Genomic DNA, 72,089 nt, shown 5'->3' with positions numbered 1-72,089 from the left:
ACTTCTATTTCAACATCTGTAAGATCACCTTCACCTTCGTCAGTAGAACTATCACTTGTTTTCTCCTTGTCCCCCTCGACTGGCGAAGTGACATCTCTGTCAGCATCAGAGTCTACATTTCTTGTGGAAGTTGGTGTCTCCCCCTCGATTTGACTTTCACTTGTTAGTTTTGGATCAGTTGTTTCTCTATCATCTGAACTTTTAGATGTTGGGGATGAATTTGGATTCTCCCCCTCAACAGAAACTTCAGTTGTCTTTGAAGTTGTAGAGCTCTCCCCCTGGAACATTGAATCTTTGTTTGGAGAGCTTGTTGATGACTTAGGACTTGGTGGTTCGCTTTCCATCTCTTTAGTAGCTTCGTCTATGACCTTCTTGAGATTATCTACTTTGTTGTCTGCTGCTGTTGCCTCTGAATGAATTGCTTTTTCTGGTTCATCAAATAGCCGAATGTACTCCTCAAACAGGTTGGATATTGGAACTGAGACCTGTCCAGATTCTGGGAATATGTCTCCCGAGGCACTTTCAGTCCTTTGAACCTTCTTCATATAATTGTCATCAAAGGTAACATAATAAGTCTCTTAAATTTTTCTGGAACGCTTATTCAACACCCTGTATGCTTTTCATAACAGAGACTAACCCAAAAATATGACCTCATCGGCTTTAACATCAAACTTATTTCGGTTCTCTTTAGAATTAAAAACAAAGCACCTTGAACCAAAAATATGGAAAAATTTGACATTCGGTTTCCTATTGTTTAAGATCTCATAAGGAGTTATGGAGAATCTCTTGTTGAGCAAGGACCGATTCTGAGTATAGCATGCAGCGGAAATGGCATCAACATAGAAGTATAAAGGTAGGGAAGCGTAACTAAGCATGGTTCCGGCTGCTTCACATAACGAGTGGTTTCGTCTTTCAACAATCCCATTCTGTTGTGGTGTATAAGGGGCCGAAAAATTGTGAGTTATCCCCTTATCAGCCAGAAAGTCTTCAAAATCCTTGTTCTTGAATTCCAGTCCATTGTCACTTCTGATGTTTCTGGCTGTCTTCTTTAATTGCACTTCCACTTGCTTGATGAACGCCTTCAGCTTGGGAGTTGCATCTGATTTCTGTTTAAGAAAGAAAACCCAAGTGAAGCGTGAAAAATCATCTACAATAACAAGAATGTACTTACTCCAACCGATACTCTCTATAGCAGAAGGTCCACACAAATCAATGTGTAACACTTCAAGTGCTTCCACTATCTTAGTATTGATGCGTGTATGGTGGCTTCTTCTCCTTTGCGTACCCATCTCACATGCTGCACGTAAATACTCTTTATCGAACTTGAGAAGAGGAAGGCCTCGAACATGATCAGCAATCACTAATTTGTTGATATCTTTGAAATTTAGGTGTGATAGACGTCGATGCGATAACCAGCTTTCATTAGCGTTTTCCTTTGACAGCAGATAGATAGCTGGTGTCCCTCGAATTGGATTCAGATTAAGAGGGTACATCTCTCCCTTTCGTGCATATTTCAGCAGAAACTTCTTGGATTGTTTTTCAATTATCTCAGACCCCTCATCATCGAATGATCCCTTCAAACCTGTGCCCACAACTAATTGCGATACACTTATGAGATTGTGCTGCAATCCCTCTACATAAGCCACCTTTCTGATGAAGAAGTCTCCATTAGTTATCATGCTGTATCCTTTGATTGTTCCATAGGAATTGTTTCCAAACTTCACAGACCCACCATCTTTCAGGGACCGAAACTCCCTTAGCTCCTCCTTCCTCCCTGTCATGTGACGCCAGCAGCCACTGTCTATATACCATTCATCGGCAAACTGCTCATCACTGATTACCTGCAAATTCAAGCAGATTTAGGAACCCAAAGTTTCTTGGGTCCTGGTGAGTTTTTCACAGAGAAAGGAATAACTATAGAAGCATCAACTAAATAAGTTTGTTTAATAAGAGTGGTTTGATCTTGTCTTTTAATGGTATACACCTTGATTTTTGTTTTATCTGCTGTAAATTTTAGTGTATCAGTTGGTGTTGCTTTTGATGGTTTAGTATTTTTCATTTGATTCCTAGCTTTAGTGGAGGATTTCTTATTTTCCTTCTCAGAGTCTGATACCAGCTATCCTTTTCCTTTGATGTCCTTTAAAGAATTTGTTTCATCTTGGGATTTGGAGGATCCATAACTAGGATTGGGACCAAGTCTGGGTTTAGGACTGAATCTGGATCGAGGACCGAATCTGGGTTTAGGACCGAAACTAGGTCTAGGACCAAAACTGGGTTGAGGATTGAAAGTGGGTTCAGGACCGAGACTTGACTTTCGGTTCTCGGATTTGGAATAATAGGAATTTGGACTGAAGTTTTCCTTCAACTTTTCCTTTCCCTTGTCCATGGACTCTTTCCTAGGAGGCTTATAGTTGGGATTTTGAGAATTCCAATGCCTTTTCCGTTCATTCAGATTCGTGGCGTATCTTTGATTTCTCAGGAGTTTCTGTTCAGCTAGCTCCTTCTGAGATTTGTGAACATTGAAGCTGGCCTTTGGTTTTTCCTTCTGAGTTACAGTTGTCTTACCTTCCATTTTAGATTTTGTACTCTTTTTAGTTTGAACTTTCGGTGCTTCCTCTCTCTTGAGTAGAACTTTTGGTTCTTCCCTATTGATTGGAACATCAGGTTCAACCATTAGTTCCTCAGGAACATATTTGGTTCCACTTGTGCTTGGAATATCGAAACCGGATGGTTTGTTGATGGGTTCTGGTATGTATCTACCTTTGACTCTCCATGTGGTTTTCTCAGATAGTCCCACAGTCTCGTCTGCGTTATCAATAGGAGCAGACCACAAATAGTCTTCGCATCCTTCAGCATTATCTTCGTCAATTATTGTTCTTAATTCTGTCGTTTGCCTATGAGTGACCCCAGTCACAGCATAAACCTGATTTGGCACGGTCTGAACTTTTTGATAGACCAAGGCTTTTTCCTTGAGTTTTGGTTTCTGTTCTTTTGACAGACGAGCAAACTCAATCGAGTTTTCTGATATAAGAGGTTTTTCATTCTCTGTTTCATTTTTCATAAACTTAGAGCAATCAACTTCATCATCTACTGAGATTTCACTCATCTTGCTTTCCGCATCAAATTCAGACGAATTATCTAAGTTTATTTTATTATCTTTAACAATTTTAGCATTTGACAGATCGAATGTTTGTATAGTTTCAGTTTTAATCTTTAGCCTATCATTTTTATCTAAGATATCTTTTAACATACTTTTATGTTCCTTAGAATCGATGAAAGCTTCTATCTTATCCAAACCTAGCCTATACGACATTGATGTTTCTTTAGAGGACACTTCTGATTCACATTCTGCTATAACTTCGTCTTCCTTAAATTCAAGAAAGGGAAAAATCATTTTATGAATTTTCTTTCCGATTTCACAACTTAAATGTAATTGAGCAATATTAGTATAAAGACGCTTAGCAATTAAACAGAAAACATTTCTTTGTTTTAATAACTTTAAATTGTCTCTTTGCAAATAAATACTTTCATCCCTAGCCCTAACTAACTCTGCTTCCTTCAGCTCAATCCAGATTCTCCTCTCCTCACTTTTTGAAGACACCCTGCCGAGTTGGTCAGTTAGGTTAGAATTCGCTAAGCGGGTTTGCATGAGGCTAGTACTTAGGTTAGAAAATTTAAAGTTTAATTCATTTAATTCTTCTTGATAATCAGTTTTTGAAATTTTAAGAACTCAAGAATAGAATGTATCTTTTTGATCAATCGATCGCAGTCGTTGATCTGCTCACTCGCCGGCTTGGCTGCAAAACACTTGTTGTCTGTCAGGTTCGGTTTCGTATCTGCACTTTCGGTTGATAGACCAACAGTGACGATAAAGCACTTTCCACCTGAACCTTCATTCTTTGCCACATTAGCCTTTCCATGAGTGGGTCTTCTAACCTCTTCGTCTTCAGAGTAGCTTGACCAGACTTCTACGCCACCGAACTCATCTTCCCCAGAATTCTCCTGTACGATTAAGGCATTCATTGAGCTATTGGACGTCTTTTTCTTCTTGACTTCTTCTAATTTGCGCATATAATACACCTCATCATCTTCACCCTGTCTTTTCTCAGCCATCTTTCTCAACATGCAATCTTTGGCAAAATAGTTCTTATCGTGACAATAGTTGCAGTTGTATCCAGAGTCTCCTGCAAGCTTGTTCTCCTTTTTCTCTTCATCCTTTTGAGAGGAGACTTTCGGATCATCCTTCATCTTCTCAGAACTATAACTTCCCTGCCAGTTTTGGTTCTTGTTGACGGGAAATTTTCTCCTTGCAAATTTCTTTGGATTTGTGATCATCAAGGCATACTCCTCACTTGTAAGGTCGCACTCTGACATGTCTGACTCTTCATCTTTTTCAGCAGTACTTTTTCCTTTAGAAACAAGAGCCAACGATCCCACACCAGAGACCACTTTCGCTTCCTTGGTTACAACACTTTCATGGGACTTCAGTATCCCTACTAGTTTCGCCAGCGAGTACAATTTGAACTGTTCATGCGCCTTCACAGTGGAAACCACAGCCATCCATTCTGGTCTTAGCCCGTTCATGAATGTTACTTTCTGCTCGATCAGCTTCCTCTCTATCCCATCCTTGATCATCTTACTTAAGAGATGATTGAACCGATCAAAGGTCTGTACAAGCTTCTTTTCAGGTTTCTGTTCGAAAAACTCCAAATTCTGATAGTAACAGAGTTTGAATGGAGTGTTCCAGATCTTCATCAGTTGAGTAAAGTTCCTTCAACCTATCCCAGATCTCTTTAGTAGTTGTGCATGAACCTACAAGCCGAAAGGTGTCAGATTGCAGGGAGAATCTTATCATTCGCATGGCTTTAACGTTACACAAGATCTTGTCCTTCTCATCCCGTGGCATCTTCTGAACATCTATCACCAACTTGTTGTAATCCTTTTGCATCTTAACAGTTGTGTTTGTCTCCGAATGTAAAAACGGTCCAAGAGTGATAGCTTCCCAGATGAGATAGCCATTTTCTTCAGATCCAACCACGTAATCTTCAAAGTGATGAGCCCATACTTCGTATTCTTGAGTATAGAGTATGGGTACTCTGGTTGTTGATCCAATGTTATATGAGATGTTAATGGGGTTTGTATGCGAATCATCGTGAGACATGGTGAGCTGCTAGAATCAAACCTGTAAACTTGAGATTAGGGTTTTATCAAAAACAGAGTTGTCATCGATATGAAGACGATGGCTTCTATTTATACGATAAAAGCGGAAACCCTAAAGTATTACAAATACAGAAGGAATGTGTATTGATTACACAGTCTTCTGCTCTGATACCAATTGTTAGAACAAAGTTCTTTTAGGATCGTATGATTCTAAGCAAGATATTAAATAAGAACGTAATAAAGAACACAAGTATGGCGCTGAATATGTCGAATGATTAATGCAATAACACCTCAGAAGAGCTCCATAAAGAACTTCAAACTGTAGAGGCGTTTAGGGTTACAAGAATCAACGTAATAGACAACTTGTTAATATATGCATACATGCATGTATATATATATATATATATATATATATATATATATATATATATATATATATATATATATATATATATATATATATATATACTATAACCCTAACAGCTAATCTAGATAACACCGAAACTAATCTAGATAGACACGGATGGACAGGCCCAATCTGGATACAAAATACATAGCCCAAGACGCAACATAAATGGACTCAACAAGACGATTAGTTAAAAGTTTACTAATAATGTTTTTTTTGTTGGCAACCAATAAGACTAATGGGTCTATAATCTTTTGGAGTCTTGGGGTCTATGATTTTTGGGATGATAGTGTAAAAAGAGGCACTGGACCCCTTTAGAATAACAAAATGATGGAAAAAAATGATGAACAAATTCCTCAACATCTACTGCAACCAGATCCCAATATCTCTTCAAAATCCCAAGAGTAAAACCATCAGGTCATGGGGCCTTTGTAGAACCACATGTTGGAATAGTGTCTAAGGCTGCAACTATATTAGGCAAGTATTTGACCCGATTGTGCATGGTGCTTTTGGGTTGTCTTCACCATAGCAACTTGGTAGGATGATTTATTGTGAGAGAATAGATATTATTAATATATTATGAGAATAATATAAGGAATAATAATATAGTTATTTGATTAATATAAGTTATAGATTAATTAGTAGTAATTTGGTGACTTAAGGAGATTAATTAAATAAGAGGGTATAAACTGTCAATTGCTTGATAGTTAAACTTTAGACTGTAAATCCTTATTGGATAAAGGGTTGGACGAATTCTAGGCTAGGATAAGCCCTAAATTCGTCCAAGGCTATCTTTGGTAAGGATTTGGATGAGTCTACAAGTATAAATAGACCCTATGGCTAAAGGAATTCGACAAATCTTCAAAAGTAAGGATACTCTAGTCGAATTCCATCCCCTCTCCTCTCTCTCAAATCGTCCTCGTTGCTAGTTGGTATTTGTAAGCCATTAGAGGAGTGACAATTGTGACTCTAGAGCTACAAGACAACAAGATCAAACAAGAGAATCAAAGGTATGTTTCTAGATCTGATTTTTTGTTGTTCTTACACCTAATAAATCATTAGAAGCCTTGGATTCAAAGCATGTTTAATAGATAAACCTAGATCTAAGTATTAGGGTTTGTATGCGCACTTAGGAATGTTCTTATGTACAAAACCCATCAATGGTATCAGAGCCTTGATTGGTTTCTATTAAATTGATGCTTGAATGTTTGAATCTTAACTGAAAAATTCGATTTTTATGTTTCTGAGTCATGGACTCGGCGAGTCCCATAGTGGACTCGGCGAGTTGGCCTGACTCGGCGAGTCCAGTATGGGTACTCGGCGAGTCCAAGCGTCAGGATTAGCCAAAAACGGGATTTTTTCATATTTATCTTATGGAAACTTACCTTAATCATATTAGATCAACCCTAATCCGATTCTGTGATATATATGACTATATTTTTGATCTAATTGAAGATAATTATCAATTAATAAAATATTTGATTTCCTTATATGATAATTATTAATTAAACATGGATAATGATGTGATTTAGATTATTTGTTATTTGATCCTTTATGTTTAAAATGTTTAAAACTAGTCCTCAAGTGTTGAAAATTATGTTTTGTGATTAAAAGTTTAATTTAGACAATTTAAATTTCAAACCCTAGAATTTTACAAGTTTAAAATACAACCCTATACTAATATTACAAGATTAATATATATATATATATATATATATATATATATATATATATATATATATATATATATATATATATGTGTGTGTGTGTATAACTTAAATGCTAGTCTTACCGTTAGTAGGCGTCATTCATGAAGCCGGTTTATAAGGTGGGTATAAGGTTGCAGCCTATAAAATGGCGCTTAATGGGTGTACACTCACACCCACCGCTATCTTGATTGGTGGATGGTCGTTAGCCGAATGGGTAGGATAGGGTAACCTCATCCTCTCATTAAAAGTATAATAAGAAATACAAAGTAACTACATGTTTTATTAAAATTTCCCAATCTTAGTTACTTTAGGAAAAGTGAATTGATGCAATCCCATGAAATTACACTTTGCACCTTGCTAAGAAGTTAGTGGAGTGTGTGTGGTTTACCGGCACACTAATTAGTTCTAAGTGAAGGTGGCAAAGGGTGATTCATTGTTTATCATAGTTCGATGGAGCGTGTGTGGTTTACCGGCACATCGAATAGGTGATCGTTACAATGAAAGCACCATGTGAATTTACATGGTAATTCACACCCGCTTTGTGATCCTCGGTATCCCAATCACAAACAAGAAGGGCATATCGAGATTTAAACATGCCATTGAAAAGTTTCAATGAATCTCATCCGAACCTAGGAATTCTCAATACATTTAGGACTTAAGGTTATGTTTTTCATGGTGGAGAATTAGTGAATCGTCATTCACTTACCTTCAAATTGTTTGCATGTTAGATTACGGCATCCCTTTTCTAATGTGTAAATATTGTTGTTGGATCCTAGCCCTAATTTTCTTATTGGGTGATAATTAGGGATTCACATTCTAATCAATCTTTGTCCTTTCTACTTATAGATGTCGAACACCAACAATGGTGCTGCGAGTTCTTTCACTTTGATGAGCCTTTGTCAAAAGGTCACCTTTGATGGAACGAACTTTAGCGAATGGATAAGATACATTCGCACGATTGCTCGCTATGAGGATAAGGAGTATGTCCTCGATGAGAAGCTCGTGAAAATCAACCCCAAAATTGTTACTCCCGCCGAGATCACCGCTTTCGAAACTCACGAGCGTGATGCAACGAAAGTGCATTGCATCATGATCGCGACTATGAACTCCGAATTCCAAAAGTCCTACGAGGACATGTATCCGTACGAAATGCATCAAGACTTATTGGAGAGATACCATCAAAACGCGAGACAAGAGCGTTATGAGATTTTCACGAACATGATTTCCGCTAAGATGGGTCATGGAGAGTCTCTTACCGTGCACTTGCAAAAGATGCAAAGGTATGTCGACCGCCTTCGCAAGTTAAATGTTGACTTTAGGGAAGACTTGGCGATCGACATGGTGCTTCACTCTTTGCCTCCAAGCTACAATCAATTTAGGATGACCTATCACATGAACAAAGAAGAGGTCACCCTAAGCAAACTCCAAGGTCTCTTGAGGGTCGCTGAGAGCAACTTCAAGGACAAGTCTGTTGCACCAACTCCCAATCCGCCCACTGCTCCTGTCTTGGCAATTGGACAAGGAAAGGGAAAGAAGAGGAAGGCTTCGTCAAAGAACCATCGCAATGTGAAAGATCGAGATGGTGCCTCTTCTAGTGGGACCAAAGTTGATCCCGCTAAACCCTGCTCCAACTTGAAGGAGGCAGAGTGCCACCACTGCCACGAGATAGGACATTGGAAGAGAAGTTGCCCGGAATACTTGCAAGCCATCAAGGAAGGAAAGATCAAGCCATCTTTCGCAGGTATATATACAATTAAATCTAATGATTCCCACAATACTTCTTGGGTTCTTGATACCGGTTGTGGTTACCACATTTGTTCTAATGTGCAGGGACTAAGAAGAAGTAGAGACGTGGAGCATGGAAGAATAAATCTAATCATGTGGAACAGAAGATTGTCGCCTGTGACCAAGATTAGAGTGTATTCTTTAGTGCTTAGGAATAGTTTATCTTTAGATTTAAACAATTGTTGCTATTCGCCAGAAATGGCTAGAAACATCATTTCTTTTCATGGTTTGTTTAGACAAGGTTTTAGATTTTCTTTTAATAATGAGAATGGTTCTATTTTAGCTTATCTAAATGGTGTCTTTTACTTTGAAGCTATACCATGTAATGGAATTTATGAAACTGTTATGATTGTTGATAACTTAGGAAATGATGTTTTGTACTTGGATTCTTCCAATAGTATGGATAAGGCATCCTTATGGCATTGTCGTCTTGGACATGTCAACAAGAAACGCATAGCCCAACTCCAAAAGGATGGAGTGTTGGAGTCATTCGAACTTAGGGAAGATGACACATGCGATTCTTGTTTACTTGGAAAGATGACTAAGTCACCCTTCGCTGGAACGTGCGAAAGGGGTGAGGGTCTATTGGACCTCATACATACCGATGTGTGTGGACCGTTTAGATCTACCATGAAGGATGGTAACCGCTTCTACGTGACTTTTACCGATGACTATAGTAGATATGGGTATATCTACTTAATCAAGCAAAAGTCAGAAACTTTTGAAAAGTTCAAAGAGTTCAAGAATGAAGTGGAGAATCAATTGGGCAGGAAGATCAAGATGCTTCGATCCGATCGAGGAGGAGAGTACCTAAGTCTTGAATTCCATGATTTTCTCAAGGAGTGTGGAATAGTTTCAAAATTGACGCCACTTAGGACACCACAATTGAATGATGTGGCAGAAAGGCGTAATCGAACTTTGTTGGATATGGTTCGCTCTATGATGAGTCGTGCTTCGCTATCTATCTCTTTTTGGGGGTATGCCTTAGAGATTGCCGCCCATATCCTTAACCGAGTCCCTACTAAGAAGGTTACCAAAACACCTCACGAGATGTGGACGGGGAAAGCTCCCTCATTGTCACATATCAAGGTTTGGGGTTGCGAGGCTTTCGTAAGACGAGATACTCACGACAAGCTCGAACCTCGTAGTGAGCGATGTATTTTCATCGGCTACCCGCAGAAATCCTTTGGATATCTATTCTATAGACCGAAGGACAATGTTGTCTTTGTTGCGAGGAGAGGAGTTTTCCGAGAGCGAGAACTCATAGGCCAAGGAAACAGTGGGAGGCAAATCGATCTTGAAGAGATTCAAGAGTCGATAGATGAAGGAACCTCAACCGCTGGCACTCAACCCGAGGAGGAAACTCCAGTAGAACCAATTGACATATCATTACCTCTTAGACGTTCCGAGAGAGTTAGGTTTCAACCCCAGTTGTATGGTTTTCATATTACTACTGAAGGGGACATGTATATTAGTGATCAATGGATAGCGAGATCCAATCTATGTATGATAACCAAGTTTGGAATTTGTTTGATAATGTGCCTGGACGTAAGACCGTTGGGTGCAAATGGATCTTCAAGAAGAAGACCGACGTGGATGGAATAGTACACACGTATAAAGCGCGACTAGTTGCGAAGGGCTTTACTCAAACTCCCAGAGTTGATTATGAAGAGACCTTCTCACCAGTTGCGAAGATAAAGTCTATTAGAGTGATGCTAGCTATTGTCGCATTTCATGATTATGAGATTTGGCAAATGGATGTCAAGACCGCTTTCCTTAACGGAAAGTTGGCTGAGGATGTTTACATGGCTCAGCTAGAGGGGTTTGTGGATCCGAAGCATCCGAATAGAGTGTGTAAGCTTGAGAAGTCCATTTATGGACTAAAGCAAGCGTCTCGCAGATGGAATCTTTGCTTCGATGAGAAAGTCAAAGAGTTTGGATTTGTACGACGCGAAGATGAGTCATGTGTATATGTCAAAGCCAGTGGGAGTGTAGTAAGCTTCCTCATTCTATATGTCGATGACATATTACTCATAGGAAACGACATCCCGACTCTGCAGGAAGTTAAGTCCTGGCTCGGGATGTGCTTCGCTATGAAGGACCTCGGAGAGGCTTCCTATATTTTGGGAATAAGGATAGTAAGAGAAAGAAGTAAGAGACTAATAGGACTTAGTCAGAACACTTACTTAGAGAAGGTACTAAAACGTTTTAGTATGGAAAACTCGAAGAAGGGAGAATTACCGGTACAAAGCAATGCCAAGTTGAGTAAGACTCAAAGCCCGAGTACCGAAGCCGAGATAGCTGAAATGAGCAAAGTTCCATACGCTTCCGCAGTAGGCTCAATCATGTACGCTATGACTTGTACTCGCCCTGATGTAGCCTTTGCTTTGAGCATGGTTAGTAGATATCAAGGGAATCCAGGCAGAGCCCATTGGGTTGCGGTGAAGAATATCCTTAAGTACCTTCGGAGGACGAAGGAATGGTTCTTAGTCCTTGGAGGGAGTGATGACTTGAAGGTACGAGGGTATAGTGACGCTAGCTTTCAGACCGATAGGGACAACTACCGTTCGCAGTCGGGCTGGGTCTTTACCCTGAATGGAGGAGCAGTAATTTGGAAAAGTTCCAAGCAGGAAATAGTAGCTGATTCAACGTGCGAATCAGAGTACATCGCAGCGAGCGAAGCGTCGAAGGAGGCAATATGGCTAAAGAACTTCATTGGAGATCTTGGAGTTGTAACTGCCATAAAGGAGCCCATGGAGATTTTCTATGATAATGAAGGTGTGGTTGCCTTGACCAAGGAACCGAGAGATCATGGTAGATCACGACATATCGACAGAAAATATCACTTTATTAGACCTCGTGTAGAAGAAGGACAACTCGTAGTGAAGAGGATATCATCAGAAGATAACCCAGCAGATCCGCTTACGAAGGGACTGAGTAGGGTTAAGCATTTGCAGCATGCTAGGAGTATTGGGCTGAAGGATGATATCAGCATAGATTAAATAGTATTAGAAACGTGTAATAGATAAATGTAATTAAAATTTGATGATTAAATAAAGGAGTTTTATTTATAAGTAATGTTACTGTCTTATGTTAATTGTTTAACTATTGTTTCACTTTGCATGTTTTGACTTCCAGAATAATTGAGTTTATTAAGAATAATCGAATTGTTCAAATAGTCCACAATCGTTCATATGTCGGAAGTAGATATGAATGAAGATTGTCATGAATAGGTGTGTAGAGTGTCTATATGGTGTTAGACATAGCAAAAGATTGCTGCAACGTTCATGAGTGCTTATGAACTAGGTTTGAGCATTGGAACAAACCCGCGCCTGCTGGAATCACCTTATGGAATGTGATAGTAAATGGGTGATCGCAAGACGATAATATCATATAGTCTTAAAACCTAGATATATGGTTTGTTATTGGTTAATTGATTGTACATTGATAATGCGAAAATGCATTGGTAACTCGATGTTATAAAACACATTGTTGTGTGTAGTTGGTTAGTGAATAAGTAAATGCATATAAGTCGAAGTTTATCTGTAACTTTTATCCCAAGAAGGAAAAAGCGATATCTCGGCCGCTCGATGATTTGATTTGACTTATGTGTCGGGCCTGGTCAGAACTGAATTGATGAGTTCGAGTAAGTTCTATGTCAAATAAATCGGAAATTGAGAAACCAAATGCTGGACTGACTATTCCATAGTATTATCAGCATGATATCTAACAGAGGACTGTACGATCCCTTATCTAAAGGACAAGATTGATTAGATCAGAGTTTGGTAGCGTCTTTGAGAGCTACGATTGCAAATCGGAATGTACATGCGCATATAGTTACTAGACTTATCTAAGTGGGAGACTGTTGGAATAGTGTCTAAGGCTGCAACTATATTAGGCAAGTATTTGACCCGATTGTGCATGGTCCTTTTGGGTTGCCTTCACCATAGCAACTTGGTAGGATGATTTATTGTGAGAGAATAGATATTATTAATATATTATGAGAATAATATAAGGAATAATAATATAGTTATTTGATTAATATAAGTCATAGATTAATTAGTATTAATTTGGTGACTTAAGGAGATTAATTAAATAAGAGGGTATAAACTGTCAATTGCTTGATAGTTAAACTCTAGATAGTAAATCCTTATTGGATAAAGGGTTGGACTAATTCTAGGCTAGGATAAGCCCTAAATTCATCTAAGGCTATCTTTGGTAAGGATTTGGATGACTCTAAGAGATGATTATCCAACTAGGGTTTAAGCTGTAACCCTTAAGGAGTCTACAAGTATAAATAGACCCTATGGCTAAAGGAATTCGACACATCTTCAAAAGTAAGGATACTCTGGTCGAATTCCATCCCCTCTCCTCTCTCTCAAATCATCCTCTTCGCTAGTTGGTGTTTGTAAGCCATTAGAGGAGTGACAATTGTGACTCTAGAGCTCCAAGACAACAAGATCAAACAAGAGAATCAAAGGTATGTTTCTAGATCTGATTTTGTGTTGTTCTTACACCTAATAAGTCATTAGAAGCCTTGGATTCAAAGCATGTTTAATAGAGAAACCTAGATCCAAGTATTAGGGTTTGTATGCGCACTTAGGAATGATCTTATGTACAAAACCCATCACCACAATCCCAAACTGACCTTTTTATCTCCTCATAAGTAAAAGGAGACTGCAAGAAATCAACCTTCAATAGGGTTAATGTACTAAAAAGAGTAGGATCTGTCGCAGGTATCCACGAACTACACTCCTGAAAAATAGATTGGAAATATTCATGAAACCCCTCTTTAACCTGGACCGGGTAATCCACCGACACTCCTTTAATCATGAGACCATGGATAGCAATTTGTCTCCTTTTACGGTTAGGAGCCCCATGGAAAAATATGGAGTTCTCATCCTCTTCAATTCCCCACTGAATTTTATCCTTTTGAACAAGATCAATTTTAAGTAAGTGATCAAGATCTGACATCTCCTTTAATAAGGATACTCTCCGCTCTCTCAAAATAGCATACCCTTCATCCTCCATGAGACTACTATCAATAGTCTCAAGTAAATCTTGCATATTCTTCCTTTTAATATCCACCATGTCCCGATGATTAGAATTCCACACCTTTAGTTTAGATTTAAGAAACTGAAGTTTTTTCTTAAAAATTACCCAAGGGTTAATCAACTCTATCCCCAACATCGAGGTAGACCCATCCTCCCGTACAACATTATAAAACCGTCCATATCAAACCATGAATGGAATAAACGAAAAGGTGTCGGGCCATAATCAACCCGGTGCTCTAGTAGAAGAATAGGACAGTGATCATGAATATTCTTTTCCAAATCAATAGTTGAAAGATGAGGAAAAGAAACCAAAAATCCTTTTGTGACCAAAAATGTATCAAGTTTGCTGCATTTGGAGCCCCATTTATCACTTCAAGTGAATCAGGGTCCACCCAAAGGAATATCAACAAGATCCAAAGGAATATCCACAAGATCATGAAAGTCAATAAAATCATTGAAAACTCTCGCAGAAGACATATTGAAATTCGTCCCCAATCTCTCAAAATCATCTCTAACTTCATTAAAATCACCCATAACAATACGTTCACCTGAAAAGCTGGAAATAATATCATAAATTTCATCCCAAAGAAGTCTTTTATTGTTTAAGCCTTTAGGGGCATACACAACAATAAAAAGCACTTGAAGACCCGAACGAACCCAAACCGCCTAAATAACAACGAACCCATCATGAATAAAAACTCGTTTGTGGGAAATAGAGTCTAAATCCCAAATAACAATAATACCACCAGAAGCTCCATGAGAAGGAGAGAAAGCGTGCATAAAAGAAGAATTACCCCAGAGTGATCTAACCATTACTATGTCAACAAACTCCAACTTAGTTTCTTGTATTGCCAAAAAATTAACTTTATGTCGAGTACACAATTTTCTAATCCAAATACTCTTATCTAAGGAGTCTGCCACTTGAATATTTATCGAAAGACAATTGATTTTGGAAATTGCCTCTCGATGTGCCCTTTTAATATTTCTTTAACACTATCCATGCAACCGTCTATATTGTACCCCAACGATTCTCCCATTTCAATGGTTTTATGTAATTCATTTAAAAATGAATTTTTTTATTAACACCATCCGATAGATTAAAAGAAAAACACGGATTTAAAAAACCCAGGGGATGAGAAAGATCATCTTCAGAACAGTTAATACCCGAAAGCCGTCCAAAACCTCCAGAAAAACCCACTGAATTACTGTGGACCCGATCCTTAGAAGGAATATCTTCAATGAAAACATCATTGCTACCCCTTGAATTCTGATTAATTTCATAGTTATTAGCAAGAGGAGATGGCAGAGTTGAAGGAGAATCTATCGAAACAGCATCAGGAGCTGCTGATGGAGATGCTGTCGGAACAGTGACATTAGCGACTGTTATCCGAATGGTGGCAGCGGGAGATGCTGCTGGCAAGACTACTTACTATGATATTGGTTACACCCGATCAAGGATATCAGGAAAAGATTGAGGAACTAGAGCTAAAATAGAAACAACAACTAGAGGGGAGGATGGCAAGTTGGAAATTTCAATTTTTGAAGATGAATTTCAAAAATGCCCCTGAGAAGAAAACTCGTGCGGCTTGGACGTTTTATTTAACTTCTCTTCATTATCCGGTATTTCCATTGCATCTTAAATACCAAAAGGATCTAGTGAGGTATCTTCCTTGTCAACTAATGAATAATTACTACCATCTTGTTCAAATCGGTCAAATGCATCAAAGCTATCATTATCAATATTATTAAAATCACACAAGAATGTAGGATTCCAATCGGGAGCTTCTTTGATATGAATGGGGAATATTTCACCATCAATACTAACTTTGATCACTTCATAAATTATACCAAGAAACTCGGTGAGAATACATACATGTGATTTATACACGTCATCCCCAATCTTGTCATCAAGATGAGCAATTGAACCTCATTTGGCCAAGATTTGTCTAAAAGAATTTGTACTCCCAACATGTAAGGGAAGACCTTCAACATCAAGCCACACAATGCGATCGGATGGCACGAAGTTTTTGTCGCATTTTCTTTTTTTTAAAAATCGAATTATTAACCGCATCATAGGTCAAGAAGTTTTTACATGCATCTTTGGACTTAAATTCAAACATCACCCAAAGACCACCCACATACCGAATAGTAAAATTATCAAAACATCCATTATGGCACAACATTCCCAAATTAGGAAGAGTACTAAAGTCACGAGCCTTAGCTAAACACGCCAACTTTTTGTTATCAATAAAAAACTTCCCAAAATCAAGAACAATGACCAAATCTTCTTTTTCTGAAATTGGCTTCTCACTATGACTACCTCTTACCACATTTGCATATGAAATAGATAATTTTTCATGTTTCTCGACCTTAGATGGGACCTTATGGATATTGAGATATTTCTTAGGAATATGAGGAATAGAAGCAAACATCTTGTGATACCCGAACCACACATCACAAGGGTTCTTGATTATATGATCAACATTAACATTACCCGAAAATCTAACGAAACCAAAATGTTTCCTCATACGTGACATCTTTTTGGAGATAAAAACATCACAAACTTTTTCAAACCAAGATCATGTACGCCATAAATTGGAATGAATGATATATTCTGGAAAATTCATAATATAAAAGGATTGTGAATTAGACCTGGGAGTTGCATGAAATCTTTCATTTGAATTCTTTCCTACATAATTCCTATCTTTCTTGCAACCCTCTCCGCACAAGGAATTGGGATGATTAGAAGCCATTGGGACGTTCAATCTTGATTAGAAAAACTCCACAGCACGTGTATTGCACTAGGACTAGAAACTGAGTTCAACCAGAGAAGAAAGCAATCCGAAGAGAGAACGCAAACGGATGGCCCGAGCCCTGCCGGCGTTTGCACCCGCCAGAGAAGAAGGGCTGAGCCGGAATATAGTGCCGCCAATCAGTCAAGATTTTCCAAAATCGTCGGACTTATTCAAACCTTTTTTTGTTTTAAATTTTAAAATTATTATTTTCATATATTTCATAAAAGTTTTTTGAAAACAAAAAATGTGTGACAAGGAACGCCTCCTCTTATCTCAAAAAAATTATTAGCCTCAAATGAACGTCTTTTATATATATATATATATATATATATATATATATATATATATATATATATATATATATATATATATATATATATATATATATATATATATATATATATAAGTAAAATATGAATAGAATATATCTATTTAAAAAGGAAATCAAACATGAATTTAATAGATATATTCTTATTGGAAAATTTTGATAGGGTAGTTCTACGATCTGTTTTTGCTCTTTGGATCTAAATATTGGTTGATTAAGAAAGTGCTTGAGGTGAAGATGGAGGTTATAGAAATGAGAATATCGCAATGGCGTGGTAGAATTCGATAAGATATCAAAAACGACTTTTAGGAAATTTATGGGCGTGACGTTGAAATTGAGAAATGGAAGAAATAAAGCATGTGGTGATTCAGTAATGTCTATAGGAGATAACCAATGAATTCGATACGATATGTTGAGTCGATAACTATTGAGGATACAAGGATGAGATGACGTTTGAGAAGGAAGAAGGAAATATGAAGATAGTGAGGTTAGAAGTGAAGGGTTAGTTCTTACAAAGGACACGAACTTATATACGAGGGAGTAGGACGTATGATTAACATAGTGGAGTAGCATTAGGAGTTTTATAGAGAATAACTTCTCTTTTGTTGCCTTCTTACAAGTGGAGAGGTTGTATACTATCACGGGGGGTCATTTGACCCACCTTTTTTTTGTTAACAAGTTATATAGATCAAAAAATGTGATCTACCTTATATAAATTAAATAAACCACCTTGGCAAAAAATACATATATAAATTCGAATTTTTAAGGCTCATATCCTATATTTTAATAGTACAATATTCTTTTAGGGTATAATCCATAGCCCAACACAAATTAAATTAAAAAAAAACATGAATCAAGAATTGACATTTCACAATTCACAACACACGAAGTTGGGAACTCTCGTAATCGACGATCGTTGCATGTAAGAAAATATGAGTTTACGAGTATATTGGAAATTCTATTTCCAAATTCTATAGGCATGTAAAGACCATAATAATGAATTGGTGTATGGTGATTCAAGAATCACATTTTCTACTTTCATTCATTGTTATTGCATTTTTTTCATTTCTTTTAAAATACCATTTCTTAATTTATTTGTTCAAAAAAAATCTAACTTTTAAGTTTGTTAATTGTCAATTGACAAAAATTTGTCAATATTGAATGTTAACAGTGATTTTTTTTATTTTTTTATTTTATTTTTTTATTTTTTACTTTTTAATTGTTTTGTGATCGTACAATAGGGTTTTTTTTTTCTTTGTTTCAAACGTTTAATGTGAATTGATTATTTGAATGTTATTTATTTGTTTGATAATTTGATTGTTGTTTGTTTTAGAAATTAAAAAAAAAATGTTGTTATCTAAGCTTTTTAGAAAGAATGATAAAAAAAACAGTTGATGAAGATAATAAACAACATAAGCATATGATAGTTGATATAAGTTAACTACATGTTGATCCAGCAAAATGACCATGTATGAAATGTTATCATATGAATCAAAGAGGTGACTAAGGAGGTGATGTATTTAAGATTCTTCTACTTTCAGATTAACAAATTGCACGACTATCATGTTGATGTATTTAAGGAGCTGATTAATATGCAACTTCAAAAACGTAACCATCATTTTGATGAAGTCAACATGAAATTACATCTTTGCATAGCTTGTTTATGCCTGCATCAGTCTTTCGAATCCTTTGATTTGGATTAACAATTGGAAATGGCTCCCCTTTATCAAGAGTTTCTAATAGAATATGATCTTCAAGTTCTTGAATTTGAACTTAAAAAATATATTAACGATGTGCGATAAGATGAAATTTTTTTCTGATCATAGTGGAAATTTTTTTGAAAATAGTGGAAAATTTTGATCATAGTGGAAAATTTTTTGAAAATTTTATTTTTTTCTACTACTATGCAATTCCAGACTTCCCCGTGCAAGCCCTACTATGAAATCATATGCCCGTCCCTAATGCAACAAAATGGGTGATTGGTTTTTAAGTGATAGTTTGGTGTCATATATTGAAAAAAAATGTTTTAGAAAGTATTATTAATGATACAACTGAGAAATTGTATCAATGTATAAGACAACATCGTGTATAATTGTAAAAACTTAATTTTTTTTCTTTTGCTTATACGACTCGACCAGATCTCAAACCACAATAGGGTTTTTTTTAATATATATTTATCTTTTTTAATCGGCTTCATTTAAAATTATGAACCATGTAGTCGGCGTTCTAGACTCCCCACTACTTCTTACCGCTCATTTTCAGTATTTTACTCTTCTACTTTTCTAACGGGCAACTGATCTTGCAATTTTTTCGCCACATTCTTTGCATGAAGTATATGTTCTCAATGTTTGTGTATATTAACAACAAGGTGTGAGCCCCATGTATTACATGAGTGTATTTAAAACAATTAAATATGTATAAATATTTGAGAAATTTAAACTTATAAGAAAAATGAGAAAATATTGAATTACTAAAATTAAAGTGTTTTTTTTTCTTTTAAATTTAAACAAATCATTTAGATAAAATAATCAAAGCAAATTAATGAGATTTTATTTTAAAATTTTGAAATTGTAAGGAAAGTCCATTAATGAAATTGATATGAATTTATTATTAAATTTAAATACAATATGGAATTTAATAAAATAGGAAAACCACAAAATTACATATGGAATAAAAATTAATTCAAAATAACCACAAAATGACAAGTGGCAAAATGAATGAGAGTGTGACAAATGGAAAAAAAAACCTTCATTTATTAAAGAAGATATATAAATTGCAAGCCGTACACCTTTTATGAGAAACTTTATTGCCTCTAAAATAATTTTAGGCACACAGTCCTACCTATAATCTATTATAGACTAAAATTTCATATTGACCACATTATTTTGTATAGATGTGCAATGAAATATAAACAAGAAAGTTATTCTTTATTATTCAATTTTGACTTTAAATATTTTTGTGTTTGATATATAAAACTTGATGCACAATATATGAACGGATTGTGTTTAAAATGTCTTTTTCATTATTGTGAGTTTAATCAAGTAATTTAAATCACAAATAAAAATATTTAAGGTCAAAATTGAAGAATAAAGACTTTAAAAGTCAAAAGTGGACAACAAATATGAGACAGATGTAGTATGTTGGAGGTGATCGTCAAAAGTAGCCCCTACCATTAATACAACTAGGGATGAGCAAAAACACCGAACCGGCCCAACTGGACTGGACCCGAGAACCGGCTTCGGCCAATATCAAGAACCAATCGGCTCGGCGGTTCTACCGGTTCCCGGTTCCTACCGGTTCTTGTCATGTCTTCAAATGTTGGAACCGGTCCTTGAAAAATAGCATCATAGGTTCTGGTTCCCGGTTCCAAAAATCCACAAAAATAACGTACTGGTCTCGGCCCGACCTGACCGGTTCCATCGGGTTCCGGTTTCGGTGCCGGTTCCGGATGGTTCCCTGGTCCATATGCTCATCCCTAAATACAACCATAAATACAGGTGGTTACTTCTTAGTTTCGTTTTACCTTATTTTTATGGGAATTTGGCGGTATTAGTGTTATACATAAAAAGAAGTCACTTTTTACGACACGTGTTAATTTATTCATTGAACCTTATAGACTTCCAGCTATTCCATTTCAAGATACTTGTATATACACAACTACACATCTATATATACATACACATAACTTCCTACATCTTAGATCTATATTTCTCCATGAGGTGGATATATAATCGTCAATCTTGGACACATTGATGTGCTTTCCAAGCAAAGCACGGAAACTTTATTCATTCATGTTGTATATATAATCATCAAACCTGAACACATCTTTATGCTTTGGGGAAATGACTTACGGCCCCAATTAAGTTTTCAAACCGTTCAAGAAATCTCAATAATGTTTTATCTATTCAAAAAAACCCAACAAACTTAATATTTATTTAGAAAAACCCAACGCAGTTTTCAACCGTTTAAAAAATCTCAATCATTTTTTGTCTGTTCAAAATGTTAAATTCATTGGTTTTTTTAACAGACAAAACATAATTGAGGTTTTTTGAACGGTTTTAAAATTTCGTTGGTCTTACAAGTCATTTCCCCAATTTGGTGATTTCCATAGAATTGAATAAAAAATACAACATAGTTGACCTTTTTTAGACAAATGTTAAGTTTGTTGGGTTTTTCCAATGTTGTAAAAATCCTGATTAGGTCCCGATTAATCTCTGATTAATCCCTAGGCGCTACTCGACCGATTAGAGAGCACCTAGCGATTAATTCATGCATACAAAATGACTGAAACAGTAAAACCCGATTAAATTTTAGCACTTTGAAGAAGTTATATCTAAATAGAAACTATTTGAGATATGATTAGTGTTGTATTTATCATATTAACCTATTTTGTTATGATATTAGTGGTATTTATGAAATTTTATATGATATTAGTCCTATCTAATTTTTTAAAATTTAACAAATTAGGAATTAATGGTCCCCGATTAATCCCCCGATTAATCTCCGCTTAGCGATTAATCCCTTAACCCCAGTCCACCGACTAGCTAACGTCGAGCGATTTTTACAACCTTGGGTTTTTCTGAACAGACAAAACATAATTGGGGTTTTTTAAACGGTTTGAAAACTTCATTAGTCTCGTAAGTCATTTTCCCTTATGCTTTCTAGGAATAGTAGGGATACTATGTTCATTTATGTTATGGATATAATCGTCACTCATAGCCACATCGGTGTGCTTTTAAGGCATAGTAGGGATACTATGTTCATTTTTGTTATACGTATAATCATCATTCATGGCCACATCGGTGTGCTTTCGAGGCTTAGTATGGATACTTTGTTCATTCTTGTTATATATATAATCGTCAGTCCTAGACACATCCTTGTGCTTTCCAAGCAGAATAGGGATACTTTGTTCATTCCTACTATATATATAATCGTCAGTCATGGATACATCGGTTTGCTTTCTAGGTAGAGTAGGGATACTTTGTTAATTCCTGTTGTATATATAATCGCCAGACTTTGACACACCGGTGTGCTTTCTAGGCAGAGTAGGCATACTCCGCTCATTTCTATTGTATATATAATCGTCAGTCATAGACACATGAGCGTACTTTCTAGGCTGAGTAGGAATAGTATGTCCATTCCTATTATATATATAATCGTCAGTCATGGACATATCGACGTGCTTTCTAGGCAGAGTAGGGATATTATGTTCATTCTTGTTGTATATATAATCGTTAGTCATGGACACATCGGTGTGCTCTCCAGGCAAAGTAGCGATACTCTGTTCATTCCCGTTGTATATATACTCGTCAGTCATGGACACATCAGTGTGCTTTCCCGGAGGAGTAGGGATATTTTGTTCATTCGCGTTATATATATAATCGCCCATCGTGGATACATTGTTGTGTTTTCCATGCTTTCCAGGCAGAACAGGGATACTTTGTTCATTCCTGAAGAAATTTTCTGGATCTACAGCCGTCTTCACCTTAACCAATCTATCAAAATTCTTTTTGATAATATTTCCCCCCGTAAACCTTGCTGGAGTTAAACCCATCGCCTTTGTTCACACCAATATCTAAATCTCTGTAATTCAAGAACGCGCTTCTTGGATTCTTCGCTACATAGTTAGTCATGAATTCATACATAACCCTGCTCTGATTCATGTTGTTTTCGGTTACTTTCGCATCACTCTCCTTCCAACTCAATGAATACTGCACCTTGAACAGGTTTCCGGCACGGTGAGGAAATGGAGTTGCGTCTGCCGGAATTTCATTCATTCTCCCGCCATACGGGTTGAAAACCATACCAATTTTACCAAGTTCACCCAACTTGTTGAATATGGACGTTAATGCTTGCGTTGGTATAGGGGTTTGTACATAATCAGACTTTCGTTTCAAAAACTTAACAACATCAGTGTGTCGATCGAGGAGGATATCTAGCTTTGTCTTGTTGTAATCGAAGTTTGACCAAAAAAGATTGGACTGAATCCAACTTACTTCAAAGCAATCTTCTTTCTTCAATCCTAGTTCCGGGAAGCTTTTACTCATTAAACCCATCAACCTAGTGGAATCACCCAAGAAAAGGGCCATAAATGTAGCCTGGGCTGTTTTCTTGTTTTTCTCCTGCGTAGGCTGTAGTAAAACTCTAATAAACAAATCTTTGTCGATTGTAGACATAACCGACTGCCATTTAAAAACGATGTCTACCGCTTTTGCTTCCGCTGTTTTGGTTACCCTAAAAACAGTATTAACTTTTGGCACCGGAACTAGTTTCACGGTGAAGGATAATACGACACCAAAACTAGAGCCACCGGCGCCGCGTATGGCCCAAAAAAGATCCTCACCCATTGCTTTCCGATCCAAAACCCGGCCTTTAACATCGACGATCTTGGCATCAATCACGTGATCAATTGTCAACCCGTATTTTCGAATCATGGTGCCATAACCACCGCCGCTAATATGTCCACCAATACCGAGTGTCGGACATGCTCCGGCCGGGAACCCATGCACCTTACTCTTTTCCCAAATCCGATAATACAACTCATCCAAATGAGCTCCGGCTTGGACAACCGCAGTTTCGGTGCCGACATTAATATCAATTGCACGGAGGTTAAACATGTCAATTATCATGAACTGAGTTTTTTCAGACGAGGTGTAGGAGACTCCTTCGTAATCATGTCCTCCGCTGCGAATCCTAATCTGGATATTGAGTTTTTTGGCGCAGATGACGGCAGCTTGCACGTGATTTTCTTTTTTTGGAGTGATAATGATGGCAGGCTTGGGTATGGAGGTGGTATTGTAACGGAAGTTTTTGATGTGTTCTAATAGAACTTTGGTATAGGCGGAGGAGTTAGTGGCGGAGCTGTAAACGACGGAAGAGAATGTGGTGTCAGGTTGAGGGGATGATGTTGGAAGGCATTCGAGAAAGGATTTGTAGAGGGAATTAGGATCGGAGGGCCCTTTTGGTAGTGAAAAGCAAGGAGGACAACAAATGAAGAACAGTAGAGAAAAAAGGATAATCGATGACATGATTACATCTTGTTTTAGAAGAAGGTGATGACTAATATTTATAGTAGTGAAAAATTGCTAAAGAACTCTCTCTTTTTCATATCAACATTTCGGTAAAAAAATTGTTTATATTATTTTCTATGAAAATAATATCTTTGTACGATTTTTTTTTTTGTTTGTTTTATAAGTTATATAGTACAAGTTTTGTAGCATGATTTAAAAATTATATTCTAATAATGTTAATAAATATTTTTCAAATCCTTGATATTTGATATATTGACACACAATTGGAATTTTGTTGACATCCTTTCATGTTTGTGTGATTTACAATGTTTTGAAAGGTATTGTATACTTCAATTATATGTCTATAAATAATCCCTCATGTCTTTCATTATTTCTTGAGTTTTGGTTTTCATAATTTTAACACAAATTTCAGTATTCATTTTAACATTTGGTTTTTTAATTACAAAACATGAAATGTCATACATACCAATATATAATTTGTAATAGCTATTTTTTTAATATGTATTTCCATCCATACATAAGACAACTTTGTTTTGGATTGTTTAGGTCCATAGAAAGTAATTTCTGGCCATCTGTTGGTGTTTGGCGGTAGAAAGCATATCATAATTTGCTTGTGATTGGTAAACTTGATTAAATATTGTATGAACCTCGTTATACTGATCTGCCGGTATTTGGCAGTGTTTGGCAAGTATTGACACTGGTTCTATTGGTAAACCTTATTTTTATTTTATTTTGTGGTCAACACATTTTGTACATTTGCAGTGCTCAAGTGTTATTGTTAGTTTTATGTTCAACGGGATTATATAACTACTAGAAAACTGGAGCAGTCGAAAATGTGTAGAAATCCGGTAATTTTGATAATATCCGACAAAACGATTTCATCTGTATGTCCTTGGAAACTTCTTCTGACAAATTTCCTACATAAGCTATTTTCTTAAACTTTTGACCAAAAATATTTACGACTATTTTATGTCTATCGACTCGCTTCTCACAATAAATTTTTAAAGGCCTTGAGATGGAATTTAGGACCTTTAGCCATTTTATAAGATTTTTGAACAACACTCTACGACCCGTTGCGTTGTACCCCGCATCATATGCAACTATCATTATTGAGTTAGTCGTTAGTCTTTGGCTAAACCTCTTCTAAGTAATCGGCTAACTTGATAGCTTAAAAATCTATCCCATGATCGAATTAATAAAGTCTTTGCACTTGGAAAATTTGTAATCGAAATAATCGAATACCTCTAAAACTTGGCATGCGTCACAATCTCTTAGTTACCACCGCCAAAAGTACAACCTAAAAAAAACATGAAATTCGTAACTGTAAACATAAAGCTTGGTGTGTTTCTTAAAATACCATACATCAACATTATACATACAATACACACAAACAAGGCTCATAGTCGACACTTCGAAGGGCCTATAGGCACAAGGCCAACATCCCAAATACCTAAAGAACTTCCAACCATTCTCCTAGTGGACATAATGACTTACAACCAACTCCCCTTAGGTTCCAATATTCTCTTAGTAGACTTGAAGGATTTCAACCAACTTCCCTAGGTTTCAACATTCTCCGAGTGGGCATGAATGCTTACTGCCAACTTCCCTTAGGTTCCAACATTCTCTTAATGGAGATGAAGGCTTACTGCGAACTTCCACTAACTTCCAACATTCTCCCAACAAGTAGACTAACTAGCTTAAACACATAATTATACCCTAACAATGCATATAGAACCTATCACACTTGACACACAGTGTCATACATAATTTATTGAGAAAACTCACATGAGTCTCATAGCAGAATCTTAATAGCAACATCTGCATACGAAACAAGTAACACAACCCACCTAATTCCAATCTGAAATACTCAAATTCATCAAAGTTTGACCAAAAGTTAAACTGGTAAAAAAGTCAACGATCAAGTCTTCAAAGTCAATGGTCAACATACTCAAAGTTAATTATTGGTTAATGGAAAAGTTAACCAAGTTAATAGGTAAGTGCACTACAGCTTGGCAAGGTGTGATGCGTCCTTGCTGAATCTCAAATCCTTCTATTAAGATATTAAACCATAAACTCAGAAGTCCCAATTCTCATATATGGAACTATTTAATGTCTTAAGGGATAAAGTTTACAACTTTATCCATTCCAATGACTAAATCAAGCAAGATCTCTAACCCTAAGTCTATAAATCTTAAAGTGCCAAAACCAAGTGCATGGCTCAAGGAAAGCACATGCATGCCCTTTTTATCCCACATGAAAGGTACTGAAGTGAATAAACATCATTATTAATTTCTGGAGTTCCTCGAACTCCTAGAAATAACACGAAAGGGACCCAAACTAACCAAAAGTAACCGAATTCAACAATACTTAGAGATATATGCATAATCATGAAAAACTTGTATCTTTAACACTTACAAAGGTCTAAAGGTGTAGAGAAGATTGAAATTTTCAAGCTCTTGCTTCCTTGTAAAATCTATATTGAATCCCTCACCAAAGAACATAAAACAAGCACATAAAATAAATCAAATATAAAGGATGATCTAAAAACAATTAAAGGAGGTTAGGGTTTCACTTAGGGTTTCCATTGAATGATGGAAGTTTTAAATTGATGAAACCTTAGAATTTAGTGCCTTTAAAGAGGGACCAAATCCCGAGGCTTCAACGGCTTAGCCCAACATGCATGGCATGTCGCTCTAACGTGCATCCATTTCTTATAATTTCTTCAAGATTCTTACTCCCCTCCTCACATCCATCATTCCTTGAACATTAAAACTATTGGATTAGGTTTCTAAGCTAATAACTAAATTCGTATATCCTTGAATTATTAGCAAAATCCTTATAGGTTGCCCTGGGACCTAGTAATTAAATAGGATGATTTTTAGAGAAAAAAGAGAGAGAGAGAGAGAGAGAGAGATAGAGAGAGAGAGAGAGAGAGAGAGAGAGAAAGAAAGAAAGAAAGATAGAGAGAGAGAGAGAGATTAATTTATTGATTTATTATATGATTAATAAATAACAATAAATTAATTTATTAATATGTTATGAAAATAATATAGTAATTAGAAAGAATATTATTTAATTAGTAATTAATCAGAAAGTAATCGGAATTAATTTTAGGATTAATTAGATTATCTAAAAATACAATAGTTGAAGTGTGATTGTTCAATGCCTAAACAAGTTAGGGTTCCAGCACCTTCCTTGGAAGGGTGGATAAAAATTAGGGTTATTCCAAGGTTTTTGGAATATTCCCTACAGATAAATAGGAACATGGATAATTACCAATTTGAATTAATATTATTTTATTCAAATTAGGGGTATCTTGAGTTTCTTAAATCCACTATATAAGGACCCCTTAGCCGTTAATTTTCAGCAACCTCTTTACTAAAAATGCATAGCCAAAATTTACATCTCCCCTCTCCTCTCTCTTTAAGCCTCCTTGTTGCTAGGGTTGGGTGTGAACCATCAAAGACACGAAATTTCTAGTGGTAGCTTCCAAGTGACTATAAAAAGGATTTTGATTGATTTTCTACTAGTATAATCAAAGGGTATGTAACCATAAACCTTTTTATTATTTTCAAAAATCCAAGGGTCCTTGATATTCAATTGGTTATTTCATTCAATGGTTAATACATAGATCCTTTAGGTTGCATGTGAACTTAGGGTTTAATTTTTTCCTCTAAAATATGTTTTTGTAACCTATAAATCCCATCAGTGGTATGAGAGCCATTTTTTTCAATTGAATATGCATAATAATTGAATAAATCAAGATTAGGGTTTATAGAAATTAAAGCCTAAAGGATACAAATTTCAAATAGGGCTAGGGTTCATGAAACCCTAGCCTCCACCCTTATTTTTGAAATTTCTAAGGTTTTCTTATTTAATACTTATTGCTTTTAATTCTTTAAAATATAATAATTAAAATTGGATAATCGTTATCCCTTGACTTACGAAAATTTATATAGAAAGGGATTATGATTAAATTTAATTATTTGATTAATAGTTAATGGTAAATAATTATTTAATCCTTATAAGAATTAAATTAATTAATCAATCTTTATATATATATTAAAAGAGAAACTTGATGGCATGAACTTCAACAATCAGATTCATTCATTGTTTCCTTGATTAATTTCAACCTTTCGATCAAATTGCTCAAAATTGTTGACATCATGTTAAATTAAACACGGTTTCTTTTAAACAATACTTACACGGCTTCCTAACCTCTCCATAGTTTCCAAACTTGTTTGCATTCCTAACCTAAAAATCTCAGAAACCTTAACCTTAATTCAACTCCAACCCTTGCAAGAACCTTAATCATTTGTTTAGCTTAGCCGCTGCATCGTATTATCTGTATGAACAATAAAGAGTGAAAGATTATGGTTGGATTTTGGTAAATAGAAGCCCAAATGAAAGATTAAGGTTGGATATGGAAAAATCGAAAGTAAAAATCTTTTGTATATAGTCGCACCCTTATGTCCTCTCTATGAACATCCACCGTTAACACCGTCGCCATCTATAGCCCCTCACCATCTCCTTCATCTTCCGGCTCACACTCTCATCAACTTTCGCAATATGCTAAAATTGTTCAACTTTGAAGATTCCGCCTCTCACATTCACCATTTTTTTTCTTCTTCTTGATGACCCATTCAAAATTTCACATATTTTTATGTGGTTTGGTTGCAGGTTTTTGGGTTTTGAAGATGGTTGATTGTTTCAGTTGGTTTTCCCTTCTAATTTCATGTGTTCGTCATCTTACAATCTCAAGTATTCCCAATATATGGTTTTCAGCCCAAAATCGACTTATAGTGAATAATGCACTACCATTTGGTATCTAATGCTACTAAATATAGATCTATTGTCATTTCAACCAAGAAAGAACGAAAGTTCTGAAGACACTATATTTTTAGTCATCTTCTAACAACCATTTATAGAAGCCATATTGTAGGATTTTTCAGTACAGTTTGCTACTCCATAATATGTATTCCAATAACCCCAATTGCATGTAGTTAAATTAAAACGACTTTTCTTTAGAAATATAATAATCTTATAATTCTTATTCAAAATAGCTAAAATTATGACATGATTACTAAAATTCATAACAAAAACTCAAGGAAGAACCATCTTTAGTTCCTACTGGGATGTACTATTTAACAGTATCTTCTATATAAAATTTTCATTTATTCCTGATATATTAAACTTGCATACTTCTGATCCTGATCCTTTATGATCTATCCCAACAGAGTGACAATTAACTTTACATGGCTAAAGTTCATGGGATCATCTACCCTTGTGTTAAAAGTCCTCATCATCCCTCATCAAACAGTAACACTCAAGGATTAGTACAAAAGAAGTTCAGCCATGGGCTTATTCTTTCTTATGTCGTTTAAGAAAATCACAAACTACATAAACAATGTGTAAACAACAATGAAGATTGTCTGACAATTTCACAGTTTATTCTTGTTTCCTACTTGCTCTATTATGCTCATACAATGATGACCTCACATGCTGACTATAATTTTTTTTATTAGTGTCATTATGAGGTTGGATGCTCGGGCAAACCAAGATGTTGCTATTCTTGATTTGGGATTTTTAAAACTTGATGGTAATTAGTATTCTATATAAAATGATATTCATTGAGTATAAAATATAAAGATGTTGAGACTCTATGCAAGATATTCAGAGTCACAATCAGCACGAACACAAGATCTTTTTACTTCTTGACTTCAAGTTACTTCATTTTTGGTTCTTCTTGTATCTTACAAAAATACACTTCTGGCTTCTTAATTGGTGCTAGGAACTTCCATCATTTTATATGATGTTATACTACAATCATCAGCAAGTAAAAGTAAAAAAAATTAAACTTTTTCCCCCTTGCAGAAAGTATGGAGAAGTTACCAAAATTTGTGGAGGATATTTTCAAGACCAGGTTGTTTCATCACTCATAAGCACAAATTGCCCTAAAATTTGCTTGAAATTGAAGACAATCATCTTATCATCACTCCTCCTAGCAGTATTATCAATGGCGATAGAGAGGGCATAGCGATAACCTATCGCCATGCTATATAGCGATAGCGATGAAATAGCGACGACTATTTCATTTTTAGAAAATACATATTAAAAATTAATATTACTTTTACCTTCACCTAATTAGCAATTATAATTAATAAATAAGCTAAAAACCCCCAATACAGGTCTATTTATACCATATTTAAAATGATAATACGGGTCTATAGATACCATATTTAAAAAAAAATTAAACAGATCGCTATTCACGCTATGCAGTCGCTATGGACCCATAGTGACACGTGGACACCTCGCCTCGCCAAATGCCATCACGAGCGCTATGGTCACTATTGATAAAAATGTCTCCTAGAACCCCTTCTCCTCTATATTTTCTTATCAAGAAACTATTTAATTCTTGCATGTCAATGGTATTCACATTTGGTTCTATGTTCTTGATGGTTTGTGTAAATCAAATCTTATATTTTTTTTTGTCATTATGATATTCTAAGTGTATATTTAATCTTGCATAAGGTGTTTGGTGTATTGTCTCACTGAGTTATTTTTTTAAGTTTTGTTGTTTGAAACAAGGATATTAATGGCTAAATGAAGTCTCTTATGAATGTATATAAAACTTTTTATAAGTTTCTGTAAGTGCGACTACAGTTTTACACATTGGCCTCATGCTCTGGTCTATGATGCAGGAACTATTAAAGTTTATCATCTAGAAGCTTTGAGGTTTTTTTACGTATAGAAGGTTAATTATCAAAACAGAATAGATCCACTTCCAAGAATTTATAAAAATTATATATTTTTATAAATATATAATTTTTGAAAAGATTGCAAATACTATGATGTAAGTATCCATTATATGTTTTTTAAGCTATAAAATTTGTGAAACAGTGTTTCCCATTTCCCTCTTTGAACAGAGAAACTTCAAGGATAAAGATGTATTTGGAAAAACTATTATCATTCACATGTACCATATTATGTTGTTGAACTATAAAGATAGAAATATACCTAAATCCGTAAATTTATAATTTGTTTAGTATTACAAATATGTTCTACTATCATCGACATGTGAGAATGATCAATGAATATTGTTATACTGTTGGAATCCAAAAACATGTAATATTTGGTTGATATCGATTATATATACTATTGTTGTATAAGGTAATTGCAATTAATAACAACATACTTTATTGATTTATTTATTATGGGATCCTTCTTTTGTTTTTTTTTTTCAGCATTCTACTTTTATTGAATGGTATGATAGTCTTTAAGAATAAGAGTTATGGGAACAACTATGGTTGGTTAGATACTATTGAAATTCTTAACTTTTACTATTTATTAAAAGATAAAGATTAAATCTTAATTGGTTTATTTTAAATTAAATTAATTCTTTTAATTTTGAAAATTAAAAGTAAACCAAGTATTTTAGAAAAGTTTAAAATACACCATATATATATATCTTTACTAACTTATAAAAGAAATCCTACTATTTCTATAAATAGATCCAATAAAATAATATTATTTTTTTAAGACGTTCAACTCTCTAAGCGTAAAGTACAACTAATCATGAATAAATAATATTAAATTTTAATCTGATTATCTTTGAAATCTTATCTCTTCCAAAAATTTGATTCGATCTCTTATCCAATTAAAATAAAACAAATAATCAATTATATAGGCGATTTTATTTGTGATTTTTTTAAGCTTTATTTATTGTTTATGTCCTCTAATCGAAATTGACCAATCAGTTGTAAAATCAAATACTTTGTTTAATATTAAGAAAAAATATCTATGTATGATTTATGACTAATAGAAAATTAGTATTCCATTTGTTATTCATGTTCCATGAAATATGGTTGTATTAATTTTATTATTTTTCATTTTAAAACTTTAGATATTAAAGTGGATAATAGGATATATCCGTTTAGACTTATCTGTATCAAGCAAACCGGGTTGTTAAGATTAACTTTGATTCTCCCTTTTGTTAACTTTATCAATACTAATAAAGGTATAAGCAAGTCACTTCGTATGGATGTGTCCTGATTCCTAAAATGAAGGACTATAAACGTACACTACACACCAAAATATTTAGTTTCTTTTGTATTGCGATGGTTAGATTTATTTGTTGCCGTAAAACCGATCGATAACAATATGCATATGTTTTGTGTTACTTGAAATCTAACATATTTCCGTATAGAACTTATTGCCGAATGAGAAACTATTTTTCGCCGCCGCTTTGCGCGGGTCTACGACTAGTGTATATATATATATATATATATATATATATATATATATATATATATATATATATATAAAATTAAATGTTAATTAATATATTTATAAGACTAAGCCATTCGGATCTCTAGTATGCCTCATTCACGAAGGTGAACTATAAAGGGGGGGGGGGGGTTGGGTATAAGGAAAATGTCTATAAAATGGTAGTTGAATGGGTGTCCACTCTCATCCATCGCTTCCTTGTTTGGTGGAGGATCGTTAGCAAAACGAATCTAATAGGACGTTAACGTCATTAAAAGTATAATGTTATTAAAGTACTAGAACTCTTTTATAAACTCCCACTTTACTTACTTTAGGAAAAATGTGAAATGTATGCTAACCCATAAGTTACATGTTATGCTTTAGATGTCATTAGTGGAGCATGTGTGGTTAACCAGCACATGAATATGGACTATAAAGAGTATTAATGGACATCTTTAGAATTATCATTGTTGATGGAGCGTGTGTGATTAACCAGTACATCAGTTAGAGATGATAAATGACATCGAGGATGCCAAGCACATTTACATGGTTATTCAGATCTTGTTTGTGATCCTGGGTATCCCAATCACAAATAGAAAGAGCATAATCATAGAGTAAACATGCCATTGATAGATTCAGTGAATCTTAAAAGATCTAGGAATTTGATTTTTTTTATTGAAATTGATAAATTGCTTTTACTTAGCTTTATCAAAATTTACAATTAGATTATGGCATCCCTCTTCTAGATTGTTAATTTCTAAGATGGGTCCTAGCCTCAAATATTTATCATGGGTTAAATATTAAGGTTTATTTTATCATCGAACTAAATATACCTTTTTCTCTAAAGATGTCTACTCCTGGTGATGCTTCTGCTCCTTCGTCATCTACCCACCACTTGGGTTTCTCCATACTCTCGATCGTGTCCAAGGTGACATTTGATGGCACCAACTACAATGATTGGATGCATAACATAAATATGGCTCTACGAGTCGAGGGCAAAGAGTATGTCCTTGAAGAAAAACTTTTTGAAATCGATGAAGCCACTACTACTCCAGAAAAACTAGTCTCCTATAAGGAACACTACGATGATGTAGTAAAAGTTGCTTGCATCATAGTCGCTACTATGTCCCCTGAATTGAAGAGGTTCTATGAGGACTATTGGCCATATGAGAAGAAAAATGAACTTGTGGAAAAGTACCATAAGAGAGCTCGTCAAGTGAAATATGAATTTGTCAAAGCTCTCATGGATTGCAATATGAAAGAGGGAGTGTTTGTGTGCAACCACGTGGAGAAAATGCAAAGATATGCGGAATGCCTTGTTAGCCTCAATGTTAATTTTGATGAGGAGCTGGCCATTGACATGGTCTTGAACTCCTTGCCAAGTTCTTATGATCATTTCATTTTGGCTTATCATTTGAAAAACATAGATACCACATTGGCCTAATTGCATAACTTGCTACATGCTGCTAAGTCGGAAATGAGGTGAAAGAATCTAGCCCCTTCCACTAGTTCTCCTGTTCTCTCCATTGGGCAAAGAAAAGGAAACAAAGGGAAGGCTGCTCCCCAGGCTAACTGACAGGGCAAGGCTCGTTTCGTGTTATCTATAAATGGCCCAAAAGTGAAGCCCAGTTCAGACATTCTGGTTGTTAGTGATCGTAAAGAGGCTACATGTTTCTATTGTAATGACAAGGGCCATTAGAAAAGGAGCTACCCCAAGTGTGTGCAAGACATCAAGGATGACAAGGTGAATCCATCGTAAGTAGGTATATACATTATTCAAACTAATAACTTACAATATACTCGTTCTTGGGTCCTTGATACAAGATGTGGTTTTCACATTTGTTTTGATTTTCAGGCACTAAAAGAAAGTGAAGAGGTGGAGCATGGGAGAATGAATATGATCATGGGAAATAGCCAAATAGGCAATCTTCTCCTATTACCAAGATTAGGACTTATCATCTTATGCTTAGTAGTGATGTTAGTTTAGGTTTCATAGATTGTTGCTATTAGTTAGAAATGACGTGAAACATTATTTCATTTCATGCATTGTTCATACAAGGTTTTCATTACTCGCTTAATGATTTGAATGGTTCAATTTTGGTTTATAAAATGGTGTTTTTATATTTAAATCTTTACCTTGTAATGGTGTGTATGAAACAATGACTTGTGTTGATAGCTTAGGAAATAGTGTATTTCACATTGATTCGTCTAATGGTTTAGACAAAGCATGCTTGTGGCATTGTCGTCTTGGGAACTAACAAGAAATGCATCGCCCAACTCCAAAAGGATGGAGTGTTAGAATCATTTAACCTAAGGCCAGATGATGAGTGAGAATCTTGTCTTTTGGGCAAGATGACAAAATCACCTTTCACTCGATCTTGTGAAAAAGGTGAAGGTTCGTTGGACCTCATACACAAAAATGTTGGTGGATCCTTCAGATCCACCACAAGATATGCTAATCGGTTTTATCTAACATTTTCGAATGATTATATTAGATATGGTTACATCTACTTGATAAAACATAAATTAGAAACCTTTGAAATGTTCAAAAAGTTTAAACACGATGTCAAGAATCAGTTAGGCAAGAAGATAAAGATGTTATGATCGGATAGAGGAAGAGAGTATCTTAGCATTGAGTTCTATGACTACCTCAAGGAATGTGGAATAGTTTCACAATTAACTCCTACTAGAACACCACACTTAATAATGTGGCTGAGAGTCACAATCAGACCTTGTTGGACATGGTTCATTCCATAATGAGTCGAGCCACTCTTCCCATATCTTTTTAGGGGTATGCCTTAGAGACAACTGCACATATCCTCAATCTTGTCTTCATTAAGAAGGTTGCTAAAACACTTCACGATATATGGATGGGGAAGTTCCCTCGTTGGCACATATCAAATTCTGGGGTTGTGAAGCTTTCTTTAGACGAGAGACTCATGAAAATCTGGATGACAGAAGTGAGAAGTGTATTTTCATTGGCTACCTAAAAATTATTTTAGATATGTGTTCTACAGACCTAGTGAGAATATGGTATTTATATAACGAAGTAGAGTCTTTCAAGAGAGAGAGAGAGAGAGAGAGAGAGAAAGAGAGAGAGAGAGATCATATGCAAGGAGGACAGTAGGAGAAAAAATTGACCTTGAAGAGATTCAAGAGTTAACCAATAAAGGAACCTTAGAAGATACTAGCACTCAACGAGAGGAAGAAATTCCAGTTGAGCCAGTTAACAATTCATTACCTCTTTGTCATTCAAGTAGAGTTAGCAAGACACCTGAGTCCTATGGTTTCCATATTACTATAGATGATGATACATTTATGAATGATCATACACTAGTAGATCTGGAAGAACCATGTAACTACAAGAAATCAATAGCAGGCCCTGAGGCCTCAAAGTAGAAAGAGGGAATGGACAACGAGATCAAGTCCATGTATTATAACCAAGTTTAGAATTTGATTGATCATGTACCCAATCAGAAGATAGTTGGGTGAAAATGGATCTTCAAGAAGAAGACCGACATGGATGGAAATATGCACACATTCAAGGCATGACTGGTTGCAAAGGGATTTACTCAAACCCATAGATTGACTATTATGAGACCTTCTCACCAGTGGCCAAGATAAAATCTATTAGGATAATGCTGGCCATAGCTGCATTTCATAACTATGAAATTTGGTAGATGGATGTCAAAATCGCTTTCCTTAATGGGAAGTTGGCTGAAGATGTTTACATGAGTCAGCCAGAAGGTTTTTTTGATGCAAAGTTTTCCAATAGAGCGTGTAAGCATGAAACATTCATCTATGGATTGAAACAGGTCTCGCAGCTGGATTCTTTGCTTCCATGAGAAAGTCAAAGAGTTTGGTTTCTCTAGAAGTGATGATGAGTCTTGTGTGTATGTCAAGGCTAGTGGGAGTATAGTAACTTTTCTAGTATTGTATGTTGATGACATACTACTTATAGGAAAAAACATTCTAACCTTGCAAGAAGTGAAATATTGGCTTGGAAACAGTTTCGCTATGAAGGATCTAGGAAAGGCAGCCTATATCTCAGGATAAGATTTTTGAGAGATAGAAAGAAAAGACTAATTGGACTTAGTCAAAGTGTAACACCTATAAAAATCATGCCAAATTTGAAACTTTTAAAAACATTTCAAAACCATTAAATCATTAAAAACTTGTTTTCAAAATGTATACTATCAGAGTTTTCCCAGAAACATAAACAAAACATGAGGAGTTATACGATCACGCATTTTCCTTGTCGCAATCCCCTGATGTACAAGAAACAACAAACTGAAACTGTAAGCCCGAAAGCTTAGTGAGTTCCCTGAAAATACTGATACACTGCACATAACACATATACAAATAACAAAATGTACTGGGTCCACAGCTTTACAGACTGGATTACCCTTGGGCCTACAGTGTGAGTCTGGATTGCCTTTCGGGCCCATAACTCACATCTAGATTGCTACTGAGCCCACAATACAAGTCTCCCTAAGCTCGTATGTAGAATGCTCCTGGGTTTGTTGGTTACCATACATAACATGTCGACATATAACACAACTAATGCGCATACAGATAATCACATAATACTAGAGGTAGTCCTACAAATCTACCTAACTGGCATAGCAACTAGCATGCAACTGTTGGATTAGTGTCGAAGCCTGTAACTATATTTGGTATGTACTTGACCCGGTTGTGCATGGTCCTTTTGAGTTGCCTTCACCAAAGAAACTTGATAGGATGATTTATGGAGAAAGAGGATTAATTATGATTTATTAATATATTATATGAATAATATATTAAAGGAGAAATCATATTGTTTAGTTAATATTAGTTAATAATTAATTGATAGTTAATTTTGTGACTAAAAGACATTAATTAAACGTTAGGGACTGGAAATTGTAATTAGAAGATAATTGCAATTGGGCTATGGATCACCTTGAAACATAGGTTGGACGAGTTCTATGGGAAGCCCATAAAGAAATCATCCAAGTTGTGTTCTAAAGGGATTCCATGGGCTGCATAGGGCCTAAGCAGTCAAATAAGGGTTTCCTAGTTGAAAACCCTAATAGCCTCACTATATAAAGACCCTACGTCCCCAAAAACGTGATGAACTCTTTTGGAAGAACCCTAGGATGATTTTGGTGATCCTCCTCTTTCTTATAAGTCATTCTCTTGCTCTTCGTGTTTGTAAACCATTAGAGGAGTGATATTTGTGACTCTAAGCTCCAAAGAAAGAAGATTGAAGAGATTCAAGCTATTTTACACGAGGTAATCATCTAGATCTACTCTTATGTGATAATTGAAATGCATATGCTAGATTAGGGTTCTTGAGTCTTGGATGAATTGCATGTACAATAGAGAAACCTAGATCCAAGCATTAGGGTTTGCATGAGCACATAGGATGTTCTTTTGTATAAAACCCATCAGCAACACTATCTCATACTCAACATACTACCAACTGCTAGGATATTGTATCTAATGGGTCGACCTTGGTACATTAGACCCCTTAGTATAGTGAGGTAACTCACCTCTTAACTTTCGACTCGAAATGATAAGCTCAAACTCTCGGATCACCGCCACAAACACCATCACCTAATTTCACCATAGAACCATATTCATAAGTTTCCAATTTCTCGAAAATGCCCCATAAGTCAACTAGTCAAACCTTGGTCAAAGTCAAAGTCAACGGTCAAGGTCAACAATCCATGTTGACCCGACTCGCCGAGTGCAGTTCACTAACTCCTCGAGTCCTTTAAGAACTTGAGTAGTCGTGAAATCATCCATTGTCTCATCGGGTTTCCCTGCAACTCACCGATTTCATGCATGTCCCAATGTCGGGGAAACCCTAGCTGACTCGCCGAGTCATCCCACTGACTCGTCGATTCCATGCAGAAATCGTTGCACGACAATCTTCATCCGACTCGTCGAGTTGACCATGCAACTCGCCGAGTCCCTTCAGACCTTTCTTCATTCAAATGCTTTGTAAGCCATTCCAAGGCTCCATATTGCATATAAAGCTTCCCAAGGCATGTTTATCACGTAAAGTTGCAAACTTTACGTGCATGCAAGGCTCTAAAGACTTATAATATCAAATCCAAGCTTGAAATGGGGTTTAACTCACAAGGAAGGGTCCATAATTGCTAAAGCTGCAAACTTTAGGGCTTAAAGACCAAGGTGAGTTCAGATCTGGAGTTGCAACTCCAAATACTAGCTCATACTCAAGAATGGCTACATAATATGCTAGAAAAGCCCTAATCTTCAACAAAATGAGATCTAGAAGGAAAGAAGGTCAAGGTAACGACTTGATACCTTCAAATGATGCTAAACTAAGGTAGATTTTAGATCCACACACGTTCCTTGCTTCAAGATACTTGATATCCAAGCTCCTCTCACTAAGATCCGGTTTCCAAAGCTTAATTCACATAAAATGAAGCACACACACAAATTAGGGTTTTCTGGACTCTCAAGAGGCTGTAAGGGAGGCTAAAGGAGGCTAATGACCCTTTAAATAAGGTGCAAAACCCCGTAAATTAGGGTTTCATCCTCCAGTTCCTACTTATCGAGTCCTATCTTGGACTCAACAAGTAGGTCACTTAAACACGTGGCCATACCCGCTTCTACTCGATGAGTCAGGGCATCCAACTCGTCGAGTAGACCTTGCAATTTATGAAAATTAAAGCCATAAAATTAATACCGAGAGTCGGGGCGTTACATAAAGTATATACTTGGACAAGGTACTAAAACGGTTTAGAATGGAAAATTCCATGAAAGGAAAGCTATATATTCAAAGCAATGCCACGTTGAGTAAGACTCAAAGCTTAAGTAAGGATGAAGAGATAGTAGATATGAGTCGAGTCTCTTATGCTTCAGCTGTTGGATCGATCATGTACGCATGTACTCGCCCTGATGTGTCTTTTGCTTTAAGTAAGGTCGATCGCTATTAGGGAAATCCTAGCACGACTCATTGGATAGTAGTAAAGAACATTCTTAAGTATCTGAGAAGGACCATGATACGGTTCTAGTCTTTAGAGGTAGTGATACATTGAGACTAAATGGGTATAGTGACACGAACTTCCAGAAAGATAGAGACAACTTTTGTTCTCATTCAAGGTGGATGTGTCTATTAACTGGTGGAGCAATTACTTGGAAAAGTTCTAAACAAGACACGGTGGCAGATTCTACATGTGAATCATAGTACATAGCAGAAAGTGAAGCATCAAAGTAATCAAACTTGATGAATAACTTTATCGAAGATCTTGGAGCAGTTCCAACCATTTAGGAGCCAATGGAACTTTTCTGCGATAATGAAGGTGCGGTTGTTATGACTAAAGAACCAAGAGACCATGGCAAATCAATACATATCGACAAAAAGTACCATTACATCAGATATAGAGTAGAAGAAGGTCACCTCATTATAAAGAAAGTATCATCATAATAGAATCATACAGTTCCTTTGACGAAGGCTCTGAGTAGGGTTAAGCATAATCAACATACTAGAAGCATTTGTTTGAGATATGATATTAGTTTTAGTAGTAAGATAAGTAGTTTGAAACTTGTAACAAAATAAATGTAATTGACTATTGGTGATTAAATAATAGAAATTATTTATGAGTTTGTTTTACTACCTTTGTCAATTGGTTATTGTCACACCCTCGAACCAGACAACGGAAACGTACAGGGCGGATGATTTCATCTTGTTATATCATCACAGTATATATAATTGAATCAAAGACAACATCATCATCATACATAAAATATACCAACCATCATAGTTTTACATAAATGTGTTTGTTCACAAATTACATCCCCAAATATTAAATGTATGATGAAAGAAAAAACACAACATCGGCATTTCCTTGGCGACCAACCTATTTAACGAGTCCTTGAGAATACATGTTATTTTGAAAATTTTCAATATATATAATGTTGGTGAGTTCATAAGAATGTGTGTATGAAAAGTTTTGTATCATTTTGTAAACACCAGAAAATCCGATATTTTCCGTAAAATTAGTTTAAGTGTTTTGTTTCAAATCTTGTATTAAAGCATGTGTGTTCCTGTTTTGACAATGTATAAAGAGAGAGTTCCAGAAAATCCTATTTTTTCTGATGAAAGTATATTGTAGTGTATAGCATGTAGTCTCTAGAAAATCCGATATTTTCTGTTTGTAAAATAGTTGTGGTCTTAAAATCCTAAGACCCGAGTAATGTAGTAAATGTATAGTTTGTACTTTGTAACAAGAGTATAGTATGTGTGTTCTGTAAATATATTGTGTTTTGTTAATCTCTATGTGTGTTTCTATAACCATACTTGATATGAATGATATGCTTGTCGTGACGTTCTTCAGGCGTCGGTTACGGAAAGACATTTGTTACCCTAGACTGGCCCGTCTAGCTGTAGCAAGCAGCTCAGGTGTGGGGTGTCATCCCCGTATAGATCTATACATAAATTCTCGCTCTCCCTCAAGGAGACTGTAGTTATAACTACAGGACTTACAGTGTACACTAGGTAGGTATGAGTGAAGGAGTGTCTCACAAGGGCCTTAACTAAATTTACGTGAATGGTGTATCAAATTATCTACCGCTTTAAATAATGTTTCGAGTATGTATTTTGGGTAAAATGCATCGGTGATAAATATATATATATATATATATATATATATATATATATATATATATATATATATAATCAAAATGTCAAATATTTATTATTATTGACCCGATTAACATAGTATGTGTTGTAAAGGCCCAATGAGGAAGTAAATGGGCGTATAAGTCCCAATTAGGAATAAATTTCCAAACATGGCCCAATAAGCATGTAAATGGGTTTATATGACCCAATTAGAGTAAAAATGTTGTAAATAGTCTGTTAGTTATCAGAGTAAAAATTTGCTTGACCATTGCACCAAATCATTGCTGATTCAGCAGCAATCAACAAATAAGTACGATCAATAAGGGTCATATCGTGATATGTCACATAGTAGTCCTTAACAAATTCACTAGATGACTCGGGAAGTGACTGAAGAACCCAGTCAATAGCCAACTTCCTTGGGAACACGACACCCAACATTCTTAGCCTGTCAATGTGTGACTTTATATCCAAGACATGTGCACACACAGACTTTCCATCCTTGTGCTTGCTATCCAATAAGGCTTGAGTGATCTTGAACCTTTCAAGTCTTCGAGCTTGTGGGTTAGAGAGAATAATTGGAGGAGGTGGAGGAAATGAAGCATTATATTGTGGAATATCATCTTGAAGAGGAAAGCTTGTTCCAAAAGATTTGGGAAGACAATAGTTATCTGAACTAGACATCCACTATGGGAGAAATTCAAGTTGATTTAAGTCCTTAATATAATACCCAAATGAAATATTAAGGCTAGGACCCAACACAATATTTTACAATTTGAAAGAGGGATGTCGTAATCCGATTGCAAAATATTTGAAGTTAGGTAAACTGAGATTTACCAATTTCCACCATGAAAAACGAAATTGATAATTCAGTTTTAAATGGATTGAAATTCCTAGATCCTTTGAGATTCATTGAACTTTTCAATGGTGCGTTTAAATCTTGATTGTGCCCTTCATGTTTATGACTGGGATGCCAAGGATCACAAACAAGGTATGAATAACCATGCAAATTAGCTTGGTACACTCAATGTTACAACCACCTAATCAATGTGCTGGTTAACCACACACACTCCATTGATCTAAGATTAACATCAAGCTACGCTTTGTCACGTACTTTCAGTCCTAGATTAGTGTGCCGATTAACCACACACGCTCCATTAACGAATTAACGAGGTGCAAAGTGTAATTTCATGGGTTAGCACCAAATTCACATTTTTCTAAGTAACTAAAATTGGGAATTTATAAGTGTTTAGTTACTTAGTATTTCATTACACTTTTAATGAGAATTTAAATGTCCTGAAAAACTTGTTTAGCTAACGACCCTCCACAACTCAAGGAAGCGGTGGGCGAGAGTGGACACCCATTAAACTTCCATTTTATATGCAGTAACCTTATACCCCCCTTATAGACCGGCTCCGTGAATGAGGCCTACTAACGGTAAGACTGACTTTGATTTTATACATATATATAACTATTAAACCTATAGTATTATAATAGTATAAGGTTTGGATTTTAAACTTTTAAAATTCTAGGGTTTGGAACTAAATGTTTCAAAGAGAGACTTTGCATTTACAAATTCCAAAACTTGAGGGCAAGTTTTGAACTATTCAAAAAAAAATTTGTTTCCATAACTTATGAGTTTAATATAGTTTTTATTAAAATACTCTTGACATTCCATAACTTGAGGACAAGTATGGAGTTCATAAAACATTTATGTAAAAGACCCTTCAAGTTCGATAACTTCAGGATAAGTTATGGAAGACTTAAAACCATTTTATGATGACATTTAAAAATGAGACTTTTCACTTTCCATAACTTGACGACAAGTTATGGATTTCATCAAAAACATTTACATCAAAAATTCTAACTAATAAAATGAAACATTTTGTCTATGACCTAATTAAACTCATAAGTTAAGATAATTCATATCAAACAAATTTAAAAAATTAGCCTAATCATATAAACAAATACAAATCTTGAAACTATGACAATTATCTATTAATTTAGATGAGAATCATCATTACTATAACAACAAAATCAATTTTTATGAACTAAAACATTTTGTCGTAATGATTCTATTAAAAAACAGGCCAAAAACTCGAAAAACTTTCCACTGGAGCACCAACTCGGCGAGTACATGAACTAGACTCGTCGAGTTGGACTTTTTTTGAGTGGACTCGGTGATTTCACTCTCCAAGAGGCAGAAAATCGATTTTTTTAACTTTGAAAATTACATTTGCATCAAATATAATTGAAAAAAAATCATAGGCTCTGGTACCATTGATGGGTTTTAGTATACTACAACATCCTATGGTACACATACAACCCTAAATGCTTTGGATCTATGTTTTCTCTAATTATACATGCAATATTGTTTCCAAAGCATTAAGCCTACAACTAGCATGCAAATGACATAATCAACATAAAAGAGAATTATAGAATTACCTCTTTGTTGTAGCTTGTAGAACTTCTTGAGTTTGTCCTTTAAGAACTTAGAGCCCCAAGTTTTGCACCTCAAATGGAATCACAACACACCTAGAACAAAGGAGACTTTTGAGAGAGTATTTCTTGCACCAAAATCGGCTCAATGATCTCCAAGAACACTAGTGTGTCATTTTGGATGCTAAGGGCTTCTTATATAGTGTGGCAAGATTAGGGTTACACCATGTAAACCCTAATATGTGTGACTTTCCATATTCTTTAGGCTCCAAGGTTTTAAACCCCCATGGATCATCCATGGGTTGTAATATTGGTTTAGCCCAACCTAAAGAATCATGGATCATTAGCCCACACCATAAGAATGAATGATTTACCAATTAATCCCCATATATTTAGTTTGTCTCTTTTGATCACAAAATTAATTCCTAATTAATTCTTGATCAATACTAACTAAATCATAGGATTTCATATTAATATATTAGAACTTATAATATATTAACAAATCATAAATAACCTCTTCTCAAAAGTGCATCCTATTAAATTGTCCTGGTGATATGCAACCCAAATGGGCCATGCTACTCTCGGGTCAAGTAGATACCAATTATAGTTATGGGCTTAGACGCCTTACCCAACACAAAGCCCTTACACAATCGACTTCCGGCCCATGGCCCTAAATCACAGAATGATCCCGAACAGGGTGTTACAACATGGTGATTAGGAAATTTTTTAAAACATGCACAATAAATAACCATTATTCAAATATCAGGAGAATCTGCAACATCTATCCACAGGGCACTCTTAGTCCACCACAAAGCAACACACTCTTTATAAGTAGGCTATAACAATTCGTTTGGGGAATGCTGCAGAAAACAATATATAAAGGTTAATGTCACTACAAGAAAAAAGGGTATCAAAGACTGATATAATCAGTCTCTGATGATCAATAATCAGTCTCTGATGAGAATCAGGGACTGATTTTGCTAGTCCCCAGCTAGTCCCCGAGACCTAGTCTTAGATAATCGATTTTTTTTGTATTTGGGACTAAAAATTAGTCCCTAATTGATCAATGTATCAAACACTAAAAATCAGTCTTAGATAATATCATATTCAGTCTCTAATTTGTTTTATTCAAATCCCCAATTTGACATAATATCAGTCCATAATACTATCTTTTAAAGACTGAATATTAGCCCCTTATAATATATTATTCAGTATGTAATATTTTCATTGAAATCTTTATTTCGTGTCCTATCAGACCCTTTTGATATCATTTGGGACTGAATATCAGTCTTCTAAACTACCTAGCTTAGTATCCAATATTGTTTTTCAACGACTGAATATGAGTCTCAAAGACAATGTTATTCAATCCCTAACCTGATATTTCAAGGACTAAATACCAGTCTCGGATACAATGTCATTAGTCTCTAATAAGATTTTTAGGGACTGGACATTAGTCTCAGATACAATGTCCTTTAGTCTGTAATATGATTTTTCGATGACTAAATATCAGTCTTCAATACAATTTTATTCAGTCACTAACCTAATATTTCAAGGACTGAATACCAGTCTCAGATATAATGTCAATCAATCTCTGAACAGGTTTCTTAGGGACTACATATCAGTTTCGGATACAATGACATTTAGTCTCTAACTTAGGTTTTTAGTGACTGATTATTAGTCTAGGATACAATGTCATTTAGTCCCTAACATGGTTTTTTAGTGACTGTATATCAGTTTAAGATTCAATTCTATTCAGTCCCTAACATGAATTTTCAATAACTGAATATTAGTTTCTGATACAATGTCATTCAGTCCCTAACATGCTTTTTCAATGACTGAATATCAGTCTAAAATGAAATATCATTTAGTCCCTAACCTTTTTTTAGTGACAAGATATCAAACTCATATGCAATATCATTTTAGTATTAATAACTACTTGTAAGTGCTAGAGTTAAAGACAAAATATACTGAAAATAGAAAATGTATTGTAATCTAGACATCATTTCCAAATTAAAACAATAAACAAAAAAAGTCTAAGCAATAAGTCAATAGTAATACCATATCTGAAAAAGTTCTAACTTTTAACTTAAGATCATGACTATTACTCTTCATCTGATATGTTTGGCATGTCATCAGATGCACGAAATCCTTCTTTATCAGGCGGGCATAATATGTTTTGAGAATCTGGGAAGTTCGAGATCATAAATTGAAGCATCTTTTCACATTTCTCCTCACTTTGTTTCACTTTTTCTTTGTTTTCTCGAACCTGTTCCTCGAGTGCAGTAACTTTATTTTTCAAAGCCATTTCATCCGTTGAGGCTGATTGAGATGGTTCCGCTGCTGATAAGATATGTAGATCTTTTTTCCTCATAATAGGTCCACTTGAAGCCTCCCATCCAGATAGTAATGTTTTATGTCTTGCACAAACGGTTTTAACGGCTTTTTTCTCTATTTCATATTCCATTTCTGGAGTAATGCTTATTCCCGCATAAACTAATTTGGTACATTCATCCTCTTTCATTTGGAGAATATTTTCCTAAAACAACATAAAAACATATTATAATAACTTATATATAACACCAATATCAATATATTACAGACGGAAATTAATATTACTCGATAAATAATTCTTACATATTGAATGCGTGTCTCATCATTTAGCCATTCCTTTGTAGGATGAAAATGCAACTTATGATATAATTCGATTGGGGTGGGAGGCAATTGAGTCTCTTTGTTTTTCTGCATGCAATAATAAAAATTACATAAGAACAATTATTTATAATTGGTGTTCAATGAATATGTTAATACAAATATAAACTAATTGGCTAGTTACCATGCTAAATTTGTGATTTGCTATTGATCGAGAACCTCCTCTACTTGAAATCACAAGTTTTTCTCGATTATTTTTCATTTGATCTGCATACTTCTACAAAATTTAAATTAAACATGGTTACTAACATATAAATAAGAATTAATTACGTAAAAGATGTGTATAAAGAGCTAAAAAGTTACCTGTGCTTTATCTGTCTCCCAATAATCACACAAATGAGACCAATCTTCTTTGCTACGACAATCTGGATTCATTTTAGATCGTGCTAATTGTGGATCGGTCATTCTTCCATTTTTCTTCCAAAATCTTTCAAAGTATTTCGTGTGCGTTTCCATTGCCTTCGCATTTGCTCATCTACACATTCCATCAAAACTATATCTGTGTGCAGTATTTCAAATTTTGCCTGCATTTAGTACATATTTTAACTTTTAGGGATGAGATTTAGAACCGGACCGGTTCGGAACTCGAACCGGATTTGCTTTATTATATGAAGCGAAACATTTAAAAAAAAAAAAAACACAGCATAGATATGCTATCTTGCCGGACTTGTAGATGATTCAGTATTTAACAAAAATATAACTTTGTGCAGTCTAAAATGAACTAAAAACAATAAATTACGTGTTGAAAAAGAATCAGGTCATATCTACTTCATATGACTGACATATGCATATTTCAAAAATGAGTGAATTAAAAAAAATGCTAAAAAGAAATTTCGGTTCAACTCTAGTATAACTTACACGTAATCTATTAATCATTTCTTCTTTATTTTCTTTCGGTACTTTCTCCCATGTATGGAATTCCATTGGAAAAAACTTTCGCATCACAATTCTAACCTCCATTGCAAAATATACTGCTGAATCCCCAACGAATTTCTTAGTATATGTATCTTTTCTCAATGTAATCCGTGCATCTGGTTGATTCTCCACAATCTTGTCCAAAATATGCGAAGCCTTTTTATTAATATTAGGGCATCGCCTCCATCGTTGATCTACACAATATATATTGTTCTTAATATGTAATGTTATAAATAAAATAATAAAATCCATACTACTTACTTGGAGCATGAGAGTGCTCAGTTTGGGATTCCATGTTATCAGTCGTGTTAGAGACATTTCCTTCACCAACTAACGGTATTGAAAATCTTTGAGTATCTTCGGTGGAACCACTTTGTCTTGTTGCTATTTTCACATTAATTAACACATGTACAATTGAAGTAATTTAATATTATGTAGTATATAATTTATGTCATTTATATACTATTACAAAAAGACCGGGTTATAATTTACTATTACACAATGGCCCAATACTATAATCTAATATAAGACAAGTACCATTTATATAATTTACTATTACTCAAAATATTAAACACAAATGTAGTTACCTGTATCACCTGAGTTTGGAAAAGATTCCATATTTTGAGAAAGAGGGCGTTCAGTTGTTTTAAAAGTTGTTCTAGAGACACTTTCTTCTTGGGCAGGCTGAAATGAAGTTGATCGAGTATTTTCTCTCGCAACAGTTGCTCCTACAGAGATTTAATCATTAGTTATGACCGATTACGTCTGTTACGACAGTAAAAAAAATACAAACCTTACACTAACAATTACCAAAAAACCCCTTCATTAACAATTACCAAACAACTCTTACACTCATTAGCAAACATCCCCTACACTCATTACCAAACTGTCCCATACACTAAGATTTACCAAACAGCCCCGTACACTAACATTTACCAAACAACCCCTACACTCATTATAACCCTTTAACTTTTGGTCACCAAATTCAACTTTAACACGTTATGGATGAATCAGTTAAATGTAATCAGAAATTAACATGTAAGGTTATACCTATTGATGCAACGGATGTCATAACACGTTTACGTGTACGAAGCATGCACAACTTTGGATCCAGTTCACTTCCACTTTCTTCACCAGTTGACACAACCGAAATTTGTCGAGGTTCTTTCGTTACACGCTTCGTACCTCCGAGATTAGCAATCGTCATCAACACAAGAAATATCCACATTTTACCTGCAAAAATTTGGTTTTTACACAAGTTAGTCATGAGTAAAATTATTGATATTCATTGTCAAAAAAGTTCTAAATAATTAACAAATTACAATACACACCAACAACATACAAAAAGAATACATTTATTCATATCCATTGTCAAAAAGTGTTAAATACTAAATTAAAGACACCAACAAAGAAACACTAAAAATAAACTTATTCATATTCATCATCCGACTCATCATATAGTGCCAAATTTGTTTCATTGCTATCATCTAAATCTTTGTTTGATTCATCGGGTAATTCTTCAATAACTTTGTTAGAGATAATATCATAATCGATAAAATCATCTAAATCAACTTCAAAACTATCATCATCAACGACTTCCACAAACTCTTCTTTGCCGTCTTCTCGATGAAACTCGAAATTTTCACAATTAGATGCTTCAAATGGGGTTGTTTGTGACGGTGTTCCTACATGTTCAAACAAATCTTATGTATCCTTGTTCTCTGGTATGTCCCATAAATGTCTATGTGTGCTCCTTTCTATGATTTTCCAGCTCGAGGCACGTGCAGGATCATTTATATAGAACACTTGTTTTGCTTGATTTGCTAAGACAAACGGATCTTCCTTATAAGCTTGTTTGGTTGTATCTACAGAGATGAAATGAGGCTCAAACATCACATGCTTCTTTCTGCGGTCGGTATCGAACCAAATACATTTAAATAAAATAACTCGATATCCTTTAATGAATGAAAATTCAAGGACTTCATCAACATATCCATAATAATCCTCTTCAACGCCATCGTGAATTCCTAGGGCTGTAACTCCACAATTCTGAGTCTTCCTATGTTCATCTCGTGACTTAACAAAAAATTTAACTCCATTTACTATGTATCCGCCATGTGTTGTAACTCAATCATCTGGGCCATGCGATAATGCATACAACTCTTCATCAACTGCGGATGAATTTTGCTCATACATTTTCCACATCTGTTCACCGTTTTGAGAAAAGTATGAGTTGGTTGAATGCTTCTACATGATAAAATGATATAATTTATTATTATAGTAACATTACCCGTAAAGAAAACCAACTTGGAAATGAAGATTGTTGTAATTCGCTAAAATTTAACGATCTTGGATGTTCTCTTTTTAGGTGTTGTAAGTGTTCCCTGTCAGGTGAAAATAAGCCTTAAATACCTTGAGATAATAAAAATTGAATTCACTATGAAAGGTTAAATAAACTAACTCAATGTAAGGTTCAACTTCTGCACAATTACTTAAGATAAACCACTGTTTGTCGAAAGCCTAACAGTTTGTCGCTTCCCAATGCCTCGGCCATTCAATTTGAAAATATCCAATTTATAGTCTCGAACATCATTAACTCGTTCATCATCATTTCTACCACGCTTCTCTAGTTTTGAATCAACACCTTGTAAATAGTGTGAGCAGAATGTTAGAGCTTCTTCTACAACATAACCTTCGGCAATTGAACCTTCAGGTCTTGCTTTGTTTCTAAGATATTTCTTTAAATGGCCAAGATATCTTTCAACCGGATACATCCACCTTGATTGTACGGGTCCTCCTAAAATAGCCTCTTGAGGTAGATGAACGCATAAGTGCATCATAACCGTAAAAAATGAGGGAGGAAATATGCGTTCCAGCTTGCAAAGAATCTTAACTATCTCTGTTTGCAGCGTTTCTAACTCTCCCACATGTAATGTGACTGAAGTTATAATCTTGAAAAACCGAGAAAACTCTACCAACGTATCACGTATTGGCTTATTCAAAAGCCCACGAATAGCGATAGGGAGTACACGTTGCAGTAAGACATGACATTCATGAGATTTAAGTCCATATATCTTACATTGCTCGAGAATAACTTTTTTAGCCAAGTTTGAGGCGTATCCATCTGGAAAACGAACAGACTTAACTGTACTACAAAATTGGTGTCTCTCTTTTCGATTTAAAACATATGGAGCTGGCGGTTTAATCCAACGATCATTTTTCTTCACTAAGTGAAGATGCTTGCGTATTTTCATATCCTGCAAATCACGGCGAGCATTATCAGTGTCTTTTGTCTTCTTTTCTATGCATAATAAAGTTCCCAAAATGTTCTCAAAAACATTTTTTTCAACATGCATGACATCAATGTTATGACGTATTAACAACTTGCACCAGTATGGTAGTTCAAAGAATATGCTTTTTTTTGTCCAATTTAACTCTTTTATGCCCCTTTTACGTTTTTGGCCGGTGTAAGACTGGTTTTTTCCATGTGGACATTGAGGGACGTGTTCTAGTTGACGTAAGCAATCTTCTCCACTGATATGTTTAGGTGCAAGCTTGTCCTCTTTTTTCCCATTAAAATCTCGTGCATTCCTCCAAGGATGATCCCGGGAAGAAATCACCTATGACCTACATATCCTATTTTATTTCGTAAACGAGTACTTGGTGTATCTTCATTGCATATTGGGCATGCCATGTACCCACTCGTGCTCCATCCAGACAGGTAACCATATGCAGGAAAATCATTTATCGTCCAAATAACTGCTGCACGCATGTTGAATGTACATCGAGATTCAGAATCAAATGTTTCGACACCATTCTCCCATAGAACTTTCAACTCATCTACCAATGGACGTAAATATACATCAATGTCCTTTCCAGGTGAATCTTTGCCTGGAATCAACAAAGACATCATAAATGAGGCATCATTCATAGACTTCCACGGAGGCATATTGTACGGTATAAGCACAACAAGCCACATACTATATGAAGTATTCATCGTCCCAAAAGGGTTGAAACCATCACTTGCAAGCCCTAGGCGTACATTTCTAGGTTCGTTTGCAAAATCTGGATAGATTCTATCGAAGTGCTTCCATGCTTTTCCATCTGCTGGATGCCTAAGAACTCCTTCTTTAGATTTGTTGTGAGCGTGCCACTGCATGTTCTTTGCAGTATACCTACAAGCATATAACCGCTTCAGTCTGCTTGTGATGGGAAAGTAACGCAAGACTTTTGCTGGTATCTTCTTTTGATTCGTTTGATCGTCTAGCCATCGACTAGCGCCACAAACTGGACATGATTGTAATTCCGAATTTTCCTTCCAAAACAATGCACAGTCGTGCTTGCAAGCATGGATTGATTCGTATCCAAGTCCAAGAGTACGCAAATACTTTTTTACCTCGTAGTGGGTTTTAGGGATTATTGTGTCCTTGAATGCCTCACTCAATAACTTCAGTATCATATCCATGGACACATTTGTCATTTTACAGGTTACTTTCGCGTGCATCAATCGTAATATAAAGCCCAGTACCGAGAAAGTATCACATCCCGGAAATAAGGGTTTCTCCATATCAGCAAATAACTTGTCCACATGGGGATTGCTAGATCGATTAGAAGAATCGAACTCATTGTTTCCATCTCCTCCTTCGGTTTCATATCCTACATTAAATGCATCACCAAGTAAATCGTGGACCCCGTCATTTGATTCATTGTCTGTTTCATCAAGGTCATCGTTTGTTTCATGTTCACAACTACTTTCCCCATGAAATATCCATTTTACATACGATTGTTGAAAGCCATGATGTATGATGTGATCACCAACAAGATCAGGTAACTGCTTTATTACATTCAGACAGTTATTGCACGGACAATGTGTAAGACCTTCGCTATCAACATATCCCTTAGCCATCTCCGCAAAACCAATTGCTCCTTTCATGAACTTCGGATCGACCTTATTCTTGATTTTAATCCAAATCTTGTCCATCTTATCTTAATGTTAATTTGTTGAACTAAAAGTAACCAAAAAGGAGATACAGAAGAAGAAAGAGACAAAAACAAACATTAATGTGGGAAATTCTACAGAAAAGTCTAAATTACTTACGACCCTTAATCATAAAAATTGGATATTTGGTGCTCTATAAATGGATATATGGTGTTTGATTAAATGCATATGATAAATACATGTTTGAGAATCGATCCCATAGAGTGAATAATGCTTTTTGTCTTTTTTATTTTTTTTTAACTGAAGCTTATATATCAATTTATCAGACCAAAAACTAATGGTATACTATACGGTGTTTTAATAACTGAAGCTTATATTAGCAATTAACTTTACAATGTTTTAATAGATCATAATTATGGGATAGTTTTAATCTTACGGGTATTTTGGGGAAAAAAATTAAAGTTTTTGTATCAAATTAGGTGTCTTTCCTTTCTAGTATAAAAATAAGATTGATTATTTTATTGTTTTCAATCTAGTATTATGTTTATTTCAGAAGTAATTACTTAGCCAAGATCTTTTTTAAACCTCTCTTGTCCCCTGTTATCTTTCCCCTGTTCTGTTATTTTTAATGCTGCGCAAGGTGAAAACTGAATGCAACCCTGCTACTATTATTTTTTTAAACTAGGTTGAAAAATGTCCCATGTTATTTTTAAACCTCTCTCGTCCCTTGTTTATTTTCCCCTGTTCGTGTTATTTTTTTTTATCACCTGTTATTTTTTTATTGGTGCACAAGGTAAAAACAGAAAGCAGCCCCTATTACTATTATTTGTTAATCTAGGTTGAAAATGTTATTAGTTGGTGCAGCGGAGGTGCAGAATCTTTACTGTGAGGGATTAGCACATTGAAAGGTAGAACACAACTGTTATCTTTTTGTTAATTTGAGTATTTTCAGTAAAAAATATTAAAGCATTTTGTTCTTATTCTTGTTGTAGATATCATTTTTTTTGTGAGTTCAAGAGAGAGTACTAGGACAAGTATTAGAAGTTTATAAAAAATGTGTGGCAATAATGGGGCAAATATTTAGAACATCTAACCAGACAATTGAAGTTTTACAATGATGCTTCTTTCTCATCATGACAATGTACTAACATCATGACAATCTCTTTTGTTAAAAAGATGGACATTTATGCCCCTGATATATGTAAGTACCCACAGAGGTAATTTAAAATTATAGTACCCAAAATATCATATGATTTTAAACATTTTTAATGGTGACAAAACAATCTAAAGCTAATAATGATTTTAGAAGGAATCCACAAGCAAAAACCGGACATTTAAGTAGAAGGCTCTCTTTTGGTCAAAAAATGGACAATTATGCCCTTGATCTATAGAAGTGCCCATATTTCAATACCATGCTCAATTCTTTGTAGATTTACAGTATTTTCCTTCTTTCAGTTGGTGTTGCTTGTATGTGATTTTTGTGTTTACGTATTATGGCTTATATGTGTTTATATTTGATGTATTATACATATATTTTTCTATTTTTCTACTCTGTAAATGTATTATATATATATATATATATATATATATATATATATATATATATATATATATATGATGGCGTATATATGTGATTTTGCAATTGAAAATTGAAACAGATGGAATGAATGTTCTGGTGGATCCTGACGTTACTTTAGAGGTAATTTAAAATTCTAATAGCCAAAATATCATATCATTTGGAGCAGTTTTAATAGAGAGAAAAGAGCCTAATCTAATAATGAGTGAGAAAAGAATCCAAGAGCATTAAAATTGAATAACAAAAGCTTAACCAGCGAATCAATTGACAAGAAGGTTAGTTACCTAAGATCGATGAATGTTTTACAAGTAACTGTATATCGTAGCCCTAGATTTCGATGCACGTCTGACTCCTTCGATAGTTGTTCCTTCTCGTAAGGTTTTGATAGGGTTTAATGTGGGAGAAACCGTTCCATAGAGTCTACGATCCTTAATTTCGGGAAGTGATTATGTTTGTTATATGATCTATAAACAAGTATGTCCTTTCCTTTATTAATTATTTTTTTTTTATTTTTTTATTTCAATTTTCTTTAACGTGTTTAAAATTTTTGTTTTAATTTATGTTATTTTTATTCAATTTTTTTTATTTTTATATTTTTTTTGTCATAACTAAAATGTATTTTTAAAATACATAAAATTACATAAAAAGAAGAATAAATATGACTAGGATAATGTTAGTAATGCTAAAAAGTTACACCATACGAACACACGTCTAGAGGTGTAGGGGTTATGCTCCCCTAACTTTCAATTGTACCGGTGGTAGTGGTAGTAGCGGCGGTTGCGCTGGTGGTGGTTACAATGATGGTGGTGGTTGTACCAGTGGTGGTGTTGGCGGCGGCGGCGGCGGTGTCAATGGCGGCGGCGGTAGTGGTGGTGATGGTGGCGGTGGCGGCGGCGGCGGTGGTAGTGGTGGTCGTGGCGGCGGCGGTTGTGGTGTTGGTGGTTGTGGCGGCCACGGTGACGGTGGTGGTGGGTGGTGGTGGTAGTGGTGGAGGTGGCGATAGTTCTGGTGGGTGGTCCATGGCGGTACGGTAGTGGTGTTGATGGCAACGGTGGCGGTGGTAGTGGCGACAGTGGTGGTGGTTGTAGCAGTGGTGGTGGTGGTGGCGGCGGTTGCGGTGTTTGTGGTTGTGGCGGTGGTAGTGGTGGTGGTGGCAGGTAATGTTTGTGGTTGTTGTTGGTGATGGTGTTTGTGGTAGCGGTGGGTGGTCGGTGGCAACGGTGATGGTTGTGGTGTTGGTGGTGGCGGTGATCACAATTGTAATAGTGGCGGTGGCGGCGGCGATGATGGGTGATTGTGTTGGTTGTGGGTTTTCTGATAAGTAAATGAGTATTTTTTTTAGTCTGTCACTTTCCTTGCTGCCAAGGAATGTTTTCTTTCCAACTTTGGAAGGAATCCATTTTCCTCCATGCGTCGAAAAGTTTATTTCATTTAAGAATCTCTTTACTCCTTTTAAGTCCAACCAAACACATAAATTCGAGGGAAGTAGAATATTATTACAAGTAACTAACTATTTTATCTATTGTTTAAATTATATTGGTTCACATAATATTAACCAATGTCTTGATAGCAGATTGTAGGTTGTTGCATATTCCATGATTGAGTTTTATTATTATTATTATTATTATTATTATTATTATCTATAATAGAGATTGTAAGACTTATTTACCGAGTTATTGTTGTTTATAATTACTTACATAAAGATACTTCAGATAGAGGATCCCAATTTTTTTTAAAAACATAAATAACCACTCATTTTCTTTTTAGATAATTGGAAATTCGGTTTACCTACACCATTTTCTTCGTATGAAAATTCATTGGATCTCTAACCTACACATAAATCCACACACAAAAAAGTCACCCCTAACTATTAAATGTGATCCACACCACTACAAAAACCACTCACACCAAAATCACACCTACACCAATACCAACACCATATCAAACAGACCCTAGCCAAAATCTCCACATCCACCCATGCCCACCCAACACAACCCCATATACCCACACATTACCCCAAATCCATACCAAAAAAAAATGTATTGTAATCTAGACATCATTTCCAAGTTAAAACAATAAATAAAATATCTAAGCAATCTCTGGATAGTAAAACCATATTTGAAAAAAATTATAAATTTAAACTAAAGGTCATAACTATTACTCTTAATCTGATATATCTTTCATGTCATATTTTCACATTTCTCATCACTTTCTTTGACTTTTTCTTTGTTTTCTCGAACCACTTCCTCGAGTGCAGTAACTTTACTTTTCTGCAATAATAAAGATTACCATAAGTACAAGGATAATTGGTGTTCAATGATCATTTTAATACATATAAATAAGACTTTATTCTGTAAAAGGTGAATATATATATATATAAAGAGTGACAAACTTACCGGTGCTTTATCTATCTCCCAATAATCACCCAAATAAATCCAATCTTCTTTATTACGACAATCTTGGCGAGCATTATTAGTGTGTATTGTCTTCTTTTCTATGTTTAACAAAGTCCCCAAAATGTTCTCAAGCACATTTTTTTCAACATGCATGACATCAATGTTATGACGCAGCAACAACTTGCACTGGTATGGTGTAAGACTTTCGCTATCAACGTATGCTTTATCCACCTCCGCAGAATCCATCGGCGCTTTCATGAACTTCAGATCGACCTTATTGTTGATTGTTGTCGAACTCTTGGCCATCGTGTCTTAGTGTCAAGTTATTAACTAAAAATAGACAAAAAGGGAGATACAGAAGAAGAAGAAAGAGACAAAAACCAACATTAATGTGAGAAATTCAAGAGAAAAGACTAAATTACTTATGACCCTTAATCATACAAATTGGATATTTGTTGCTCCATAAAATGCATTTATGGTGATTTCTTAAATGCATATGCTAGGTATGTGTTAGAGAATCGAGCCCATAGATTGAGTACCTTTTATTTAAGCAACGCCTATGTTATCAGACAACAAATAAAGGTGTACTTATGTTTAAAACACTAGAAATTTATTTTCTGGCTTCACCTATGAGCAATTAACTTTTAACAATGTTGGAATCATAATTCATAATTCTGGGGCGTTTTTAATCTTAAGGGTATTTTGGGGAAAAAGATAAAAGTGTTGGTATCAAATTAGGCATCTTTCATGTCTAATAGTATAAAAACAGGAGTAATTCCTTTATTGTTTTCAATCTAGTATTATGTTTAATTAAGAAGTAATTACTTAGCCAACAGGTTTTTTTTATCGCCTCTCTTGTCCCCTGTTCTTTTTCCCGTTCTTTTTCCCATGGTTCCTTTTTTAACACCTGTTCTTTTTCAATCTAGCATTATGTTCCTTTTTTATCACCTGTTCCATCTTCAATCTGTTTCTCTATCTTTTTTTGTTGGTGCACAAGGTGAAAACAGAAAGCAGCCCCTGTTACTATTATTTGTTAATCTAAGTTGAAAATGTTATTAGTTGGTGCAGCGAAGGTGCAGAATCTTTAATGTGAGGGATTAGCACGTTGAAAGGTAGAACACAACTGTTATCTTTTTGTTAATTTGAGTATTTTCAGTAAAAACTATTAAAGCTTTTTGTTCTTATTCTTGTTGTAGATATCATTTTTTTTTGTGAGTTCAAGAGAGAATACTAGGACAAGTATTAGAAGTTTATAAAAAATGTGTGGCAATAATGGGACAATTATTTAGAACATCTAAACAGACAATTGAAGTTTTACAATGATGCTTCTTTCTCATCATGACAACGTACTAACATCATGACAATCTCTTTTGTTAAAAAAATGGACATTTATGCCCCTGATATATGTAAGTACCCACAGAGGTAATTTAAAATTATAGTAACCAAAATATCATATGATTTTAAGCATTTTTAATGGTGACAAAACAATCTAAGCTAATAATGATTTTAGAAGGAATCCACAAGCAAAAACCGGACATTTAAGTAGAAGGCTCTTTTTTGGTCAAAAAATGGACAGTTATGCCCTTGATCTATAGAAGTGCCCATATTTCAATACCATGCTCAATTCTTTGTAGATTTACAGTATTTTCCTTCTTTCAGTTGGTGTTGCTTGTATGTGATTTTTGTGTTTACGTATTATGGCTTATATGTGTTTATATTTGATGTATTATACATATATTTTTCTATTTTTCTACTCTGTAAATGTATTTTATATATATATATATATATATATATATATATATATGATGGCGTATACATGTGATTTTGCAATTGAAAATTGAAACAGATGGAATGAATGTTCTGGTGGATCCTGACGTTACTTTAGAGGTAATTTAAAATTCTAATAGCCAAAATATCATATCATTTGGAGCATTTTTAATAGAGAGAAAAGAATCTAATCTAATAATGAGTGAGCAAAGAATCCAAGAGCATTAAAATTGAATAACAAAAGCTTAACCAACGAATCAATAGACAAGAAGGTTAGTTACCTAAGATCGATGAATGTTTCACAAGTAACTGTATATCGTAGCCCTAGATTTCGATGCACGTCTAACTCCTTCGATAGCTGTTCGTTCTCGTAAGGTTTTGATAGGGTTTAATGTGGGAGAAACCGTTCCATAGAGTCTACGATCCTTAATTTCGGGAAGTGATTATGTTTGTTATATGATCCATAAACAAGTATGTCCTTTCCTTTATTAATTATTTTTTTTATATTTTTTTATTTCAATTTTCTTTAACGTGTTTCAAATTGTTGTTTTAATTTATGTTATTTTTTTCAATTTTTTTTATTTTTATATTTTTTTGTCATCATGACAATGTACTATCATCATGATAATCTCTTCTTTTCAAAAAATGGACATTTATGCCCCTGATATATGTAATTGCTGATATATGTAAGTGCCCATATTTCAATACCATGCTCAATTCTTTGTAGCTTTACAGTATTTTCCTACTTTTAGTTGGAGCTACTTGTAAATACATGACCAATTTACTTTTAATAGTGTTTTAATAATTCATAATTATGGAAAAATTTTAATCTTAGGGGTATTTTCGGGAAAAAATAAGTTTTTGTATCAGATTAGGCCTCTTTCATGTCTAGTATAAAATTTAGATTGATTACTTTATTGTTTTCAATCTAGTATTACGTTTATTTCTGAAGTAATTACTTAGCCAAGAAATTTTTCAAACCTTTCTTGTCCCCTGTTATTTTACCCCTGTTCATGTAATTGTTATTTTTCCTGGTTATTTTTTTATCATCGGTGCAAAACAATCCAAAATATCATATGCTTTGGAGCATTTTTAATGGAGACAAAACAATCTAAGCTAATATTGATTGAAGAAGGAATCCACGATCAACATAAAATTGAATAACAAAAGTTTTACAAACGAATCAATAAAGAAGAAGATTAGTTACCTAGATAAGATCGATGAATGTTTCACGAGTAACTGTATATCGTAGCCCTTGATTTTGTGCACATCTATCTCCTTCGATTGATGTTCCTTCTCGTACGTAAGGCTTTGATACGGTTTAATGTGGGATTTACTGTTCAATAAATCTACAATCCTTAATTCCGGGAAGTGATTATGTTTGTTATACAATCCATAAGCATGTATATTCTTTCCTTTTTTTAATTATTTTTTTATTTCAATTTTATTAAACTTGTTTTAAATTGTAGTTTTGATTTTGGTTATAAATTTTTTTTTTCATAGTTTCATACTCAACTAGTTATTTTTTATATTTTTATTTTTTTGTTTCGTTTTTTGGTCATAAGTAGAATGTATTTTTATTTTATTTGAATATTTGAAAATAAATAGTTACCCCTTACCAACCTACAAACTCACATGGATACTCTATCTCACCCTACGGTATCACGAATCCGACATCCATCCATCCACCCATACACATCCCCTATAGACGAGTACACGTCTAGAAGAGTAGCGGTTATGCTACCAACAACTTTCAGTTGATAACTAAAACTAGGGATAAGACCCTCAGGTGCTGGTGGGGGGCAATGATGGTGGCGGCGGTGATGGTGCCAGTGTCAACTGGTAGTGGCGACCGGTAACAAAGCAGGGGTAGTGGTGGTGGTGGTGGTAGTAGCGGTTGGTGGGGGAGGTGGCGGTGGTGAGGGAAATGGTTGTGGTGGTGAGTGATGGTAGTGATGGTAATGGTGGTGGTGGTAGTCATATATGATATATATATATATATATATATATATATATATATATATATATATATATATATATATATATATATATATATATATATATATATATATATATATGACTAACTAACCGTTATCAAAGACTAAAAATTCACTCCCTAATGATTTCTATTCAAATCCAAAAAGTGGTTAGTCTCCAAGACTGGATTTCAATCCCTAATAAGTTTCTTTCCAAATAGTATTCGTGACATATTCATCGGTCTCTGATATATGGTATCTACAACTAAATAATCAGTCTTAGATACCAAAATATAACATTCTTAAGTGTTCATTTGAATCTCAAATAGTATATGTCTATGGTATCTACGACTAAACAATCAGTCTTAGATACCAAAATATAACCATTCTTAAGTGTTCATTTGAATCTCAAATAGTGTATGTCTATTAGGGACTGAAATTTAGTCTTTAGAAAGTTTCATGGACGTAGGATAAATTGGTGCAATTGTATCAATGACTGATCTTCAGTCCCTAATAAGTTCCTAACACAACCAAAACTGACCCAAGTCTACCAGGGACTGAAATTCAGTCACTCATAACTTTCCCCCAAAATTCAAAGTTAGCGCTCAACTATTTGAGACTGAAATTCAGTCCCTAATGTGTTTCCTAACAAACCTAAACTGCGCAACCATATTAGGGACTGAATTTTAGTCTCGAATAAGATCGGCCAGCCTTTAATGATTTGTACATTAAAATCAGTCCTAGATATTATTTGAGACTAATTAATCAGTCCTAGATACATTATATCAAAGACTGATTAATCGGTCCCAGATATTTTAGTCACAAAAGCCCCTTTTTCTTGTAGTGTGTTATGTTATTTTCTTATAGTAACTTATAGATTATAAGGTGAACTAAGCTACATACATTTATAACACTAAGCGTACATTCACAATCAGTAGCGTGTAAACACCTCATCGTAGGGTATGCAACTGTCAAGGGATAACACCCGGTATAATGGAACCAACTATATTATTGTTGGGAAATATCTCCATGATCGAAATCTATGAATTAAGATGTCAAATAAGTAACCAAAATTTTTCAATACTTGTTGCTTAAAAACTATTTTGAAACATAGTTAGCATACATTAAATGGATAGACAAATCCCTGCACATTATATGTATGTAACAAAATATAGTTTAATTTTGTGAATTTTGTTTTCTTTCTGTCTCATTTATCACTGTTACCAAAAGCTTTTATACACCTAGAAACCTAATTTACATATCCCTAAAATAAAGCTAATTACATATATGCTTTTCTAGAAACCAACCTTATGCTCTCCTAAAATACATGATTCTTTCTTATTTTACATGATTCAAACAATAGTCTAAATAACCCCCCCCCCCCCCCCCCTCAAGTTGGTGCATGAAGATTTAGTATGGCCAAATTGCCAAGTAAGTACTTATGTGGACATTTACTCAAAGCCTCCTGGTGGTTGTCGAGGCCAGCAAAATTAATAACTATATATCTTTTACATTAAAATAGTGTATAGTGGTAAAGAGATCGTATCCACAAAGATTGGTTCAATTTTATAACTCTATGAAAAATATCTTTGTAATAGTACTTGTAAAATAACAATAAAAGTAAAAAATGGGGGGTTTTATCTTTTGAAATACTTGAAATAAACTAGGATTAAACTAAGATTAAAATAGACAATTTCAAAAAAAAAAAAAAAAAAAAAAACAAGAGTTTGATGTTGGAATTGTGGAGTTGGTTGGTATTAGTCACTTCTCCAAGCTTGGTATGGGCTCTGGTATTGGTTGTTGTCCGACCATTGATCATGTTGAGGTTGATTATAACTCCATTGGTTTGACCAATAGTAGCTTCCATTCTCTTTCACTTCTTCCCATTCTCCTTGTAAATACAGACACATGTCGGAATGATGTCCATTTGGGCACAAAAATCACAAAGAAGAAGCGTGGGTTTCACACTTTGGTCACTTTCAATCATCATAACTAATTGAGTTAGCTTAGAAAGTTCGTCTTTAGTGCAACGATTGTTCAGTTTTGTATTTTAAAAACTTTTTTTTTTTTTGGGTTTTTAAGTTAGAGTACCTGCACAATGAGACCTAGGCATAGAAAAACAAATTAATTAAATCAAAACCAATCCCAGACAACAGCGCCAAAATTTGTGGTTGTCGAGGCCAGCAAAATTAATAACCCTATATCTTTTACACTAAAATAGTGTATAGTGGTAAATGGATCGTATCCCCGGAGATTAGTTTAATTCTATAACTCTATGAAAAATCTCTTTGTAATAATACTTGTAAAATAACAATAAAATTAAAAATTGGGGTTCTGATCTTTTGAAACACTTGAAGTAAACTAGGATTAAACTAAGATTTAAATAGACAATTTCAACAAAAACAAGAGTTTGATGTAAAATCAATAAGAGATAGATGGTTGACTTTAGGTTTCCTCACTGTGACTTTTGATGAACATATCATTATAATCCAATGGTGCAATACTTGTTTTAATTCCTTAATTTGGCTATAGTAATCCAAGAAGCTTGAGATTACCTAGACTTTTCTTAGTTCTTGAAATGGTTAGAGAAGCTCATAACAATTTCCTTCGTCAAAGTCACCAAATCCATTAAGCATGTAATTAGTGAAAGTCAACTAGCATTAAGAATTAAAAAGTCATCAAATCCAAGAGGAGTCAAAAGCTTCCACTACCATGTTAGAGAAAATGTTTTTATGATTGTGTGAAGTAAAACTAACACAAAAAATCACTTGTTTCTTGCTAATTTGAAGATCCTTTACTTAATCAAGAAATTAACCAACTAATCACCACAAACACATTTAAACACATGAATAAAAACATATAAGTAATGATAAGATGTTAAAACACAAAACATTTTCATAAAGATTCAAACACAAGTTCATGGAGTCTTCAACAGTCAACAATTAGTCAAAGGATTCCACCAAAGTCAACCACAAATTGTCTAGCCAAGCATGGCTAAACTTAAGAAAACAAAATTAGTGAAGATTGTACCAAACATTTAACAAGAATCAAGAGGTGAAATGATGAAGTTCTTGAGGGTTCTTGGCCTTCAAAGTGCTCCAAAAGTCCAGAGAGAACGTGTCAAAATCAGATTTTCAAGATAATGCTAAAAAGGCACACCAACCTTCCCAATATAGAGCTCCAAACAAAATCCCGAAAATGCCCCTGCAGGAATCCACACAGGCCGCGTGGACACCTTACGCGGGCCGCATGAGTGTGATAGATTTTTGGTCTTCTTCAACAGTTGGGCCTACAGAGCTCGTCCATTGGCCCAATTCGAGTCCAATTAGTTTCTAGGCTATTTTTCTTCAAGTGTTCTTCAATTTGAGCCAAATTTGCCTTCCCCAAATCACTCATAGCTTCGGCAAACGCCTGATCATCAATCTCCGCATACTTGAAAAATCCCCCGCATCTCGCAAATTCAAAGTTAAATTCTTCCAAGCCTTCAAGTAATTGACAAGCCCATTCAATGACTCACCTCCATAGTCATCAAGTTCAAAATCCTCGTTATCCTCCAAGTCCAATCGCCTCCCAAAGATTCTGCCCGCTAGTCTCCAAATAATCAGCAATTATGCTCAGGAAACTAGAAAGTACTTGAAATGATCATAAAATAACAAAAAGGAAAATATGCATGAAAATTAACTAAAATGCTAATGAAATGTGCTAAAATAAACTATAAAAGGAAGTAAATAAAAATAAACTATCACCTCCGTAAATATATCAGCAAGTTGTGAATTTGATGGAACAAACTTTGGAGTGATATTTCCGGCAACAATTTCATCAGGGACAAAATGGCATTTTTACCTCGATATATTTTTTACATTCATGAAAAATTGGATTTTGAGGTATATGAAGTGCAACTTGACTATCGCAATGAAGCATCATGGGAATTGAATAAATGACCTTAAAAGAACGCAAAAGTTTTTTTTAGCAATTTTAACACACAAGTAGTCATAGCAGTTTAACAATATTCATCTTTTACTAATAATCCGGATACAATGTGTTGTTTCTTGGTCTTCTAGGAGATCAGGGAATTGGCCAGACAAACGATCCAACCAGTGAGAGATCGTTGAGTCAGAGGGAAACCAACCCAATCTGCATCACACCACCCATGCAATGACAAACCACTAGAGTTACTTAATAAAATGTCTTTTCCTGGATTTTTTTTCAAGTAGCAAACTACTCGCAAAGTAGCCTTCCAGTGATCAATCCTTGGTTTTTGCATAAGTTGAGATAACATATGTACACTGTATGACAAGTCAGGTCTTGTGAAATATATGTAAATCAAACGTCCTACCAAGAGACGATAAGGTTCAAGATCAACTAGCTCTTTTCTTGTGGACAAAGCTAGTCTATGAGTGCAGGTTTGCCCCCAATAGACCAGTTTTTTAAATAATGTCAAGAGCATGTTTTCCTTTTGCAATGCATGAATCCCGTAGGACCGCATGCAACCTCAACTACCAAGGAATATTATGTGAAAACAAAGATTAAGGCCTCGTTTGTTTTTCTACAAAAGTACTTTGTGAGCACTTTTCCCTTCTGACGGGTAGACATTTCGCAAATGCACGTCTTCTTCCGCAAACTTGAAAAAAGGCAAAAGACATTTAACCACTTCCAAAACAAACAACACCTAAGGTAGTCTTCGAATTTTTGTACATCACCCGAATGACTTCTGGAGATAATGAGATCATCCACATAAACTAGAACATTTAAGTGACTTGATCCCCTTGTCAAAGTAAAAAGGGAAAATGACTTATTAAGGTAACTAACTATTTCAATTGTCCATATATAGGTAATGTTCTTTTTTTTGTACATATTAAGGTAACTAACTTGTTTTGTTTGTTCACATTTAGGTAATATGACCGGCTATCACCTGTTTTTGCTTATGTGGCATCCACCTGGCATTACGTGGCATGGTGCATATATGGGAAAATGACTTATTAAGGTAACTAACTATTTCAATTGTCCATATATAGGTAATGTTCTTTTTTTTATACACATTAAGGTAACTAACTTGTTTTGTTTGTTCACATTTAGGTAATATGACCGACTATCACATGTTTTTGCTTATGTGACATCCACCTGGCATATGACTTGAATACGTTACACCTACGTGGCATCCACCTGACATATGACTTGTTTTGTTTCTTCTTCCTCATCTTATTCTTCAAAACAACAAGATGAATTTCAAGCTCATCATCCATGTGATTGCGGTTTACCATCTCGTGTGAAGATTTCAAGAACTCCTGACAACCATGGAAGAAAATTTAGAGTTCGTTAAAACTCGATGGTAAATCAATATTATTGAATATGTTGCAGGAGTTCTTGAAATCTTCACACAAGATGGTAAACCGCAATCGATAATCAGCTTGAAATTCATCTTGTCATTTTGAAGAATAAGATGAGGAAGAAGAAGCCATCATCGATCGATCTAGGGTTTAGAATTAGGGGTGGAATCGTATGACACAGTTATAGTGTAATCGAATGAAGACAAAATATGCACCATGCCACGTAGGTGTAACGTATTCAAGTCATATGCCAGGTGGATGTCACATAAGCAAAAACATGTGATAGTCGGTCATATTACCTAAATGTGAACAAACAAAACAAGTTAGTTACCTTAATGTGTATAAAAAAAAAGAACATTACCTATATATGGACAATTTAAATAGTTAGTTACCTTAATAAGTCATTTTCCCATATATGCACCATGCCACGTAATGCCAGGTGGATGCCACATAAGCAAAAACAGGTGATAGCCGGTCATATTACCTAAATGTGAACAAACAAAACAAGTTAGTTACCTTAATGTGTACAAAAAAAAGAACATTACCTATATATGGACAATTGAAATAGTTAGTTACCTTAATAAGTCATTTTCCCAAGTAAAAAACAAGTAGTTGGAATAAGACTGTAAATCCATACTTTTTCAATGTGGTTGACAATTTTGGGAACCAACATCTCGGTGCCTGCTTTAGTCTGTACAATGATTTCCTTAAGTCGACATACTTGGCTTGAATTATCCACCTTAATACCAGTTGGTAATTTCATGCATGTACACCTCTTCAGCAAGATTACCATGAAGAAAATATTGTGAACGTCCATCTGATGCACTTCCTATTTCTTAGCAACAACAGCCAAGAATACCCTTACTTTAACCATTTTTACATGAATGTTCTAGTTATATATATATATATATATATATATATATATATATATATATATATATATATATATATATATATATATAGTTTTAGATGATATAAAAGATAATATGCAATATATAACAAAAGATTGTTTTACTTTAGATGGTTGAGGCGTTAGACTTTTGATTATTGAGGTTGTGAGTTCGACATTTGCAACATTCGAATTAGATATTTTTTGTGCCTTTCTAGGAGATGACGCTTCATTTATCAAGAAGCAATTAAATGGATGTTGATGTCTCCCCGTAATACACAGCTTCATAGCAGTTTTCAAAAATGTTGAAGCATAAAAGGCATAAATGGGTAAGTGAGAAATCGAAAATGTGCCATCTTGTTACTCTGAAATCTGTAAGCCTTATGACTTTGCAAGCAAAACATCTGATTCTTGATTCTTGAATACTTGTGCTGTGAAATCTTTGAGACATGTGCTCTTGCAAGCAAAAATGTAACTTCTAAGTTTTCTTGTGCGTTCTTTTGTGGTTAACATTACTTCTTTAAACTTCCAGAGTTCAAGCTCTGTGATTTGATCATTATTCTTACTCTTAGAATTCATGTTTTGGGTTATTATTTTATATATTTTTACAACTACTTCAAAGGCTTCATTTATTTTGTCTAGTATGGATTAGTCTTCACGTTTTTGTGAGACTATTGATTCGTAAGTTTTTGTGTGTTCTTTGTTTTATCTTTTTCCTTTAACTTCTATTATAGTTAATTAAATTATGTAATGGGTTTTTATTAGCAGCAAAATCGAAAGAGAACTAAAATAAGTAGTATCACAGGTGTATTTCACTTTTCCAAGAAGAAAAATCAACTATAGAAGACACAATATCATATTGTTTTCCCTTTAATACTAGTTTTTTAATTGGCATTGTTTAATATAAATTATTATTATAACTAAAATAATAAAAAGTTACCTAGCAACTTATTCAAAGAAAACTTAAAAAAGGTTGATCTATAACACATGAATGAGAATAGAAATAACACTCATATGAATGAGAATATAACCAGCTAAAATCATATAATGTTATTTATAAAAGGGAAAATATCGCTAATAAGAATGGATAATCATATGAATTTCAGTAAGTATTTTTGTGTCATTATTTCATACATGAATTTTCGTTATATTTTATGATGTTTTAAGGGGACTTGTTTTTTGTTTTTGTCCCAGGCCTCAAAACTTCTTGAACCGGCCTTGAGTGTTTATATAATCAATACCTTCAACTTGATGGTTTCCAATAATTACAACTCGAGCCTATAGCTGCTCAATCGATCCATTAGATTGGCATTTGATTTTATATACCCACTTATATCCTAGAGCTTTCTACCCTTTGGGCAAATCTTCTACAATCCACGTATTATTCTTTTCAAGTGCATCTATCTCATGTTACATTGCTTTGCACCAACGTTCATATTTAACTGCTTCAGAGTAGTTTTTAGGTTCCTGTTCCACTTGTATTTCACTATTTTGTTGAGGTGACACCATACAAGACGTTTCAAAAATAATCCCATTATCTAAAAAAATGTTTTAAGCAAGTAGATTCTCTTCCATTGTCACTTATTAGAATCTTTATACTTATTTACCAAATTTTATTTCAACCAAAGAAAATAAAAACATTTTAAGTACAGTGGAAACCTTTTTCTTGTCAATCAATAAATAGATCCATACTTCTCGAGAAAAATCATCGACAATTGTTAAGAAATATTAAGCACCACATCAAGAAACTTTTCTATACGGACCGATAAATCACAGTGGACGAGTTCAAAGATATCTTTTGCATTATTTTCACTGATAGGAAATTTATTTCTAGTTTGTTTAGCCTTTTGACAAACACCATAATTTTCACTTAAAGTGGTTTTTTTCTCTCTAACATTAACTTAGGTACTAAATTGGTTTTTTGTATGATGGATAGCCTAGACGTTAGTGTCATAGATCCAAGATGACATCCCATTTACTATCAATACTATATCCCATGACACACGCCGGAAGAAATAGAGTCAATCTTGTCGTTCCCCGCTCCAATCGGCATCCTCGAAATGTGGTCCTAGATAACAAATAAGCCTTTAGTGAATTGAAAAAAACAATTGTGTTGATCATTAATTATGACACAGAGATTAATTTGCAAACATGTCGAGGAAAAAAAACATTTCTCAAATGAAGATGTCGTTCAAGAACTACAGTGCCTTCTTTAGTTGCTACGGTGCTACTTCCGTCTAGTAATCCTATATGACATGGAGTAATTTCTTATAATCTTTGAAATCTCAAATTTTCCCAGTCATGAGATTTGAATCCCCTGTGTCAAACACCCAAGACTTACCAGTCATAATATTTTATGAGATTCTGTCATTGTTCTAAGCTTAATCCTAGCAATGGAAATGTTGTGTTAGGTTAACAGTTGCAACATCTTGTTCTAAGCTTAATCCTAGCAATGGAAATGTTGTGTTAGGTTAGTAGTTTTTTACTAATGAACATCTTGCAATCATCTCTAATGAACATCTTGTATATGAACATCTCCGGTGGTACACAATACTGTTTTAAGGGAATCGAGTCCAACTCGAGCCTCAGCCACATCGTTTGCATCTAATCTTTCTTTACAAGAACCTCTCAAGGACGAAAATCGAAGATGTTATACTAACAGATCTTCGGTGAGGATATTATATCTTGTCGTTCCGTAGACATTCTCGTCCAATCCCATAAGAGAGGAGTGAACTTTTCTTCTTCTCACTTTCCATAAAGGATCCAAGATTACTAATGCATTTTCCACATTTACACGTTGGAACCTGTTCAAAATTCTCAAGCTCATCCCACAATTGCTTGAGAATACCGTAATACTCCATTATAGTCATTCCTCTCTGTTTACTTTTAGAGAGATCTTACTTCAGTTATTGAATCCGTGGCCCATTTGTAATCGAAAAAATGTCTTTGAGATCTTCCAACAGCTCTTCCGCGACTTCCACATGCGAAATAGTGGAATGCAACGTGGGTTCAATAGTGTTTGAATCCAATACACCAACAAAGAGTTGATCATTGTCCACCAATCTTCAAAATCTCCTGACTTCTCATATGGCTAGTTTGTTCTTAACTAGGATCTTATACCATAACAAACTATAGAGTAATTTTTGTGAATTTTATTTTTTCTTTGTCACATTTATCACTGTTACTAAAAGCTTTTATACACAAAGAAACGTATTTTGTGTACCCCTAAAATAAAGCTAATTACATATATGCTTTCCTTAACCAACCTTATCCTTTCCTAAAATACACGATTCTTTCTTATTTTACATGATTCACACAATATTCTCAATAGTATGTTTACTACCGACTATTGCATCTGTGGGGTTCAAATGCTCCTCAATCTTATCAAAGACAGTAAACAACTGTTTTTAAGTGAAATCTCATATCACTCAACCCCATGGGTACTTGTGTCAATAATTGCGCTTAATATGTATGTGTATTATTTGATCTGATGTAAGTAAATAGTTGTATATATGCTAAATTCGTCTAAATTAGAGATGATTGCAAGATGTTCATTAGTAACTGATTGTCAAGGGTATTTCCCCAAAAATATATGCTCTGTCATATACAACAAGGAGACTCTCACCGCGTCTGCTTAACCTAATTGGTGAGGTAAGTCATTAAATATGTGCATAAGGTGAGCCATTCTCACCGGATGTGAAGGCAACACAAATGGAATTACACATTTTCTGAACTGTGCAAAATCAGAACTAAAGGGGGAGGGAATAGTCAGCAAATCGCAAGACAATAATTAAGAAGATAACTTTCCTATCAAAGCATACTTGATTGTCATGTACCGGAAATAGAAGCTCATGTAGGTCAACTAGAGGTAAAGTAGAGTATTCCTTTGTACCATCCCAATGATGAAGTATTTTTAATTTTAACCCTAAGTATGAAGATTATTTGCATTTTAGCCCTTGTGTATGAAAAGTGTGGCACAATGGCCCATAGTGGCATTTTTGGAAATTATGGGCGAAGCTAGCATATGCTGGGCGTACATAGCATATGTTGGGCATACATTCCAAAACCTCAAACATTAATTTTTAGGGTTTAGACCCTATTTAAGCATCCTTTAGTCCCCAACTTGCCTTCTTTCATCAGCCTCCAACCTACTTTCGTTCCCAAGCAAACCCTAATCCAATTTTGAGCACTCTTGAGCAATGTGTGTGTGTGTGTGTTTTGGTATCATTAAAGGAGAGGGGAAGAAGAGAAGATCATCTTGTAGGAGTGGGACTTCTCTGGATAATGAACCATCATGGAAATGGCTAGATCTCTTGCATGGCTTCATAAAAGCCTCAAAGCTTGCAACTTTACAGCTGAAGGAACACATTGAGCTTCAACGGTGGTAACCCTAAGTTAAAAAACGGAGTTCATGCTCAAGATCAATTTTTTGGAACTAAAATGGTCCAAATCTTCAAAACCCTAGATCTATGATTCAAGAAGGAAAGATAGGATCTTTGTACCTCCTTTGGGTGCCAAAAGGTGAGCTTGTTCCAGACCCTTGAGCTCAAGATACTCAAGTGCTTCTTCCTTCGACCTTGCTTCACTGCTTCCAAGCCCTTCTTCACCAAAATAAACTCAAGATGTCAAGCACACAAAGCAATGGAGTAAGGGATGAACTAGGATTTTTCTGAGAGTGAGGGACAGGTGAGGAGGCCAAATGGGAGGCTATAATGGGGTTTATATAGGTCTTAAACCCTGATAATTAGGGTTTGGCATCTGCTCGTGTACACTAGGCGTACCTCATAGTACGCTGCGTGTACGCCCCAAGTCTCGCGCATCCAATGTGATTACTACGCCCTGCGTACGTTGGGTTATGCCCCGTGTACGGCTTATGGGCAGCCCACTCCTTGGCTCAATCTTCAAAGGTCCATTCTAAAAGGTGCCATTGCCCAACATTAGTCCAAAAACCAATATTAATTTGCATAATCAAGTAATACCTCAAGAGACGGGTGTTACACGAAGGCACCAAGGCCGACCCATTGGACTGTTATGTTGTTATATACTGGTTGATGATATTTTGAGTATGTGGTAGATTTGTATGATGATATGATAGTTGTTGATATACGATAGACTGGTAGATCTGTAGGACGACCTTTGATTTCTGGCAATATGCTTATCTATCTGTTGAATATGTTTATTATTTGTTATATGTCGACATCTTGTGTTAGGCTTGAGACTATTGCTTTGTGCTGTCATTCAGTAGACTGGGACAATCCAATCGGGATGTTGTGGGTCATGGTATTCATCTAGGAGGTTGTGGGCAAGGGTAATCCAACCGAGAGGTTGTGAACCCGGTACATGATATGCAGGGTAATCCAACCAAGAGGGTGTGGGCCAGGGTAATCCATCCGGGAGGTTATGGACCCAACATGTTGACTTGTATATGTTATGTGTTACGTGGTGGTACTTTAGGGGAACTCACTAAGTTTTGGCTTACAATTTCAATTTATTGTTTCGGGTACTTCAGATGATCGTGGGAAAGTGAAGGTTGATTGTCCACATCTTCCTGTTTTTATGATATTGGATCTTGAGAAAAACTCTGATTATGTTTATACTTTTGAAACAATGGTGTTGTGAACACTTTATGATTTAAATGGGTTGCTTTTGAAAAGTTAAAATTTATTATGATTTTCGGGATGTTACATCCTTACACATACGATATTGACAGGGTAAATGGTGATATTCTACACCCATCGGTATGTGAAGGTAATCCCCAAAACATGATTGCGTAAACATAGCTGCACAAACTAGTATGTGTTATAATCGGGTCATGATTTCCCACCCGGGGTCATGCCTACATGTTGTAGTCACGACCACTTCATATGTTTTGTCATGCTACAATCAAAAGAATCATTAATTAGGAATTTAGTATGTATGTTCCGGAGGACAATGCCTGATCATAAATCCGGATCAGAATTCCAGATCAAAATTTTGGAACCCATTTCCAGATACAGA

General features: G+C 34.9%; 2 protein-coding genes and 1 pseudogene across 2 annotated transcripts; 1 reads left to right on the top strand and 2 right to left on the bottom strand.

Moving 5' to 3' along the window:
- Positions 1-22,619: 22,619 nt before the first annotated feature.
- Positions 22,620-24,262, bottom strand: LOC145011522 (berberine bridge enzyme-like 21 pseudogene; annotated as a pseudogene).
- A 9,115-nt stretch (positions 24,263-33,377) lies between these two features.
- Positions 33,378-33,974, top strand: LOC145009616 (uncharacterized). The gene has a single exon (XM_078968277.1). The coding sequence runs from the start codon at positions 33,378-33,380 to the stop codon at positions 33,972-33,974; it is 597 nt and encodes a 198-aa protein (XP_078824403.1).
- Positions 33,975-48,650: 14,676 nt separating this feature from the next.
- Positions 48,651-52,203, bottom strand: LOC145009614 (uncharacterized). Its single transcript, XM_078968276.1, has 5 exons — positions 50,883-52,203; positions 49,748-50,523; positions 49,381-49,469; positions 49,004-49,281; positions 48,651-48,907 (listed from the first exon to the last, which is right to left on the bottom strand). The coding sequence occupies exons 1-5, from the start codon at positions 52,201-52,203 to the stop codon at positions 48,651-48,653; spliced, it is 2,721 nt and encodes a 906-aa protein (XP_078824402.1).
- Positions 52,204-72,089: the final 19,886 nt, after the last annotated feature.

The sequence above is a fragment of the Lactuca saligna genome, chromosome 8 (assembly GCF_052625555.1).
Source record: "Lactuca saligna cultivar CGN05327 chromosome 8, ASM5262555v1, whole genome shotgun sequence".
Taxonomy (NCBI): Eukaryota; Viridiplantae; Streptophyta; class Magnoliopsida; order Asterales; family Asteraceae; genus Lactuca; species Lactuca saligna.
Note: the sequence above shows the minus strand (reverse complement) of the source record. Positions and strands in the feature narration are given on the sequence as shown.

What these genes read in the sequence shown, in the direction of transcription:
- LOC145009616 (XM_078968277.1), top strand. Translation starts at nt 33,378, where the DNA reads ATGTCTACTCCTGGTGATGCTTCTGCTCCTTCGTCATCTACCCACCAC.
- LOC145009614 (XM_078968276.1), bottom strand. Translation starts at nt 52,203, where the DNA reads ATGGACAAGATTTGGATTAAAATCAAGAATAAGGTCGATCCGAAGTTC. An exon ending in GCATTGGGAAGCGACAAACT is followed by an intron (nt 49,470 to 49,747) that starts GTTAGGCTTTCG and finishes TTTATCATGTAG; the next exon opens with AAGCATTCAACCAACTCATA. An exon ending in CTATATAAATGATCCTGCAC is followed by an intron (nt 48,908 to 49,003) that starts GTGCCTCGAGCT and finishes TTGAACATGTAG; the next exon opens with GAACACCGTCACAAACAACC.